Below are 57,500 nucleotides of genomic sequence, written 5' to 3'. Positions count from 1 at the left end.
GGCAGCTGGGTTGTTGTTTGGCATGGCAGCTGGGTTGTTGTTTGGGATGGCCCGCAGCTGGGTTGTTGTTTGGCATGGCTGCTGGGTTGTTGTTTGGCATGGCAGCTGGGTTGTTGTTTGGCATGGCAGCTGGGTTGTTGTTTGGCATGGCTGCTGGGTTGTTGTTTGGCATGGCAGCTGGGTTGTTGTTTGGCATGGCAGCTGGGTTGTTGTTTGGTCCGCAGCTGGGTTGTTGTTTGGCATGGCAGCTGGGTTGTTGTTTGGCATGGCAGCTGGGTTGTTGTTTGGCATGGCAGCTGGGTTGTTGTTTGGGATGGCAGCTGGGTTGTTGTTTGGGATGGCCCGCAGCTGGGTTGTTGTTTGGCATGGCAGCTGGGTTGTTGTTTGGGATGGCAGCTGGGTTGTTGTTTGGGATGGCAGCTGGGTTGTTGTTTGGTCCGCAGCTGGTTGTTGTTTGGCATGTCAGCTGGGTTGTTGTTTGGTCCGCAGCTGGGTTGTTGTTTGGGATGGCCCGCAGCTGGGTTGTTGTTTGGCATGGCAGCTGGTTGTTGTTTGGCATGGCAGCTGGGTTGTTGTTTGGTCCGCAGCTGGGTTGTTGTTTGGCATGGCAGCTGGTTGTTGTTTGGCATGGCAGCTGGTTGTTGTTTGGCATGGCAGCTGGGTTGTTGTTTGGTCCGCAGCTGGGTTGTTGTTTGGCATGGCAGCTGGGTTGTTGTTTGGGATGGCAGCTGGGTTGTTGTTTGGGATGGCAGCTGGGTTGTTGTTTGGTCCGCAGCTGGTTGTTGTTTGGCATGTCAGCTGGGTTGTTGTTTGGTCCGCAGCTGGGTTGTTGTTTGGCATGGCAGCTGGGTTGTTGTTTGGGATGGCAGCTGGGTTGTTGTTTGGGATGGCAGCTGGGTTGTTGTTTGGTCCGCAGCTGGGTTGTTGTTTGGCATGGCAGCTGGGTTGTTGTTTGGGATGGCAGCTGGGTTGTTGTTTGGCATGGCAGCTGGGTTGTTGTTTGGGATGGCAGCTGGTTGTTGTTTGGGATGGCAGCTGGTTGTTGTTTGGGATGGCCCACAGCTGGGTTATTGTTTGGGATGGTCCGCAGTTGGTTGTTGTTTGGGATGGTCCACAGCTGGGTTATTGTTTGGGATGGCAGCTGGTTGTTGTTTGGGATGGCCCACAGCTGGGTTATTGTTTGGGATGGTCCGCAGCTGGTTGTTGTTTGGGATGGTCCACAGCTGGGTTATTGTTTGGGATGGTCCGCAGCTGGTTGTTGTTTGGGATGGCAGCTGGGTTGTTGTTTGGGATGGCAGCTGGTTGTTGTTTGGGATGGCCCACAGCTGGGTTGTTGTTTGGGATGGCCCACAGCTGGTTGTTGTTTGGGATGGCAGCTGGTTGTTGTTTGGGATGGCCCACAGCTGGTTGTTGTTTGGGATGGCAGCTGGTTGTTGTTTGGGATGGCCCACAGCTGGTTGTTGTTTGGGATGGCAGCTGGGTTGTTGTTTGGGATGGCCCACAGCTGGGTTGTTGTTTGGGATGGCCCACAGCTGGGTTATTGTTTGGGATGGTCCACAGCTGGGTTATTGTTTGGGATGGCCCACAGCTGGGTTGTTGTTTGGGATGGCCCACAGCTGGGCCAACAGTAACAACAGTAACATTAGGGTTAATGAACAAACAGAACAACAGTAACATTAGGGTTAATGAACAAACAGAACAACAGTAACATTAGGGTTAATGAACAAACAGAACAACAGTCACATTAGGGTTAATGAACAAACAGAACAACAGTAACATTAGGGTTAATGAACAAACAGAACAACAGTAACATTAGGGTTAATGAACAAACAGAACAACAGTAACATTAGGGTTAATGAACAAACAGAACAACAGTAACATTAGGGTTAATGAACAAACAGAACAACAGTAACATTAGGGTTAATGAACAAACAGAACAACAGTAACAATAGGGTTAATGAACAAACAGAACAACAGTCACATTAGGGTTAATGAACAAACAGAACAACAGTAACATTAGGGTTAATGAACAAACAGAACAACAGTAACATTAGGGTTAATGAACAAACAGAACAACAGTAACATTAGGGTTAATGAACAAACAGAACAGTAACATTAGGGTTAATGAACAAACAGAACAACAGTAACATTAGGGTTAATGAACAAACAGAACAACAGTAACATTAGGGTTAATGAACAAACAGAACAACAGTAACATTAGGGTTAATGAACAAACAGAACAACAGTAACATTAGGGTTAATGAACAAACAGAACAACAGTAACATTAGGGTTAATGAACAAACAGAACAGTAACATTAGGGTTAATGAACAAACAGAACAACAGTAACATTAGGGTTAATGAACAAACAGAACAACAGTAACATTAGGGTTAATGAACAAACAGAACAACAGTAACATTAGGGTTAATGAACAAACAGAACAACAGTAACATTAGGGTTAATGAACAAACAGAACAACAGTAACATTAGGGTTAATGAACAAACAGAACAACAGTAACATTAGGGTGAACAAACAGAACAACAGTAACATTAGGGTTAATGAACAAACAGAACAACAGTAACATTAGGGTTAATGAACAAACAGAACAACAGTAACATTAGGGTTAATGAACAAACAGAACAAGTAACATTAGGGTTAATGAACAAACAGAACAACAGTAACATTAGGGTTAATGAACAAACAGAACAACAGTAACATTAGGGTTAATGAACAAACAGAACAACAGTAACATTAGGGTTAATGAACAAACAGAACAACAGTAACATTAGGGTTAATGAACAAACAGAACAACAGTAACATTAGGGTTAATGAACAAACAGAACAACAGTAACATTAGGGTTAATGAACAAACAGAACAACAGTACCATTAGGGTTAATGAACAAACAGAACAGTAACATTAGGGTTAATGAACAAACAGAACAGTAACATTAGGGTTAATGAACAAACAGAACAACAGTAACAATAGGGTTAATGAACAAACAGAACAACAGTAACATTAGGGTTAATGAACAAACAGAACAACAGTAACATTAGGGTTAATGAACAAACAGAACAACAGTACCATTAGGGTTAATGAACAAACAGAACAACAGTAACATTAGGGTTAATGAACAAACAGAACAACAGTAACATTAGGGTTAATGATCAAACAGAACAACAGTAACATTAGGGTTAATGAACAAACAGAACAACAGTAACATTAGGGTTAATGAACAAACAGAACAACAGTAACATTAGGGTTAATGAACAAACAGAACAACAGTAACATTAGGGTTAATGAACAAACAGAACAACAGTAACATTAGGGTTAATGAACAAACAGAACAGTAACATTAGGGTTAATGAACAAACAGAACAACAGTAACATTAGGGTTAATGAACAAACAGAACAACAGTAACATTAGGGTTAATGAACAAACAGAACAACAGTAACATTAGGGTTAATGAACAAACAGAACAACAGTAACATTAGGGTTAATGAACAAACAGAACAACAGTAACATTAGGGTTAATGAACAAACAGAACAACAGTCACATTAGGGTTAATGAACAAACAGAACAACAGTAACATTAGGGTTAATGAACAAACAGAACAACAGTAACATTAGGGTTAATGAACAAACAGAACAACAGTAACATTAGGGTTAATGAACAAACAGAACAACAGTAACATTAGGGTTAATGAACAAACAGAACAACAGTAACATTAGGGTTAATGAACAAACAGAACAACAGTAACATTAGGGTTAATGAACAAACAGAACAACAGTAACATTAGGGTTAATGAACAAACAGAACAACAGTAACATTAGGGTTAATGAACAAACAGAACAACAGTCAACATTAGGGTTAATGAACAAACAGAACAACAGTAACATTAGGGTTAATGAACAAACAGAACAACAGTACCATTAGGGTTAATGATCAAACAGAACAACAGTCACACATGACATAATATGGGTCTCCTACATCACCGAGCCAGTCAGTCTTACAGTGGGTTGATAGGCTTTAATACACTATTCAGGTGTCTTAAAGAGACAAAACAACACAGCACTTCCTTTAAATCCTGAACGTTTTTCCTTATGTTTTTGACAGGAATCATATTTATTCAACATTTATATTGAACGTTTGGATGTGACATTGACCTATCCCACTAGACTCACACTGGTTGAATCAACATTGTTTCAACATCATTGAACCAACGTGGAATAGATGTTGAATTGACGTCTGTCCCCAGGGGAATATAGGATTAAATTAATAAATGACTTTAAAAAAATGCATTTATTTACCAATATACAATATGTACAAGTCCAACATATAGTTTCATTAAATACATAGAGATGGCCATCAGTCACCCAATATCAATGATATTATGTATACAATATTAAAATATAGGCAGTGAACTGTTTTTTATAAAAACCTTGCATTGTTTAATCTCTGTGTAACAAAATAGAAAAGCATCTGTTGATATGTAGTATATAAATGGACTCTATCAGGCCTGATGTGACATGTAGTATATACATGGACTACAGCAGGCCTGATGTGACATGTAGTATATAAATGGACTACAGCAGGCCTGATGTGACATGTAGTATATACATGGACTACAGCAGGCCTGATGTGACATGTAGTATATAAATGGACTACAGCAGGCCTGATGTGACATGTAGTATATAAATGGACTACAGCAGGCCTGATGTGACATGTAGTATATACATGGACTACAGCAGGCCTGATGTCCATGTCTCCATTTCTGATTGTTTTTTTAAAATAAAGGACATTTTTCTTCAGGCCAGTGATACAACAAGGTTCCATAATGTTATTGAATATAATATTTTGCATAGAAAATACCAACTGGATTCGATATCTTTCAGTACAGAAAAAAGTAATACTTTAAAAAAGCAAGTTTGGTTATGTAACAAATATTACATTTGCTGTTCTTTCGGAGTAGTAGCTTCTTCCTTCAATAGCATTGGGCCAGACTGACTGGCGTCTGTTTGGAAAGGCTAGATCGGAGTAGTAGCTTCTTCCTTCAATAGCATTGGGCCAGACTGACTGGCGTCTGTTTGGAAAGGCTAGATCGGAGTAGTAGCTTCTTCCTTCAATAGCATTGGGCCAGACTGACTGGCGTCTGTTTAGAAAGGCAAGAGTTTCAACTTTGTCTGAAGAGTTTCAACTTTGTCTGAACAACTGTCTGAGTTTGTAAGGCCGTCAATGTGTTTATCTGTCCAACAGTCTGAAAAAATATATATATATATATATATGTTTTACTATGAGGAGAGTTTAAAGAAGAGGCACTAGCAGAATCAGGACAGATGCAGTCACCGTTGTCACAACACCACAGGTTCCCACAGCAGAGCCACCTGAACCGGCGCTCCTCCCCACGAACTCTGGTTCTGACACCGGGAAGTCCCCATCATCTTCCTCGTAGTCCTCTGACCCGCTACCGTCCTCCACCGTCACAGGAGCTTCCAAGCACAGGTTCTTCATGCTAATCTTGACATACTCGCAGATGGTCCTCTCGGTCCCGTCGCACACGCACGAATCCAACAACTCCGCTTTGGGTATTTTGCGCATGTCTGCAATCACATTCCGACAAGCATTCGTGCAAGTTGCCCCGCTGAAAAGCTTCCCGCAGTAGATTAAATAGTCTCGCATGGCAGAGCTGCATGGCTGGTCTCTTTCACACTGCATCCGGGCCTCGGTGCAGCCCATGTTGCTAGTCCTGGGAAGGCACGGCTCGATGGCCCGCTTGGTGTTCCGGCAGATGGGGTCCGAAGCACAGCTGCAGTCCTCAAGCGCAGGCCCATTCTTCGTCAGGTTGAGCTGCACCAGAGAGGAGATGCAGTGACTGGGACACCTCTTCCTGTCCCCTCTCAGAACAGCAGCGCACGCCTGCATGTACTGTCCATATGCGTAATGGCACTCAGGCTCTGTCTGACAGTTCATGATGGCCTGCCAGCAGATTAACCTGCGGCTGTGGGAGGAGGATGCCACCGATAAGCAGCCCAATAACAGAAACAGACAACCGACAGGCCACACCAACATGCGGGAGCTGTGAGCCAAAGCCTCAAAACTGGCCATTTTAGTGATGGCTGTGACTGAAAGGATAAAATTACACCAGCTTTATCCCTACGTATTTCATACTTCCAAAGACTGCACTAGACATAAAATATCAACATTCCAAGATAGGTACTGTGTAAAGAGCAGAGCAGACTGCTGTACAGGTCCCGTTCTGAAGTAGCTTCACTGCTCTGTTTGAAAACTCCGACAAAAATGGTTGGAAGAAAGTTATCCATAAGTGCCCAAATAAAATGAAAAGAAACAGTTTTTGAACAAAAAGCCCACAACTGTTGGTTACCCATTGGTTTATTCCATTCCAGTATGTGTAGTGGAACCCCTCGGCTGCCTCCGCTCCTGTGCTTTCCTGATCTTGTCTTCCACTATTCTAGCAGCCGCTTCCCGTCCACTCTCTCCTCTCTGTGGACAGAGCTGAGCGCTCAATGAGTCCGTCCATAGGCTATAAGGAGCTATTACTCCGCAGAGACTGCACGTCCACGAGACAGCGCTTATCACCGGTAATTACGTATGCATAGGAACACAAACAAGTATCAGAGGAAAACAGAAACTCTGCTTCTCCCAAAGTGATCTCTCTCTCTCTCTCTCTCTCTCCGTTTGTCTTTCTCTACCCCCCTCCCCTGTTGGCCCTCGCTGCCGAACTTCAGCAGCTTTCGTTTCTATTGGCCAGCCGCCTGTTCTAAATGTCGTCGGGCAATGGGCGGGACTCTGGGGCTATGGGCGGGACTCTGGGGCTATGGGCGGGACTCTGGGGGTGGAGTTTTCCTCCTCATTCCCTCTCTCCAAACGATCAACTGCAGAGAGGACAGAGGATCAACGCGTTGAACCAATGAACTCGCTTCGTGCATAATTAACAAGTTATTCTACAGTCACGGATAGGCCGATGCTATAGTATAAGCATAGATAGGAAATAAACATAATAATTGGTTCAAAGTTTTCTTTGTCAAAAAGGAGGTTGCAGCTGCAGATATGGGGTTCTCTGCATAACGTAAAACACACACACAGAAAACAAACCAATAACAATATATACTGGTAATGTTAGTTAGATAACAAGGGCAGCTGCGGCAACAGAGCAACACAGCAAAAGCTAAGAAAACAATGCAAAAAGTAAAACCTATTTGAACCAAGTTTCAACTACAGTGAGCTATGGGGGACTGAGTCAGTATCAATCTTGGGAACTTCATAGTCAAGTAAACTAAACGGGCCTATTGCAACGGATATTGGCCAATGTACTAACACAATATAATCTCTGCTTAAAAGATCAATATGCTTAAAATCACTCCCACAGCTGATCAGCAACCATCACTAACCACTGGGATTTATATAATTTACTAGACTAAAGGGGATTTAGATCCAATACTAGACTAATGGGGATTTAGATCCAATACTAGACTAATGGGGATTTAGATCCAATACTAGACTAATGGCGATTTAGATCCTTAATTAGACTAAAGGGGATTTCGATCCTTAATTAGACTAAAGGGGATTTAGATCCTATACTAGACTAATGGGGATTTAGATCCTATACTAGACTAATGGGGATTTAGATCCTTAATTAGACTAAAGGGGATTTAGATCCTTAATTAGACTAAAGGGGATTTAGATCCTATACTCGACTAAAGGGGATTTAGATCCTATACTAGACTAATGGGGATTTAGATCCTATACTAGACTAAAGGGGATTTAGATCCTATACTCGACTAAAGGGGATTTAGATCCAATACTAGACTAAAGGGGATTTAGATCCTATACTAGACTAATGGGGATTTAGATCCTATACTAGACTAAAGGGGATTTAGATCCAATACTAGACTAATGGGGATTTAGATCCTATACTAGACTAAAGGGGATTTAGATCCAATACTAGACTAATGGGGATTTAGATCCTATATTAGACTAATGGGGATTTAGATCCTATACTAGACTAATGGGGATTTAGATCCAATACTAGACTAATGGGGATTTAGATCCTATATTAGACTAATGGGGATGTATATCCTATATTAGACTAATGGGGATTTAGATCCTATACTAGACTAATGGGGATTTAGATCCTATACTAGACTAAAGGGGATTTAGATCCAATACTAGACTAATGGGGATTTAGATCCTATATTAGACTAATGGGGATTTAGATCCAATACTAGACTAATGGGGATTTAGATCCTTAATTAGACTAATGGGGATTTAGATCCTATATTAGACCAATGGGGATTTAGATCCAATACTAGACTAATGGGGATTTAGATCCAATACTAAACTAATGGCGATTTAGATCCAATACTAGACTAATGGGGATTTAGATCCAATACTAGACTAATGGGGATTTAGATCCTATACTAGACTAAAGGGGATTTAGATCATATACTAGACTAATGGGGATTTAGATCCTATACTCGACTAAAGGGGATTTAGATCCTATACTAGACTAATGGGGATTTAGATCCAATACTAGACTAATGGGGATTTAGATCCTATATTAGACTAATGGGGATGTAGATCCAATACTAGACTAATGGGGATTTAGATCCTTAATTAGACTAATGGGGATTTAGATCCTATACTAGACTAATGGGGATTTAGATCCAATACTAGACTAATGGGGATTTAGATCCTATATTAGACTAATGGGTATGTAGATCCAATACTAGACTAATGGGGATTTAGATCCTTAATTAGACTAATGGGGATTTAGATCCTATACTAGACTAAAGGGGATTTAGATCCTATACTAGACTAATGGGGATTTAGATCCTATACTCGACTAAAGGGGATTTAGATCCTATACTAGACTAATGGGGATTTAGATCCTATACTAGACTAATGGGGATTTAGATCCTTAATTAGACTAAGGCTGATTTGGATATTTTACTAGACTATTAAGTTAAAGTAGCTATCTTATCTATCTATCTTAGCTTGAATGCCTGCTTGCAAAGTTGGTAGCCTTTTTAAAGCAAGCAACAAACTGAATGTACTGAATAAGACTCACATTCCATTCCATCTGTTGCTCAGATTTGAGCAGAGAAGCAGAGAAGCGTATTTAGTTTCTTTAAAAAAGAACCGCCAGTGAGGAAGCTACAGACAACTCAACTCCTTTATATGCGGAAAATATACAGTACCTGTCAAAAGTTTAGACACACCTACTCATTCATGTTTTTTCCTTTCTTTTATTATTTTTTACATTGTAGAATAATAGTGAAAACATAACAACTATGAGATAACACATATGGATTCATGTAGTAACCAAAAAGTGTTGAACAGATCAACATATATTTTAGATTCTTCAAAGTAGCCATCCTTTCTTTGCCTTGATGACAGCTTTGCACACACTTGATTCCACATCTGTGCCCTCATTTTAGAGCTTCAGCCCTCCTACCCTACCTCATCACGCTGATGTCTGGAAGGGCTCTCACCTGGGCTACCTCTGTATGGGAACAGCAGCTGGCCATATGAGCATAGCCTGGAGAGGTTTGTGGGAGAGGTGAGGAAGGTCATTGATGCACTGTTCTCTGAAGGAGAAGCTGCCCGGAAGCTAATCCAGCTCTGGCAGTATGCCAAAACTGTGGCCGACTGGTGGTGGATTTCCGTACATTGGCAGCGGAGAGTGTGTGGAATCCGGAAGCAACATGTTCCTGCACGGCGTCTCAGAGCAGGTAAACTTCTTAAGGTATAGGGGGCAGCATTTTCACTTTTGGATAAATAGTGTGCCCAATTTCAACTTACTGCTACTCATGCCAGGAATATAAGATATGCATGTTATTAGTAGATGTGGATAGAGAAACACTCTGAAGTTTCTAAAACTGTTTGAATCATGTCTGTGAGTATAACAGAACTTATGTAGCAGGCAAAACCCCGAGGACAGCGGAGTCAATCACCACCTTCCGGAGACACCTGAAACCCCACCTCTTTAAGGAATACCTAGGATAGGATAAAGTAATCCTTATCACCCCCCCCCCCCCTTAAAAGATTTAGATGCACTATTGTAAAGTGGCTGTTCCACTGGATGTCACAAGGTGAATGCACCAATTTGTAAGTCGCTCTGGATAAGAGCGTCTGCTAAATGACTTAAATGTAATGTAATGTAAATGACTAACCATTCAGAATATGATTATTTTTTAGGTCTGTCTGTTCAGTGAGTTCTCATTGGGAAACAATATTTCTTAGGAACTTGTTTTCAGCTCCTACCGCTTCCAGTGGATGTCACCAGTCTTTGGAATTTGGTTGAGGTTATTTCTTTTGTGCAATGAAGAAGTACGGCCATCTAGGAACTGGGTAACACTGTTGAGAGTTGCGCAAGACTTGAAAAGTAGCGTTAGTTTCCTCTCGTCCTCTATTGAAAACAGACCCGTCTTCAATTTGATTGATTATTAACGTTTAAAAATACCTAAAGTTGTATTACAAAAGTAGTTTGAAATGTTAGATTAATTCCGTCCATATATATCCAACAAAAGCACCAATTGTTTGTGGGACATATTGCCAACAAAAGAAGCTCGTCAAAGGTAAGGCATGTTTTATTTCTACGTTTTGTGTAGCGCCTGCAGGGTTGAAATATGCTACTCTCATTGTTTACTGCTGTGCTATCATCCGATAATAGCTTCTTATGCTTTCGTCGAAAAGCCTTTTTAAAATCTGACGTTGGCTGGATTCACAACGAGTGTATCTTTAATTTAGTATCTTACATGTGTGATTTAATGAAAGTTTGATTTGTACATAATTTTATTTTAATTTGCCGCGCTGCAGTTTCCCTGGCTTATGGCCAATGGCCAGTCAGAGCTAGCCAACCAGGACCTTGCGCTTCCTGGTCTCCGCCAACCCCACCGCCTGGAGCCAGCAGCGGGTGTGGGTGGAACACGCCCACAACACGCTTCCCTGCTCTGCCACGGGACAATCAACATTTAAGTGTTCCCAGCTTTTCCCTGAGCAGGAAGAGGAGGTTAGCATACCTTCTGCACAGATGTTTGTCCGCCGCTGTCGTCGTACCTGGAAGAGAGCCTGGTCTGCTCTTCCCAAGACCACCTCCAGGTATCGACGACAAGCGGATCGCCATCGGACCCTGGCTTCCCAGTATCATCTCGGGCAGAAGGTATGGCTACCCACCCGGGATCTGGTAGTATAGTCTTAATCGTAGATCATCCAGTTTGTTTTCCAATGATTGTACGTTGGCCAATAATACAGAGGGTAGCGGTGGTTTACTCACCGACAAATTCTCACAAGGCACCGAGACTTCCGCCCACTGTATTTCCGTCTTTTCATCACTTGAATTATGGAGATTTGGGCCTGGTCTCTGGGAAACAGTATATCCTTCGCGTCGGACTCATTAAAGAAAAAAAATCTTCATCCAGTTCGATGTGAGTAATCGCTGTTCTGACATCCAGAAGCTTTTTCAGTCATGAGAGGCAGTAGCAGCAACATTATGTAGAAAATTAGTTCTCAAAAAATTGAAAAAAGTAACAAAATAGCACAGTTGGTTAGGAGACCCTAACATGGCAGCCACCTCTTCTGGGTTCAACGTCATCAATAGATTTTTTTGTAGTTGAAATGAAGTGGAAACCAAGTTGATTCAACCAGTTTGCGTGGTGTAGAAATCCTATTCTACCTGCATGAGTTGATGATGAATGAGACAAGAGAGAGAGAGACGTTGTTTCCCCTTTGAAACTAATCTGTTTTGCATCCTGGATCACACAGTCAGTAGGTTTCCATTGACCCAGGTCTATTTGACCAACTGTGTGACATGTTCTAAAGATTTACAACATTTTGATCTGTTGATCTGGGGAGGGGGGGGTTTATTTTCGCCAACTTTCTTTATTGAGGGAAATTATGGAAACTGTGTTTTTCAAATGAATGATGATTGACAAATTATTTTAAAGGTACATGGGGCAGTGATGTCACCACATATAGCTATAAGGCTCCACTTCACATGACATTTTGTCAACTATAAAATAAAATAAAATCTTTCTTTGCAGGACAAGGATTGTCCACAATGCATGAATTGCTTTTCTTTTCTTGATTGGCTGGATGCAAGTTTCACCATCCAATTATTTCAGACCTACAGGAGGGTTTACCATGCCAGACCGTGGTGATACATTGGCAAGGTTCACCATGCCAGACCGTGGTGATACATTGGCAAGGTTCACCATGCCAGACCGTGGTGATACATTGGCAAGGTTCACCATGCCAGACCGTGGTGGTACATTGGCAAGGTTCACAATGCCAGACCGTGATGATACTTCCGCCGCTGTCATCCGTTGGTCACATTGTATCCGGATAGTTTTTTATATTTTTATAGCAAAGTTGGAAACTGGACTTTGTTTCTGAACTGACTTGAATCGTCCGTTCACATTCTCTGCGTTTAAAAACATATCTGCAAGAGAAATCAAGACGTTTCACAATGTTGCAAAACACAGGACCATACAAACGCTCCACACCGCGTGGCCGCGGCCACCCTAATCTGGTGGTCCCAGCACGCACGACCCACGTGGAGTTCCAGGTCTCCGGTAGCCTCTGGAACTGCCGATCTGCGGTCAACAAGGCAGAGTTCATCTCAGCCTATGCCTCCCTCCAGTCCCTCGACTTCTTGGCACTGACGGAAACATGGATCACCACAGACAACACTGCTACTCCTACTGCTCTCTCTTCGTCCGCCCACGTGTTCTCGCACACCCCGAGAGCTTCTGGTCAGCGGGGTGGTGGCACCGGGATCCTCATCTCTCCCAAGTGGTCATTCTCTCTTTCTCCCCTTACCCATCTGTCTATCGCCTCCTTTGAATTCCATGCTGTCACAGTTACCAGCCCTTTCAAGCTTAACATCCTTATCATTTATCGCCCTCCAGGTTCCCTCGGAGAGTTCATCAATGAGCTTGATGCCTTGATAAGCTCCTTTCCTGAGGACGGCTCACCTCTCACAGTTCTGGGCGACTTTAACCTCCCCACGTCTACCTTTGACTCATTCCTCTCTGCCTCCTTCTTTCCACTCCTCTCCTCTTTTGACCTCACCCTCTCACCTTCCCCCCTACTCACAAGGCAGGCAATACGCTCGACCTCATCTTTACTAGATGCTGTTCTTCCACTAACCTCATTGCAACTCCCCTCCAAGTCTCCGACCACTACCTTGTATCCTTTTCCCTCTCGCTCTCATCCAACACCTCCCACACTGCCCCTACTCGGATGGTATCGCGCCGTCCCAACCTTTGCTCTCTCTCCCCCGCTACTCTCTCCTCTTCCATCCTATCATCTCTTCCCTCTGCTCAAACCTTCTCCAACCTATCTCCTGATTCTGCCTCCTCAACCCTCCTCTCCTCCCTCTCTGCATCCTTTGACTCTCTATGTCCCCTATCCTCCAGGCCGGCTCGGTCCTCCCCTCCCGCTCCGTGGCTCGATGACTCATTGCGAGCTCACAGAACAGGGCTCCGGGCAGCCGAGCGGAAATGGAGGAAAACTCGCCTCCCTGCGGACCTGGCATCCTTTCACTCCCTCCTCTCTACATTTTCCTCCTCTGTCTCTGCTGCTAAAGCCACTTTCTACCACTCTAAATTCCAAGCATCTGCCTCTAACCCTAGGAAGCTCTTTGCCACCTTCTCCTCCCTCCTGAATCCTCCTCCCCCTCCCCCCCTCCTCCCTCTCTACAGATGACTTCGTCAACCATTTTGAGAAGAAGGTCGACGACATCCGATCCTCGTTTGCTAAGTCAAACGACACCGCTGGTTCTGCTCACACTGCCCTACCCTGTGCTCTGACCTCTTTCTCCCCTCTCTCCAGATGAAATCTCGCGTCTTGTGATGGCCGGCCGCCCAACAACCTGCCCGCTTGACCCTATCCCCTCCTCTCTTCTCCAGACCATTTCCGGAGACCTTCTCCCTTACCTCACCTCGCTCATCAACTCATCCCTGACCGCTGGCTACGTCCCTTCCGTCTTCAAGAGAGCGAGAGTTGCACCCCTTCTGAAAAAACCTACACTCGATCCCTCCGATGTCAACAATTACAGACCAGTATCCCTTCTTTCTTTTCTCTCCAAAACTCTTGAACGTGCCGTCCTTGGCCAGCTCTCCCGCTAATCTCTCTCTGAATGACCTTCTTGATCCAAATCAGTCAGGTTTCAAGACTAGTCATTCAACTGAGACTGCTCTCCTCTGTATCACGGAGGCGCTCCGCACTGCTAAAGCTAACTCTCTCTCCTCTGCTCTCATCCTTCTAGATCTATCGGCTGCCTTCGATACTGTGAACCATCAGATCCTCCTCTCCACCCTCTCCGAGTTGGGCATCTCCGGCGCGGCCCACGCATGGATTGCATCCTACCTGACAGGTCGCTCCTACCAGGTGGCGTGGCGAGAATCTGTCTCCTCACCACGCGCTCTCAACACTGGTGTCTCCCAGGGCTTTGTTCTAGGCCCTCTCCTATTCTCGCTATACACCAAGTCACTTGGCTCTGTCATAACCTCACATGGTCTCTCCTATCATAGCTATGCAGACGACACACAATGAATCTTCTCCTTTCCCCCTTCTGATGACCAGGTGGGGAATCGCATCTCTGCATGTCTGGCAGACATATCAGTGTGGATGACGGATCACCACCTCAAGCTGAACCTCGGCAAGACGGAGCTGCTCTTCCTCCCGGGGAAGGACTGCCCATTCCATGATCTCGCCATCACGGTTGACAACTCCATTGTGTCCTCCTCCCAGAGCGCTAAGAACCTTGGCGTGATCCTGGACAACACCCTGTCGTTCTCAACCAACATCAAGGCGGTGGCCCGTTCCTGTAGGTTCATGCTCTACAACATCCGCAGAGTACGACCCTGCCTCACACAGGAAGCGGCGCAGGTCCTAATCCAGGCACTTGTCATCTCCCGTCTGGATTACTGCAACTCGCTGTTGGCTGGGCTCCCTGCCTGTGCCATTAAACCCCTTCAACTCATCCAGAACGCCGCAGCCCGTCTGATGTTCAACCTTCCCAAGTTCTCTCACGTCACCCCGCTCCTCCGTTCTCTCCACTGGCTTCCAGTTGAAGCTCGCATCCGCTACAAGACCATGGTGCTTGCCTACGGAGCTGTGAGGGGAACGGCACCTCAGTATCTCCTCCAGGCTCTGATCAGGCTCTGATCCAGGCCCTACTCCCAAACAAGGGCAGCTCCCGCTCAGCCCATCCACCTCTGGCCCCCTGGAACAAACTCCCTCACGACGCCAGGACAGCGGAGTCAATCACCACCTTCCGGAGACACCTGAAACCCCACCTCTTTAAGGAATACCTAGGATAGGATAAGTAATCCCTCTCACCCCCCCTTTAAGATTTAGATGCACTATTGTAAAGTGACTGTTCCACTGGATGTCATAAGGTGAATGCACCAATTTGTAAGTCGCTCTGGATAAGAGCGTCTGCTAAATGACTTAAAAATGTAAATGTGATACATTGGCAAGGTTCACCATGCCAGGCCGTGGTGATACATTGGCAAGGTTCACCATGCCAGACCGTGGTGATACGTTGGCACATGAGAATTGTTTGAATATGTCAAATATTTGAAACATTCTTGCTTTCTATCCTTCTGTCTTTTGCAACCGGCATGGTCTTAGGTTCTAGCTGGCTAGGGCTACAGGTTGGGGGATGGTCTTAGGTTCTAGCTGGCTAGAGGCTACAGGTTGGGGGATGGTCTTAGGTTCTAGCTGGCTAGAGGCTACAGGTTTGGGGATGGTCTTAGGTTCTAGCTGGCTATGGGCTACAGGTTGGGGGATGGTCTTAGGATCTAGCTGGCTAGAGGCTACAGGTTTGGGGATGGTCTTAGGTTCTAGCTGAGACATGAAACAGATGGGGATGGTCTTAGGTTCTAGCTGGTGCTACAGGTTGTAGCTGGCTAGAGCCTACAGGTTGGGGGATGGTCTTAGGTTCTAGCTGGCCCAGGTTGGGGGAAGGTTTAGCTGGCTTTTCAGGTTGGGGGATATTTGACTAAATGTCTTAGGTTCAGCTGGCTTTGGGTAGAAAGCTGGCACACAGGTTGGGGGATGGTCTTGTATAGGCCTACAGATTTGGGGATGGTCTTAGGTTCTAGCTGAGACATGAACCAGATAGGTGTGTGTATAGGTGTTGGCTTATTCATATTTGACTAAATGGATAGTAGAAACACTTAATTTTTGTTCAACAACAGGTTTTTCTGATATAATTTTTTTGCGGGGGAGTGTGACATCATTATGTTTAGCTGTTTTTTTTAATCAACAACAGTTAAATGGAAACGTACCGTCGCTACGGTCACATCTGTTTTCTATGAAAACTTTCTAAATGTCGACAAAACAAATCACGGGACAAGTTAATGGAAACAAAGTTCAAATGTATTTACTTTACATAGAGGCTCGTTTGGGAGACTAATATGAATCATCATAACCAACCCAGATCAAAGGTGCAGGGGTGTAAAACAACAGCAGCACTACAAATCACTACAGGCATGAAGACTCAAGGAGAGGACAGAGAGGAGAGAGAGGACAGAGAGGAGAGAGAGGACAGAGAGGACAGAGAGGAGAGAGAGGACAGAGAGGAGAGAGAGGACAGAGAGGAGAGAGAGGAGAGAGAGGAGAGAGAGGACAGAGAGGACAGAGAGGAGAGAGAAGACAGAGAGGAGAAAGAGGAGAGAGAGGAGAGAGAGGACAGAGAGGACAGATAGGAGAGAGAGGACAGAGAGGAGAGAGAAGACAGAGAGGAGAAAGAGGAGAGAGAGGAGAGAGAGGACAGAGAGGACAGAGAGGACAGAGAGAGAGAGGACAGAGAGGACAGAGAGGACAGATAGGAGAGAGAGGACAGAGAGGAGAGAGAAGACAGAGAGGAGAAAGAGGAGAGAGAGGAGAGAGAGGACAGAGAGGACAGAGAGGAGAGAGAAGACAGAGAGGAGAAAGAGAGGTATTTTCTTACTGCCTCTGATCTTGCAGGTTTTACTTGCGATTACTTATATGTGGTTATTTTTTACCTAAATGACTAATGTACACATTTAATAAAAGAGAGGGGAAGAAGACAGAAAATTGAGCTGAGACAGGAGAAGACAGGTAAGAGGGGAAGCAAACAATGCAGGAGAGGAGACGGTCTAAGACAGGTAGAAAGGGAAGGGGTACAGGAGAAAGGAGAGGGAGAAGACAGGGGGTGGGGAAGGGGCTGTGCCGGGTAGAGATTATAAGAGAACATGACCAAGATGTTCAAATGTTCATAAATGACCAGCATGGGGAAGGGAACAGTTGAAACTGGAGAGAGGAGACTGGGGAGAATGACAGGTAGAGGGGAAGGGGTACAGGAGAGGATAGGGAGAAGACAGGTAGAGGGGAAGGGGTAGAGGAGAGGAGAGGGAGAAGACAGGTAGATGGGGAAGGGGTAAATGAGGAGATGGGAGAGGAGAAGACAGGTAGAGGGGAAGGGGTACAGGAGAGGAGAAAGGGAGATGACAGGTAGAGGGGAAGGGGTAGAGAGGAGAGGAGAGGAGAGGGAGAAGACAGGTAGAGGGGAAGGGGTAGAGGAGAGGAGAGGAGAGGGAGAAGACAGGTAGAGGGGAAGGGGTACAGGAGAGGAGAGGGAGAGGAGAGGAGAGGGGAAGGGGAGAGGAGAGGAGAGGAGAAGAGAGGAGAGGAAGAGGGGTAGAGGAGAGGAGGGAGAAGACAGGTAGAGGGGAGGGGAGAGGAGAGGAGAGGGAGAGGACAGGAGAGGGGAAGGGGAGAGGAGAGGAGAGGGAGAAGACAGGTAGAGGGGAAGGGGTAGAGGAGAGGAGAGGAGAGGGAGAAGACAAGTAGAGGGGAAGGGGTACAGGAGAGGAGAGGGAGAATATAGGTAGAGGGGAAGGGGTACAGGAGAGAGAGAGAGGAGAAGACAGGAGAGGGGAAGGGGTACAGGAGAGGAGAGGAGAGGGAGAGGAGAGGAGAGGAGAGGAGAGGAGAGGAGAGGAGAGGAGAGGAGAGGAGAGGAGAGGAGAGGAGAGGAGAGGAGAGGAGAAGAGAGGAGGAGAGGGGAGAGGTAGAGGGGAAGGGGTAGAGGGGGAAGGGGTAGAGGAGAGGAGAGGAGAGAGGAGAGGAGAGGAGAGGAGAGGAGAGGTAGAGGGGAAGGGGACAGGAGAGGAGAGGGAGAAGACAGGAGAGGGGAAGGGGTACAGGAGAGGAGAGGAGAAGACAGGTAGAGGGGAAGGGGTAGAGGAGAGAGGAGAGGAGAGGAGAGGGGGAGGAGAGAGGAGGGAGAGGAGAGGAGAGGAGAGGAGAGGAGAGGAGAGGAGAGGAGAGAGAGAGGGAGAGGAGAGGAGAGGAGAGGAGAGAGAGGAGAGGAGAGGGAGAAGACAGGTAGAGGGGAAGGGGTAGAGGAGAGGAGAGGAGAGGAGAGGAGAGGAGAGGAGAGGAGAGGAGAGGAGAGGAGAGGAGAGGAGAGGAGAGGAGAGGAGAGGAGAGGAGAGGAGAGGAGAGGAGAGGAGAGGAGACAGGAGAGGGGAAGTGGTAGAGGAGAGGAGAGGGAGAAGACAGGTAGAGGGAAGTGGTAGAGGAGAGGAGAGGGAGAAGACAGGTAGAGGGGAAGGGGTAGAGGAGAGGGAGGAGAAGGAGAAGACAGGTAGAGGGGAAAGGAGAGGAGAGAGGGAGAGGAGAGAAGGAGAGGAGAGGAGAGGAGAGGGAGAGGAGAGGAGAGAGGGAGAGGAGAGGAGAGGGGAGAGGAGAGAGAGGAGAGGGAGAAGACAGGAGAGGGGGAAGGGGTAGAGGAGAGGGAGAAGACATGTAGAGGGGAAGGGGAGGAGGGAGAGGAGAGGGAGAGGAGAAGAGAGGAGAGGGGAAGGGGAGAGGAGAGGGAGAAGACATGGAGAGGGGAAGGAGAGGAGAGGAGAGGAGAGGAGAGGAGAGGAGAGGAGAGGAGAGGAGATGAGAGGAGAGGAGAGGAGAGGAGAGGGAGAAGACAGGTAGAGGGGAAGGGGTACAGGAGAGGAGAGTGAGAAGACAGGTAGAGGGGAAGGGGTAGAGGAGAGGAGAGGGAGAAGACAGGTAGAGGGGAAGGGGTACAGGAGAGGAGAGGGAGAAGACAGGTAGAGGGGAGCACAGTACAAAGGGTGTGTTGTGTTTGAGACAGCAGAACAGCTGATTTCTGGAATGTACCTTGAGCAGTGAGACTCAGTTCCCTTAGTCTCACAACACAACAATGCTCTCAATGTCAGTTGTGAATGGGCAGAGCTGGAGCAAGCTGGGGGATGGTCTTAGGTACTAGCTATCCAGAGGCTAGCTCCTGGCTGGGGGATGGTCTTAGGGTCTAGCTGCATAGAGGCTGGCCGCAGGCTGGAGGATGGTCTTAGGTTCTAGCTGCCTAGAGGCTGGCCGCAGGCTGGGGGATGGTCTTAGGTGCTGGTTGACTAGTGTAAATTCAACTGTAAATTTTGGTGTTCCTCAAGGTTCCGTTTTAGGACCACTAATGTTTTCACTATATATTTTACCTCTTGGGGATGTCATTCGAAAAGATAATGTTAACTTTCACTGCTCTGCGGATGACACACAGCTGTACATTTCAATGAAATATGGTGAAGCCCCAAAATTGTCCTCGCTAGAAGCCTGTGTTTCAGACATAAGGAAGTGGATGGCTGCAAACTTTCTACTTTTAAACTCGGACAAAACAGAGATGCTTGTTCTAGGTCCCAAGAAACAAAGAGATCTTCTGTTGAATCTGACAATTAATCTTAATGGTTGTACAGTCGTCTCAAATAAAACTGTGAAGGACCTTGACGTTACTCTGGACCCTGATCTCTCTTTTGAAGAACATATCAATACTGTTTCAAGGACAGCTTTTTCCATCTACGTAACATTGCAAAACTCTGAAACTTTCTGTCAAAAATGATTTCGAAAAATTAATCCATGCTTTTGTTACTTCTAGGTAAGACTACTGCAATGCTCTACTTTCCGGCTACCCGGATAAAGCAGTAAATAAACTTCAGTTAGTGCTAAATACGGCTGCTAGAATCCTGACTAGAACCAAAAAATTGATCATATTACTCCAGTGCTAGCCTCCCTACATTGGCTTCCTGTCAAGGCAAGGGCTGGTTTCAAGGTTTTACTGCTAACCTACAAAGCATTACATGGGCTTGCTCCTACCTATCTCTCTGATTTGGTCCTGCCGTACATACCTACCTACGCTACGGTCACAAGACGCAGGCTTCCTAATTGTCCCTAGAATTTCTAAGCAAACAGCTGGAGGCAGGGCTTTCTCCTATAGAGCTCAATTTTTATGGAATAGTCTGCCTACCCATGTGAGAGACGCAAACTCGGTCTCAACCTTTGAGTCTTTACTGAAGACTCATCTCTTAAGTAGGTCATATGATTGAGTGTAGTCTGGCCCAGGAGTGGGAAGGTGAACGGAAAGGCTCTGGAACAACGAACCGCCCTTGCTGTCTCTGCCTGGCTGGTTCCCCTCTTTCCACTGGGATTCTCAGCCTCTAACTCTATTACAGGGGCTGAGTCACTGGCTTACTAGGGCTCTTTCATACCGTCCCTAGGAGGGGTGCATCACTTGAGTGGGTTGAGTCACTGATGCGATCTTCCTGTCTGGGTTGGCGCCCCCCTCCTTGGGTTGTGCCGTGGCGGACATCTTTGTGGGCTATACTCGGCCTTGTCTCAGGATGGTAAGTTGGTGGTTGAAGATATCCCTCTTGTGGTGTGGGGGCTGTGCTTTGGCAAAGTGGGTGGGGTTATATCCTTCCTGTTTGGCCCTGTCCTGGGGTGTCATCGGATGGGGCCACAGTGTCTCCTGACCCCTCCTGTCTCAGCCTTCAGTATTTATGCTGCAGTATTTTATGTCGGGGGGCTAGGGTCAGTTTGTTATATCTGGAGTACTTCTCCTGTCCTATCCGATGTCCTGTGTGAATTTAAGTATGCTCTCTCTAATTCTCTCTTTCTCTCTTTCTTTCTTTCTCTCTCTCGGAGGACCTGAGCCCTCGGACCATGCCTCAGGACTACCTGATGACTCCTTGCTGTCCCCAGTCCACCTGGCAGTGCTGCTGCTCCAGTTTCAACTGTTCTGCCTATGATTATCATTATTTGACCATGCTGGTAATTTATGAACATTTGAACATCTTGGCCATGTTCCGTTATAATCTCCACCCGGCACAGCCAGAAGAGGACTGGCCACCCCACATAGCCAGGTTCCTCTCTAGGTTTCTTCCTAGGTTTTGGCCTTTCTAGGGAGTTTTTCCTAGCCACCGTGCTTCTACACCTGCATTGCTTGCTGTTTGGGGTTTTAGGCTGGGTTTCTGTACAGCACTTTGAGATATAAGCTGATGTACGAAGGGTTATATAAATACATTTGATTTGATTTGATTTGCTGGCTGCAGGCTGGGGGATTGGTCTTAGGTTCTAGCTGTCCAGAGGCTGGATACAGACTGGGGGATGGTCTTAGGTTCTAGCTGGCCAGAGGCTGGATGCAGACTGGGGGATGGTCTTAGGTTCTAGCTGTCCAGAGGCTGGCTACAGGCTGGGGGATGGTCTTAGGTTCTAGCTGTCCAGAGGCTGGATGCAGACTGGGGGATGGCCTTAGGTTCTAGCTGTCCAGAGGCTGGCTACAGGCTGGGGGATGGTCTTTGGTTCTAGCTGCCTAGGGGCTGGCTGGGGGATGGTCTTAGGTTCTAGCTGCCTAGGGGCTGGCTGGGGGATGGTCTTAGGTTCTAGCTGCCTAGGGGCTGGCTGGGGGATGGTCTTAGGTTCTAGCTGCCTAGGGGCTGGCTGGGGGATGGTCTTAGGTTCTAGCTGCCTAGGGGCTGGCTGGGGGATGGTCTTAGGTTCTAGCTGCCTAGGGGCTGGCTGGGGGATGGTCTTAGGTTCTAGCTGCCTAGGGGCTGGCTGGGGGATGGTCTTAGGTTCTAGATGCCTAGGGGCTGGCTGGGGGATGGTCTTAGGTTCTAGCTGCCTAGGGGCTGGCTGGGGGATGGTCTTAGGTTCTAGCTGCCTAGGGGCTGGCTGGGGGATGGTCTTAGGTTCTAGCTGCCTAGGGGCTGGCTGGGGGATGGTCTTGGGTTCTAGCTGCCTAGGGGCTGGCTGGGGGATGGTCTTAGGTTCTAGATGCCTAGGGGCTGGCTGGGGGATGGTCTTAGGTTCTAGCTGCCTAGGGGCTACAGGTTGGGGGATGGTCTTAGGTTCTAGCTGGCTAGGGGCTACAGGTTGGGGAGTGTTGGCTGACAGAGGGCTGGGGGGCTGATGGATGAAATATGGGAACTCAATCCCCCTATAGCCATTAGAGCCTCTCTACCCCCATGGAAACAGTACATGGGTATCAACTAGACTCCTTTAACTGGATACCTCTTGTGTTGTGTCTTTGTGTTTCCAGATACATTAGTGAAGTTGTTGTTGTGAAATACCACTGATAATAGGACTACTTTTAGTTAACTTTACAGATGATGACACAAACCTGGATAAATGTTGCTGATTGAGCTTTGTTCAAAGAACTCTCTTCAGTTGAGTGGTCTGGTTAATCTGGTCAGAACAATCTGAGGTATAGGAATAGATTCTCTCTATCTTTCTCTCAACATAACAAGCTTCCTAACATCCTGAAACACTTACACAATGCTTACACAACACTTACAGAAAGAACAGAAACTAATTCAGATAGCTTAAACTATTTTCCCTGGCAGTTGGTATCAGCTAGTACCAGATGTGTGTGTGTGTGTGTGTGTGTGTGTTGTGACTTTGATGCTGCAGTTACAGTAAGTGTGCAATTAGGATACAGTAACAAGCATGGGAGAGGTACACACAGTCCGTGTGTGTGTGTGTGTGTGTGTGTGTGTGTGTGTGTGTGTGTGTGTGTGTGTGTGTGTGTGTGTGTGTGTGTGTGTGTGTGTGTGTGTGTGTGTGTGTGTGTGTGTGTGTGTGTGTGTGTGTGTGTGTGTGTGTGTGTGTGTGTGTGTGTGTGTGTGTGTGTGTGTGTGTCTGCAGCGTAGTCTGTAAAAAGGAAATATCAAACAATAGGAAATGAGTGGACACCCTGATAAAACAATCGGATAGAATGAGTGATATTTCTAATAGAATCCTATAGGATGATTGTATCATCTCAGAAACCTATTGGAATCCTATTGGACAACGTTTTTTCCTATTAAAAATCTGAAGAAATCCTATTGGATCATATAGTATTCTCGCAATCCTATAGGATGTTGTGTCACCTATATCATAATCCCATTAAAACTTTAATTAATTTTCTTAATTAACCCATTAAAAATTATAGTTTGATATCATTTGTTCCAGTACTATACAACATTAAATGATAATGGTACACACCGTCCAACCGACAGTAAGCATGACCACCAGTACAGTACATCTTTTAAAACAAAACACAGTTGAGTTGTTTGATTAGATTCTTATTCATGCAACTTATTGCCTTTGAATTAGGTATTACAATATGAAATACAATACTATATACAATGTTAGAATAACACATGATTTAGGGGGATTTTCCCATTAGAATGCACAGCATCTTTACACTGCTTATATGCGACAGTAAAAAGTAGAAGGGAAATATATGTTTTAGGTACAGTAACACAAACATATGAGAATGTTAATTTAATGTGTAAAGGCAGCTATGCATACAAATAAGAGAGTGATAATCTTAATCTTAATTGCTTGACCTTTTCTTACAGTCATATTGATATATATTACTGCACGGGTGGACATAGATACACTGCACCTGCGATAACATCTGCAGATGTGTGTACGTGACCAATAAACATTGATTTGAGGATGTTCCTTAACTCTCTTTAATACGTTGGGAGAGGGAAAACAAAAAACCTCTCCTCCTAACTCCTCCCAGCCCAGGGTTGTACCTTCGCCTCTCCCTCCCCCCCAGAGCTGCCGCTCACCCTCCCTCCCTCCCCCCAGAGCTGCCGCTCACCCTCCCTCCCTCCCCATCTTCCCTCCCTCCATCTCTAGAAGCTGCTCCCTACCCATCTTCCCTATCTCCATCTCCAGAAGCTTCTCCCTACCCATCTTCCCTCACTCCATAACTAGAAGCTACTCCCTCCCACCCTCCCTCCCTCCATCTCTAGGAGCTGTTCCCCCCACCCTCCCTCCCAATCAGAGTGGCCCTCGCACCATCTCCAGAAGCTGCTCCCTACCCATCTTCCTTATCTCCATCTCTAGAAGCTGCTCCCTACCCATCTTCCCTCCCTCCATCTCCAGAAGCTGCTCCCTACCCATCTTCCTTATCTCCATCTCTAGAAGCTGCTCCCTACCCATCTTCCCTCCCTCCATCTCCAGAAGCTGCTCCCTACCCATCTTCCCTCCCTCCATCTCTAGAAGCTGCTCCCTACCCATCTTCCCTCCCTCCATCTCTAGAAGCTGCTCCCTACCCATCTTCCCTCCCTCCATCTCTAGAAGCTGCTCCCTACCCATCTTCCCTCCCTCCATCTCTAGAAGCTGCTCCCTACCCATCTTCCCTCCATCTCTAGAAGCTAATATAGTTTTCCTCATTTTTTTCTGTATATATTTCGTACATATTTTAATCTCACTTTCCAACTATAGGCTGAATATACTCTCCTGCAACCCGCATCACCCAATGTGGTACGGATCTGCTTTTTCTATACTTTAGAACCGGAACCCCCATCAGAAGCTAGCCAGCTAACTAGCTACTAGCTAGTACTCAGTTAGCCACTGCTAGCGGTCTTCAAAGCTAACTAGGACACCAGCGCGACATCAACCCAGAGCATATCAGACTGCTTTTTCTCTACCACATCTCCGGATTCCTACCGCAAGCTCTGAACCTTTACACCGGATCATCGCAACTAGCTAGCTGCAATCCGTGTGGCTACTCCTGGCTAACGTCTCTGTCCCAAAGCAAGCACCAGTTAGCCTTGAGCTAGCCTCGAGCTAAGCCCATCTCCCGACTAGCCGAAAAGGTCCAACATTACCTCTTTTGCCAATTGGCCTGGAGCCTTTACTGCCGACACGGAGCCCCGCCGATCCATCACGACTGGTCCGCCGACATAATCGTCCGAGGTGGTTTCAACAGGCTTTTCCGTTGCGACATCGCCAAAGATCCATCTGCTGGCCAAGGCCCGCGAGCTTTCTGAAACGCTGTGTCTCCAGCTCACCTAGCGTACTAGAGCACCTGTAGCATACTCCTGGGCTACAATTACCCGGGCTCACGACCGGTCTGTCGATGTCACCGCATGAAGAGGAATAAACAGACTCACCCCATCGCGACGTCCCCCAAAGGTTAACTCTCTAGCCCTCGCTATCTCCCTGCTTGCTAATTCGGCCTGCTAACGGCTAGCTTGTCTAGCCCGGGCCTACGAACTGTTAGCTTGATAGCACAGGCCTGCTAACCGTCTGAATCACCGCGTCCCAAACACTCTCTGAACCCATTTACTTTCTATCTCTTTTTGATTTTTATTTTGTTTATACCTTCCGTAAACCTGCCTCACCCACTGTGATACGGAATCACTATTACTTTTAATTGTATTTTTATGACTCACTCAAGAACATACAGACGCTAACCAGCTAACTAGCTACAAGCTATTTAGTCATTGTTAGTTTCTTTTTAGACCTGGATAACACTCGCCAGTCCAGCTTCCCTGCCCATCCACCGCTTCCCCCTGGACACTGATCTCTTGGCTACATAGCTGACGCACACTGGACTGTCCATTAATCACGGTACTCCATTCTGCTTGTTTGTTTTATCTGTCGGCCCAGTTGCCTAGTCAACGCCATTTTACCTGCTGTTTGTTGTGCTAGCTGATTAGCCTCGCCTACTGTTTTTAGCTAGCTTTCCCAATTCAACACCTGTGATTACTGTATGCCTCGCTGTATGTCTCTCTCAAATGTCAATATGCCTTGTATACTGTTGTTCAGGTTAGTTATCATTGTTGTAGTTCACAATGGAGCCCCTAGATCCACTCTGCAAACCCCTGTTACCTCCTTTGTCCCACCTCCCACACATGCGGTGACCTCACCCATTACAACCAGCATGTCCAGAGATACAACCTCTCTCATCATCACCCAGTGCCTGGGCTTACCTCCGCTGTACCCGCACCCCACCATACCCCTGTCTGCGCATTATGCCCTGAATATATTCTACCATGCCCAGAAACCTGCTCCTCTTATCCTCTGCCCCCAACGCTCTAGGCGACCAGTTTTGATAGCCTTTAGCCGCACCCTCATACTACTCCTTCTCTGTTCCGCGGGTGATGTGGAGGTAAACCCAGGCCCTGCATGTCCCCAGGTACCCTCATTTGTTGACTTCTGTGATCGAAAAAGCCTTGGTTTTATGCATGTCAACATCAGAAGCCTCCTCCCTAAGTTTGTTTTACTCACTGCTTTAGCACACTCTGCTAACCCTGATGTCCTTGCCGTGTCTGAATCCTGGCTCAGGAAGGCCACCAAAAATTCAGAGATTTCCATACCCAACTATAACATCTTCCGTCAAGATAGAACTGCCAAAGGGGGAGGAGTCGCAGTCTACTGCAGAGATAGCCTGCAAAGTAATGTCATACTTTCCAGGTCCATACCCAAACAGTTTGAACTACTAATTTTGAAAATTACTCTCTCCAGAAATAAGTCTCTCACTGTTGCCGCCTGCTAACGACCACCCTCAGCTCCCAGCTGTGCCCTGGACACCATTTGTGAATTGATCGCCCCCCATCTAGCTTCAGAGTTTGTTCTGTTAGGTGACCTAAACTGGGATATGCTTAACACCCCGGCAGTCCTACAATCTAAGCTAGATGCCCTCAATCTCACTCAAATCATCAAGGAACCCACCAGGTACAACCCTAACTCTGTAAACAAGGGCACCCTCATAGACGTCAACCTGACCAACTGGCCCTCCAAATACACCTCCGCTGTCTTCAACCAGGATCTCAGCGACCACTGCCTCATTGCCTGTATCCGCCACGGAGCCGCAGTCAAACGACCACCCCTCATCACTGTCAAACGCTCCCTAAAACACTTCTGTGAGCAGGCCTTTCTAATCGACCTGGCCCGGGTATCCTGGAAGGACATTGACCTCATCCCGTCAGTTGAGGATGCCTGGTCATTCTTTAAAAGTAACTTCCTCACCATTTTAGATAAGCATGCTCCGTCCAAAAAATGCAGAACCAAGAACAGATACAGCCCTTGGTTCACTCCAGACCTGACTGCCCTCGACCAGCACAAAAACATCCTGTGGCGGACTGCAATAGCATCAAATAGCCCCCGTGATATGCAACTGTTCAGGGAAGTCAGGAACCAATACACGCAGTCAGTCAGGAAAGCTAAGGCCAGCTTCTTCAGGCAGAAGTTTGCATCCTGTAGCTCCAACTCCAAAAAGTTCTGGGACACTGTGAAGTCCATGGAGAACAAGAGCACCTCCTCCCAGCTGCCCACTGCACTGAGGCTAGGTAACACGGTCTCCACCGATAAATCCATGATTATCGAAAACTTCAATAAGCACTTTCAACGGCTGGCCATGCCTTCCGCCTGGCTACTCCAACCTCGGCCAACAGCTCTGCCCCCCGCAGCTCCTCGCCCAAGCCTCCCCAGGTTCTCCTTTACCCAAATCCAGATAGCAGATGTTCTGAAAGAGCTGCAAAACCTGGACCCATACAAATCAGCTGGGCTTGACAATCTGGACCCACTATTTCTGAAACTATCTGCCGCCATTGTCGCAACCCCTATTACCAGCCTGTTCAACCTCTCTTTCATATCGTCTGAGATCCCCAAGGATTGGAAAGCTGCCGCAGTCATCCCCCTCTTCAAATGGGGAGACACCCTGGACCCAAACTGTTATAGACCTATATCCATCCTGCCCTGCCTATCTAAGGTCTTCGTAAGCCAAGTCAACAAAAAGTCAACAAATCTCCATCTCTAGAAGCTGCTCCCTACCCATCTTCCCTGTCTCCATCTCTAGAAGCTTCTCCCTACCCACACTGGTTCGAGTTGTTCCATACTGGGTCCAGGGGTTCCAAACTAGGTAGAGGGGTTCCATACTGGGTCAGGGGTTCCATACTGGGTCGAGGGGTTCCATAACTGGGTATAGGGGTTCCATACTGGGTAGAGGGGTTCCATACTGGGTAGATGGGTTCCATACTGGGTAGAGGGGTTCCATAACTGGGTCGAGGGGTTCCATTCTGGGTAGAGGGGTTCCATAACTGGGTCGAGGGATTCAATACTGGGTTGAGGGGTTCAATACTGGGTCGAGGGGTTCCATAACTGGGTATAGGGGTTCCATACTAGGTAGAGGGGTTCCGTACTGGGTCGAGGGTTTCCATAACTGGGTAGAGGGGTTCCATACTGGGTCGAGGGGTTCCATACTGGGTCGAGGGGTTCCATAACTGGGTATAGGGGTTCCATAACTGGGTAGAGGGGTTCCGTACTGGGTCGATGGGTTCCATACTGGGTAGAGGGGTTCCATTCTGGGTAGTGGGGTTACATACTGGGTCGAGGGCTTCTATACTGGGTAGAAGGGTTCCATTCTGGGTAGAGGGTTTCCAAACTGGGTAGGGGGTTTCCCGACTGGGTCGATTGGTTCCATACTGGTTAAAGGGGTTCCATTCTGGGTAGATGGGTTCCATACTGGGTTGAGGGGTCCATACTGGGTCCAGCGGTTCCATAATGGGTAGAGGGTTTCCATACTGGGTCCAGGGGTTCCATACCTGATCGAGGGGTTCTATACTGGTTCGAGGGGTTTCCATACTGGGTCGAGGGGTTCCATACTGGGTCGAGGGGTTCCATACTGGGTCGAGGGGTTCCATACTGGGTAGAGGGGTCCATACTGGGTCCAGCGGTTCCATAATGGGTAGAGGGTTTCCATACTGGGTCCAGGGGTTCCATACCTGATCGAGGGGTTCTATACTGGTTCGAGGGGTTTCCATACTGGGTCGAGGGGTTCCATACTGGGTCGAGGGGTTCCATACTGGGTCGAGGGGTTCCATACTGGGTAGAGGGTTTCCATACTGGGTCGAGGGGTTCCATTCTGGGTAGAGGGGTTCCATACTGGGTAGAGGGTTTCCATACTGGGTCGAGGGGTTCCATTCTGGGTAGAGGGGTTCCATAACTGGGTCGAGGGGTTCAATACTGGGTTGAGGGGTTCAATACTGGGTCGAGGGGTTCCATAACTGGGTATAGGGGTTCCATACTAGGTAGAGGGGTTCCGTACTGGGTCGAGGGTTCCATACTGGGTCGAGGGGTTCCATACTGGGTCGAGGGTTCCATACTGGGTCGAGGGGTTCCATACTGGGTCGTGGGGTTCCATAACTGGGTATAGGGTTTCCATAACTGGGTAGAGGGGTTCCGTACTGGGTCGAGGGGTTCCATACTGGGTATAGGGTTTCCATAACTGGGTATAGGGGTTCCATAACTGGGTAGAGGGGTTCCGTACTGGGTCGATGGGTTCCATACTGGGTAGAAGGGTTCCATACTGGGTAGAGGGTTTCCATTCTGGGTAGAGGGGTTCTATACTGGGTCGAGGGGTTCCATACTGGGTAGAGGGGTTCCATAACTGGGTATAGGGTTTCCATAACTGGGTAGAGGGGTTCTGTACTGGGTCGAGGGTTCCATACTGGGTATAGGGGTTCCGTAACTGGGTATAGGGTTCCATAACTGGGTAGAGGGGTTCCGTACTGGGTCGATGGGTTCCATACTGGGTAGAGGGGTTCCATTCTGGGTAGTGGGGTTACATACTGGGTCGAGGGCTTCTATACTGGGTAGAAGGGTTCCATTCTGGGTAGAGGGTTTCCAAACTGGGTAGGGGTTTCCCGACTGGGTCGATTGGTTCCATACTGATTAAAGGGGTTCCATTCTGGGTAGATGGGTTCCATACTGGGTTGAGGGTCCATACTGGGTCCAGCGGTTCCATAATGGGTAGAGGGTTTCCATACTGGGTCCAGGGGTTCCATACCTGATCGAGGGTTCTATACTGGTTCGAGGGGTTTCCATACTGGGTCGAGGGTTCCATACTGGGTCGAGGGTTCCATACTGGGTCGAGGGGTTCCATACTGGGTAGAGGGTTTCCATACTGGGTCGAGGGTTCCATTCTGGGTAGAGGGGTTCCATACTGGGTAGAGGGTTTCCATACTGGGTAGAGGGTTTCCATACTGGGTAGAGGGTTTCCATTCTGGGTAGAGGGTTTCCATACTGGGTAGAGGGTTTCCATACTGGGTAGAGGGTTTCCATACTGGGTAGAGGGTTCCATACTGGGTAGAGGGTTTCCATACTGGGTAGAGGGTTTCCATACTGGGTAGAGGGTTTCCATACTGGGTAGAGGGGTTCCATACTGGGTAGAGGGTTCCATACTGGGTAGAGGGTTTCCATACTGGGTAGAGGGTTTCCATACTGGGTAGAGGGTTTCCATACTGGGTAGAGGGTTCCATACTGGGTAGAGGGTTTCCATACTGGGTAGAGGGTTTCCATACTGGGTAGAGGGTAGAGGGTTTCCATACTGGGTAGAGGGTTTCCATACTGGGTAGAGGGTTTCCATACTGGGTAGAGGGGTTCCATACTGGGTAGAGGGGTTCCATACTGGGTCGAGGGTAGAGGGTTTCCATACTGGGTAGAGGGGTTCCATACTGGGTCGAGGGTAGAGGGATTCCATACTGGGTAGAGGGGTTCCATACTGGGTAGAGGGTTTCCATACTGGGTAGAGGGTTCCATACTGGGCCGAGGGTAGAGGGATTCCATACTGGGTAGAGGGGTTCCATACTGGGTAGAGGCTTTCCATACTGGGTAGAGGGGTTCCATACTGGGTAGAGGGTTTCCATACTGGGTAGAGGGTTTCCATACGGGGTAGAGGGTTTCCATACTGGGTAGAGGGGTTCCATACTGGGTAGAGGGTTTCCATACTGGGTAGAGGGTTTCCATACTGGGTAGAGGGTTTCCATACTGGGTCGAGGGGTTCCATACTGGGTCGAGGGGTTCCATAACTGGGTATAGGGTTTCCATAACTGGGTAGAGGGGTTCCGTACTGGGTTAGGGTTTCCATAACTGGGTATAGGGGTTCCATAACTGGGTAGAGGGGTTCCGTACTGGGTCGATGGGTTCCATACTGGGTAGAAGGATTCCATACTGGGTAGAGGGTTTCCATTCTGGGTAGAGGAGTTCTATACTGGGTCGAGGGGTTCCATACTGGGTAGAGGGGTTCCATAACTGGGTATAGGGTTTCCATAACTGGGTAGAGGGGTTCTGTACTGGGTCGAGGGTTCCATACTGGGTATAGGGGTTCCGTAACTGGGTATAGGGGTTCCATAACTGGGTAGAGGGGTTCCGTACTGGGTCGATGGGTTCCATACTGGGTAGAGGGTTCCATTCTGGGTAGTGGGGTTACATACTGAGGGCTTCTATACTGGGTAGAAGGGTTCCATTCTGGGTAGAGGGTTTCCAAACTGGGTAGGGGTTTCCGACTGGGTCGATTGGTTCCATACTGGTTAAAGGGGTTCCATTCTGGGTAGATGGGTTCCATACTGGGTTGAGGGTCCATACTGGGTCCAGCGGTTCCATAATGGGTAGAGGGTTTCCATACTGGGTCCAGGGGTTCCATACCTGATCGAGGGTTCCATACTGGAGGGGTTTCCATACTGGGTCGAGGGGTTCCATACTGGGTCGAGGGGTTCCATACTGGGTCGAGGGGTTCCATACTGGGTAGAGGGTTTCCATACTGGGTCGAGGGGTTCCATTCTGGGTAGAGGGGTTCCATACTGGGTAGAGGGTTTCCATACTGGGTAGAGGGTTTCCATTCTGGGTAGAGGGTTTCCATACTGGGTAGAGGGTTTCCATACTGGGTAGAGGGTTTCCATACTGGGTAGAGGGGTTCCATACTGGGTAGAGGGTTTCCATTCTGGGTAGAGGGTTTCCATACTGGGTAGAGGGTTTCCATACTGGGTAGAGGGGTTCCATACTGGGTAGAGGGTTTCCATACTGGGTAGAGGGTTTCCATACTGGGTAGAGGGTTTCCATACTGGGTAGAGGGTTTCCATACTGGGTAGAGGGTTTCCATACTGGGTAGAGGGTTCCATACTGGGTAGAGGGTTTCCATACTAGAGGGGTTCCATACTGGGTAGAGGGTTTCCATACTGGGTAGAGGGGTTCCATACTGGGTAGAGGGTAGAGGGTTTCCATACTGGGTAGAGGGTTTCCATACTGGGTAGAGGGTTTCCATACTGGGTAGAGGGTTTCCATACTGGGTAGAGGGGTTCCATACTGGGTCGAGGGTAGAGGGTTTCCATACTGGGTAGAGGGGTTCCATACTGGGTCGAGGGTAGAGGGATTCCATACTGGGTAGAGGGGTTCCATACTGGGTAGAGGGTTTCCATACTGGGTAGAGGGTTTCCATACTGGGTAGAGGGGTTCCATACTGGGCCGAGGGTAGAGGGATTCCATACTGGGTAGAGGGGTTCCATACTGGGTAGAGGGTTTCCATACTGGGTAGAGGAGTTCCATACTGGGTCGAGGGTAGAGGGATTCCATACTGGGTAGAGGGGTTCCATACTAGAGGGTTTCCATACTGGGTAGAGGGGTTCCATACTGGGTAGAGGGTAGGGTTTCCATACTGGGTAGATGGGTTCCATACTGGGTCGAGGGGTTCCATACTGGGTAGAGGGTTTCCATACTGGGTCGAGGGGTTCCATAACTGGGTAGAAGGGTTCCATTCTGGGTAGAGGGTTTCCAAACTGGGTAGGGGGTTTCCCGACTGGGTCGATTGGTTCCATACTGGTTAAAGGGGTTCCATTCTGGGTAGATGGGTTCCATACTGGGTTGAGGGGTCCATACTGGGTCCAGCGGTTCCATAATGGGTAGAGGGTTTCCATACTGGGTCCAGGGGTTCCATACCTGATCGAGGGGTTCTATACTGGTTCGAGGGGTTTCCATACTGGGTCGAGGGGTTCCATACTGGGTCGAGGGGTTCCATACTGGGTCGAGGGGTTCCATACTGGGTAGAGGGGTCCATACTGGGTCCAGCGGTTCCATAATGGGTAGAGGGTTTCCATACTGGGTCCAGGGGTTCCATACCTGATCGAGGGGTTCTATACTGGTTCGAGGGGTTTCCATACTGGGTCGAGGGGTTCCATACTGGGTCGAGGGGTTCCATACTGGGTCGAGGGGTTCCATACTGGGTAGAGGGTTTCCATACTGGGTCGAGGGGTTCCATTCTGGGTAGAGGGGTTCCATACTGGGTAGAGGGTTTCCATACTGGGTCGAGGGGTTCCATTCTGGGTAGAGGGGTCCCATAACTGGGTCGAGGGGTTCAATACTGGGTTGAGGGGTTCAATACTGGGTCGAGGGGTTCCATAACTGGGTATAGGGGTTCCATACTAGGTAGAGGGGTTCCGTACTGGGTCGAGGGGTTCCATACTGGGTCGAGGGGTTCCATACTGGGTCGAGGGGTTCCATACTGGGTCGAGGGGTTCCATACTGGGTCGTGGGGTTCCATAACTGGGTATAGGGTTTCCATAACTGGGTAGAGGGGTTCCGTACTGGGTCGAGGGGTTCCATACTGGGTATAGGGTTTCCATAACTGGGTATAGGGGTTCCATAACTGGGTAGAGGGGTTCCGTACTGGGTCGATGGGTTCCATACTGGGTAGAAGGGTTCCATACTGGGTAGAGGGTTTCCATTCTGGGTAGAGGGGTTCTATACTGGGTCGAGGGGTTCCATACTGGGTAGAGGGGTTCCATAACTGGGTATAGGGTTTCCATAACTGGGTAGAGGGGTTCTGTACTGGGTCGAGGGGTTCCATACTGGGTATAGGGGTTCCGTAACTGGGTATAGGGGTTCCATAACTGGGTAGAGGGGTTCCGTACTGGGTCGATGGGTTCCATACTGGGTAGAGGGGTTCCATTCTGGGTAGTGGGGTTACATACTGGGTCGAGGGCTTCTATACTGGGTAGAAGGGTTCCATTCTGGGTAGAGGGTTTCCAAACTGGGTAGGGGGTTTCCCGACTGGGTCGATTGGTTCCATACTGATTAAAGGGGTTCCATTCTGGGTAGATGGGTTCCATACTGGGTTGAGGGGTCCATACTGGGTCCAGCGGTTCCATAATGGGTAGAGGGTTTCCATACTGGGTCCAGGGGTTCCATACCTGATCGAGGGGTTCTATACTGGTTCGAGGGGTTTCCATACTGGGTCGAGGGGTTCCATACTGGGTCGAGGGGTTCCATACTGGGTCGAGGGGTTCCATACTGGGTAGAGGGTTTCCATACTGGGTCGAGGGGTTCCATTCTGGGTAGAGGGGTTCCATACTGGGTAGAGGGTTTCCATACTGGGTAGAGGGTTTCCATACTGGGTAGAGGGTTTCCATTCTGGGTAGAGGGTTTCCATACTGGGTAGAGGGTTTCCATACTGGGTAGAGGGTTTCCATACTGGGTAGAGGGGTTCCATACTGGGTAGAGGGTTTCCATACTGGGTAGAGGGTTTCCATACTGGGTAGAGGGTTTCCATACTGGGTAGAGGGGTTCCATACTGGGTAGAGGGGTTCCATACTGGGTAGAGGGTTTCCATACTGGGTAGAGGGTTTCCATACTGGGTAGAGGGTTTCCATACTGGGTAGAGGGGTTCCATACTGGGTAGAGGGTTTCCATACTGGGTAGAGGGTTTCCATACTGGGTAGAGGGTAGAGGGTTTCCATACTGGGTAGAGGGTTTCCATACTGGGTAGAGGGTTTCCATACTGGGTAGAGGGGTTCCATACTGGGTAGAGGGGTTCCATACTGGGTCGAGGGTAGAGGGTTTCCATACTGGGTAGAGGGGTTCCATACTGGGTCGAGGGTAGAGGGATTCCATACTGGGTAGAGGGGTTCCATACTGGGTAGAGGGTTTCCATACTGGGTAGAGGGGTTCCATACTGGGCCGAGGGTAGAGGGATTCCATACTGGGTAGAGGGGTTCCATACTGGGTAGAGGCTTTCCATACTGGGTAGAGGGGTTCCATACTGGGTAGAGGGTTTCCATACTGGGTAGAGGGTTTCCATACTGGGTAGAGGGTTTCCATACTGGGTAGAGGGGTTCCATACTGGGTAGAGGGTTTCCATACTGGGTAGAGGGTTTCCATACTGGGTAGAGGGTTTCCATACTGGGTCGAGGGGTTCCATACTGGGTCGAGGGGTTCCATAACTGGGTATAGGGTTTCCATAACTGGGTAGAGGGGTTCCGTACTGGGTCGAGGGGTTCCATACTGGGTATAGGGTTTCCATAACTGGGTATAGGGGTTCCATAACTGGGTAGAGGGGTTCCGTACTGGGTCGATGGGTTCCATACTGGGTAGAAGGATTCCATACTGGGTAGAGGGTTTCCATTCTGGGTAGAGGGGTTCTATACTGGGTCGAGGGGTTCCATACTGGGTAGAGGGGTTCCATAACTGGGTATAGGGTTTCCATAACTGGGTAGAGGGGTTCTGTACTGGGTCGAGGGGTTCCATACTGGGTATAGGGGTTCCGTAACTGGGTATAGGGGTTCCATAACTGGGTAGAGGGGTTCCGTACTGGGTCGATGGGTTCCATACTGGGTAGAGGGGTTCCATTCTGGGTAGTGGGGTTACATACTGGGTCGAGGGCTTCTATACTGGGTAGAAGGGTTCCATTCTGGGTAGAGGGTTTCCAAACTGGGTAGGGGTTTCCCGACTGGGTCGATTGGTTCCATACTGGTTAAAGGGGTTCCATTCTGGGTAGATGGGTTCCATACTGGGTTGAGGGGTCCATACTGGGTCCAGCGGTTCCATAATGGGTAGAGGGTTTCCATACTGGGTCCAGGGGTTCCATACCTGATCGAGGGGTTCCATACTGGTTCGAGGGGTTTCCATACTGGGTCGAGGGGTTCCATACTGGGTCGAGGGGTTCCATACTGGGTCGAGGGGTTCCATACTGGGTAGAGGGTTTCCATACTGGGTCGAGGGGTTCCATTCTGGGTAGAGGGGTTCCATACTGGGTAGAGGGTTTCCATACTGGGTAGAGGGTTTCCATTCTGGGTAGAGGGTTTCCATACTGGGTAGAGGGTTTCCATACTGGGTAGAGGGTTTCCATACTGGGTTTCCATACTGGGTTTCCATTAGACTGGGTAGGGTTCCATACTGGGTAGAGGGTTTCCATTCTGGGTAGAGGGTTTCCATACTGGGTAGAGGGTTTCCATACTGGGTAGAGGGGTTCCATACTGGGTAGAGGGTTTCCATACTGGGTAGAGGGTTTCCATACTGGGTAGAGGGTTTCCATACTGGGTAGAGGGTTTCCATACTGGGTAGAGGGGTTCCATACTGGGTAGAGGGTTTCCATACTGGGTAGAGGGGTTCCATACTGGGTAGAGGGTAGAGGGTTTCCATACTGGGTAGAGGGTTTCCATACTGGGTAGAGGGTTTCCATACTGGGTAGAGGGTTTCCATACTGGGTAGAGGGGTTCCATACTGGGTCGAGGGTAGAGGGTTTCCATACTGGGTAGAGGGGTTCCATACTGGGTCGAGGGTAGAGGGATTCCATACTGGGTAGAGGGGTTCCATACTGGGTAGAGGGTTTCCATACTGGGTAGAGGGGTTCCATACTGGGCCGAGGGTAGAGGGATTCCATACTGGGTAGAGGGGTTCCATACTGGGTAGAGGGTTTCCATACTGGGTAGAGGAGTTCCATACTGGGTCGAGGGTAGAGGGATTCCATACTGGGTAGAGGGGTTCCATACTGGGTAGAGGGTTTCCATACTGGGTAGAGGGGTTCCATACTGGGTAGAGGGTAGAGGGTTTCCATACTGGGTAGATGGGTTCCATACTGGGTCGAGGGGTTCCATACTGGGTAGAGGGTTTCCATACTGGGTCGAGGGGTTCCATAACTGGGTATAGGGGTTCCATACTGGGTAGAGGGGTTCCATACTGGATATAGGGGTTCCCCACTATAGGGTGGCAGTTCAATGTTGGTTGCTTTTGAGGTTGCTTTTGATGTTATTATAGTTCACATGTCCACTGTCCACCTTCATAAGTAATTGTCTAAGAGGTTAGTAGGTTGGGTGATTCACATGTTAAGCAGCTAAGTTAACTATAGTGTACAGCACATTCCTTCAGTATGTAATATAAACATCTCTACAATTCCCATGGACAAAATCTATATAGGTCTTTATGAGAGAAAAAAACACGAGATTCCAATACAAGGATCCAATTAGAATCCAATAGGAAAATCTTATCAGATTTCGGAACCAGTTCTATTGGTCTCCATTGGGATTCTGTCCTATAGAATTGTATATACAGCAATAGAAACATCCTATCAGTGGGCTGGAGTTTGATGTAGTGGTCTAAGCGCCTGACTCCAGGCCACATATGCCCCTTGAAGACTGTTTTGAACAGGTTTCTGTACCTCTATCTGTACGTACATTTGGCCTGTCAAGAAAATAACTCTTCTTAAACATTTTACAACAGTGAAAAAATATAATTTTGGATTCCAATAAAAAATCCTGTTAGAATTCATGTGAAAATCCTGTCAGATTTTGGAAATAGTCTTATTGGACTCCTGTAGGGCTTTTTTTACTAGCGCAGACAGGAACATTAATTTAAATCACTTCCTGTGTGGAAGCAAGGGACAAAGGAAAAGGGAGCGAGATAAACGAAGAGAGATAAACTAATTGAAAAGGAGGCAACAAAGATTAACGATTAATTTCCTTCCGCTATCCTTCTCTGCTCATGTCTATAGTTGTGATGTTTCTCTCGGAGCTCTGAGATGTGGAGATAAAAACTGAGGCCAGGATTAAATCCGTGGAGTGCTGTCAACAATGCGCCTTTCAAAGGCAATGTTCCCACATTCAAGGTTAACTGTTCAGATGTCAGCTCAATGTTCCCACATTCAAGGTTAACTGTTCAGATGTCAGCTCAATGTTCCCACATTCAAGGTTAACTGTTCAGATGTCAGCTCAATGTTCCCACATTCAAGGTTAACTGTTCAGATGTCAGCTCAATGTTCCCACATTCAAGGTTAACTGTTCAGATGTCAGCTCAATGTTCCCACATTCAAGGTTAACTGTTCAGATGTCAGCTCAATGTTCCCACATTCAAGGTTAACTGTTCAGATGTCAGCTCAATGTTCCCACATTCAAGGTTAACTGTTCAGATGTCAGCTCAATGTTCCCACATTCAAGGTTAACTGTTCAGATGTCAGCTCAATGTTCCCACATTCAAGGTTAACTGTTCAGATGTCAGCTCAATGTTCCCACATTCAAGGTTAACTGTTCAGATGTCAGCTCAATGTTCCCACATTCAAGGTTAACTGTTCAGATGTCAGCTCAATGTTCCCACATTCAAGGTTAACTGTTCAGATGTCAGCTCAATGTTCCCACATTCAAGGTTAACTGTTCAGATGTCAGCTCAATGTTCCCACATTCAAGGTTAACTCTTCAGATGTCAGCTCAATGTTCCCACATTCAAGGTTAACTCTTCAGTTGTCAGCTCAATGTTCCCACATTCAAGGTTAACTCTTCAGATGTCAGCTCAATGTTCCCACATTCAAGGTTAACTCTTCTTCAGTTCCCACATTCAAGGTTAACTGTTCAGTTGTCAGCTCAATGTTCCCACATTCAAGGTTAACTGTTCAGTTGTCAGCTCAATGTTCCCACATTCAAGGTTAACTGTTCAGTTGTCAGCTCAATGTTCCCACATTCAAGGTTAACTCTTCAGATGTCAGCTCAATGTTCCCACATTCAAGGTTAACTCTTCAGATGTCAGCTCAATGTTCCCACATTCAAGCTTAACTCTTCAGTTGTTGGCTCAATTGGAAATAACCTTTATATGTCAAGCGTGCTACAACAGATTTGGGATTCAATCTCGGTCAAAGAGCAGGCGGGCCTACCGGCTTAAATAGCCCAACTAAAAAAACTAAACAAGAAACAGGTGAAACCAATAAGACAAAACCAACAGGAAAGGAAAAGGGATCGGTGGCAGATAGTAGACCGGTGACGACCGGGTCTACCTGTGACCACGACCGCGGAGCGCGCGCCCGAACAGGAAGGGAAGCCACTTTCGGTAGGAGTCGTGACAGTGATCCTAAGAAGAAGGGCTGGGCTGGGGCTTGGTGACCTCTGGCTAAATGATCCTGTGAGGTGGGTCGGGTGACCTCAGGTTTGAGGTTTTAAGCTGGGTTTCTGTATAGCACTTTGTGACATTGGCTGATGTAAAAAGGGCTTTATAAATACATATGATTGATTGATAACATAGGGCTGAGGAGGGCTGAGGAGGCGCTTGGTGACCCCAGGCTAAAGGATCGATCCAGAGAGACACCCTTGACACTTCCTCACCTTTTCTCTGTCCATTTCCTCATTTAGGACAGTTTACTCTGAGCTGACACAGAGATTTAGCTTGGGGTAACTTATGCAGTTATGTCCATAAAAGATTGCCAAAAATCTAGTTTGAATTTTGTTTGCATATCTCAAGTAAGAGCACAGATTAGCAGAATATAATAAAATAGTATTTATATATTTGACAGGGACAATGTACATCAAGGAACAATTCTGTAAATGTGCCAGATTTCGGCAGGCTAGTTTTTATCTGTAGTCCCGTGGAAGATTTAGCATCACAGACATTCACATTAAAGAAGTCCAGTCCCTAGCATAGAATAGAAAATAATAGAATAACTTGACCCCTAGAGTCGATGTCTGCACCTCCGCAGAAATCTGATTAGCATAATAAAGAAATCCCCATAAAAATCTGTCAGTTTAAGCATTTTTTGCGTTGGATGCTTCTCAATCCACCGATGTCGCACTTCCGCATCTGAGGTGAAAGGTGACAGAACTAGAGCAGTGTTTATCAGACCAGGAGACATCCCATCTGAGGTGAAAGGTGACAGAACTAGAGCAGTGTTTATCAGACCAGGAGACATCCCATCTGAGGTAACAACTAGAGCAGTGTTTATCAGACCAGGAGACATCACATCTGAGGTGAAAGGTGACCGAACTAGAGCAGTCTTTATCAGACCAGGAGACATCCCATCTGAGGTGAAAGGTGACAGAACTAGAGCAGTGTTCATCAGACCAGGAGACATCCCATCTGAGGTAACAACTAGAGCAGTGTTTATCAGACCAGGAGACATCCCATCTGAGGTAACAACTAGAGCAGTGTTTATCAGACCAGGAGACATCCCATCTGAGGTAACAACTAGAGCAGTGTTTATCAGACCAGGAGACATCCCATCTGAGGTAACAACTAGAGCAGTGTTTATCAGACCAGGATACATCCCATCTGAGGTGAAAGGTGACCGAACTAGAGCAGTGTTTATCAGACCACAGAACGTCCTGGAAATCGGTCTTTTCACAAAATCGTCTGTAGCGTCCAAATTGTTAGACCAACAAACTATTATGACAAGAGACAGCCGATCTGCCAACCTCGGTCTGTAGTGTCCCAACAGCCTTGGCTAAACACTAATATGACTTTAACGAACATGTACATGTTATTTGTTTTGCTCTAGGACCCACAGGCCTCACAAGACTTGTCTGAAGGTCCACCCACAGCCCCTAATGCAGCCCGGCCCCTAATGCAGCCCCTAATGGAGCCCCTAATGGAGCCCCTAATGCAGCCCCTAATGGAGCCCCTAATAGAGCCCCTAATGCAGCCCGGCCCCTAATGCAGCCCCTAATGCAGCCCCTAATGCAGCCCGGCCCCTAATGCAGCCCCTAATGCAGACCGGCCCCTAATGGAGCCCCTAATGCAGCCCCTAATGGAGCCCCTAATGGAGCCCCTAATGCAGCCCGGCCCCTAATGCAGCCCCTAATGGAGCCCCTAATGCAGCCCCTAATGCAGCCCCTAATGCAGCCCCTAATGTAGCCCCTAATGTAGCCCCTAATGTAGCCCCTAATGTAGCCCCTAATGCAGCCCCTAATGCAGCCCCTAATGTAGCCCCTAATGCAGCCCCTAATGCAGCCCCTAATGCAGCCCCTAATGCAGCCCCTAATGTAGCCCCTAATGCAGCCCCTAATGCAGCCCCTAATGTAGCCCCTAATGCAGCCCGGCCCCTAATGCAGCCCCTAATGCAGCCCCTAATGCAGCCCCTAATGCAGCCCCTAATGTAGCCCCTAATGTAGCCCCTAATGGAGCCCCTAATGCAGCCCCTAATGCAGCCCCTAATGCAGCCCCTAATGTAGCCCCTAATGGAGCCCCTAATGGAGCCCCTAATGGAACCCCTAATGCAGCCCCTAATGCAGCCCCTAATGCAGCCTCTAATGCAGCCCGGCCCCTAATGCAGCCCCTAATGCAGCCCCTAATGTAGCCCCTAATGCAGCCCCTAATGCAGCCCCTAATGTAGCCCCTAATGCAGCCCGGCCCCTAATGCAGCCCCGAATGCAGCCCCTAATGTAGCCCCTAATGCAGCCTGGCCCCTAATGCAGCCCCTATTGCAGCCCCTAATGCAGCCCCTAATGCAGCCCCTAATGGAGCCCCTAATGCAGCCCCTAATGCAGCCCCTAATGCAGCCCCTAATGCAGCCCCTAATGTAGCCCCTAATGCAGCCTGGCCCCTAATGCAGCCCCTAATGCAACCCCTAATGTAGCCCCTAATGCAGCCTGGCCCCTAATGCAGCCCCTAATGCAGCCCCTAATGCAGCACCTAATACAGTCCCTAATGCAGCCCCTATTGCAGCCCCTAATGCAGCCCCTAATGTAGCCCCTAATGGAGCCCCTAATGCAGCCCCTAATGCAGCCCCTAATGCAGCCCCTAATGCAGCCCCTAATGCAGCCCCTAATGCAGCCCCTAATGCAGCCCCTAATGCAGCCTGGCCCCTAATGCAGCCCCTAATGCAGCCCGTAGCCCCTAATGGAGCCCCTAATGCAGCCCCTAATGCAGCCCCTAATGCAGCCCGGCCCCTAATGCAGCCCGGCCCCTAATGCAGCCCCTAATGCAGCCCCTAATGCAGCCCCTAATGCAGCCCGGCCCCTAATGCAGCCCGGCCCCTAATGCAGCCCGGCCCCTAATGGAGCCCGGCATCTAATGTAGCCCGGCCCCTAATGCAGCCCCTAATGCAGCCCGGCCCCTAATGCAGCCTGGCCCCTAATGCAGCCTGCCCCTAATGCAGCCCCCCTAATGCATCCTAATGCAGCCCCTAATGCAGCCCCTAATGCAGCCTGGCCCCTAATGCAGCCTGTCCCCTAATGTAGCCCCTAATGCATCCCAGCCCCTAATGCAGCCCCTAATGCAGCCCCTAATGCAGCCCCTAATGCAGCCCCTAATGGAGCCCCTAATAGAGCCCCTAATGCAGCCCGGCCCCTAATGCAGCCCGGCCCCTAATGTAGCCCCTATTGCATCCCGGCCCCTAATGCAGCCCCTAATGTAGCCCCTATTGCAGCCCCTAATGCAGCCCCTAATGTAGCCCCTAATGCAGCCCCTAATGCAGCCCCTAATGCAGCCCGGACCCTATTGCAGCCCCTAATGCAGCCCCTAATGCAGCCCCTAATGCAGCCCCTAATGCAGCCCCTAATGCAGCCCCTAATGCAGCCCCTAATGCAGCCTAGCCCCTAATGCAGCCCCTAATGCAGCCCCTAATGCAGCCCCTAATGCAGCCCCTAATGCAGCCCCTAATGCAGCCCCTAATGCAGCCCCTAATGCAGCCCCTATTGCATCCCGGCCCCTAATGCATCCCGGCCCCTAATGTAGCCCCTAATGTAGCATCCCGCCCCTAATGCAGTCCCTAATGTAGCCCCTATTGCAGCCCCTAATGGAGCCCTATTGCATCCCGGCCCCTAATGCAGCCCCTAATGCAGCCCCTAATGCAGCCCCTAATGCAGCCCCTAATGCAGCCCCTAATGTAGCCCCTAATGCAGCCCGGCCCCTAATGCAGCCCGGCCCCTAATGTAGCCCCTATTGCATCCCGGCCCCTAATGCAGCCCCTAATGTAGCCCCTATTGCAGCCCCTAATGCAGCCCCTAATGCAGCCCCTAATGCAGCCCCTAATGCAGCCCCTAATGCAGCCCCTAATGCAGCCCCTAATGCAGCCCCTAATGCAGCACCTAATGTAGCCCCTATTGCAGCCCGGCCCCTAATGCAGCCCCTAATGTAGCCCCTAATGCAGCCCGTCCCCTAATGTAGCCACTAATGCAGCCCCTAATGCAGCCCCTACTGCAGCCCCTAATGTAGCCCCTAATGCAGCCCGTCCCCTAATGTAGCCACTAATGTAGCCCCTAATGTAGCCCGTCCCCTAATGTAGCCACTAATGTAGCCCCTAATGCAGCCCGTCCCCTAATGTAGCCACTAATGTAGCCCCTAATGCAGCCCGTCCCCTAATGTAGCCACTAATGTAGCCCCTAATGCAGCCCGTCCCCTAATGTAGCCACTAATGTAGCCCCTAATGCAGCCCGTCCCCTAATGTAGCCACTAATGCAGCCCCTAATGCAGCCCCCACTGCAGCCCCTAATGCAGCCCCTAATGCAGCCCGTCCCCTAATGTAGCCCCTAATGCAGCCCGTCCCCTAATGTAGCCACTAATGTAGCCCCTAATGCAGCCCGTCCCCTAATGTAGCCACTAATGTAGCCACTAATGTAGCCCCTAATGTAGCCCCTAATGTAGCCCCTAATGCAGCCCGTCCCCTAATGTAGCCACTAATGTAGCCATTTGACATAACTAGATATAGAATCCTTCAAGATGTATTTTCTTGTGATTAGTCTACCCTACTCTTTCTAAACACTGCTCAGCCATGTGAGACTAAGGTAATATAATACCTAGTTAGACATGTTAAATAATATACTGTAGTACTGATTGTATGCTGCTGTTCATTTGAGGTTAACCCTGGGTGACAACACCAACACACGGCCACTTGATGGTAGACAGACTTGTTAAGAAGTGTTCGTTCTTAAATAAACATACTTTAACAAACATTCTTAAACAAACATACTTAAATAAACATACTTTAACAAACTACTGTGCACTCTGCTCGAAGAGAGCTGTTCTGTGTATATTTAGCCGCGTGCTCTAAGGACTGTTTCTATTGGAAACATAAGGGACTTATTTAGAATTTAGCTCTGGCTTCAGGCCAGGGCATAGTTCAGTTCCCTCTACAGATAGCTGGGACAGTTAGAGACCGTTTTATTTTGGGAGAAAATAAAAAATAAAATATATATATTTTCATTATTGTTTCAGGATGATAATGCTTTCATCATCGGTCAAATATAGGCACCGTGCTGAAAAGTTATGCACATACAATTACTATGAATAAAATAAAATAACTGAAATCCAATCAAAATCATTCTAGTCAAGGAGGATTTATTCTCATAATCACCAACTTGGGAGAGAATGAGAAGATATGTGTTGTTTTGTGGGAAAGCAACCATGATCCAAGATTTTTTTTCATGAAGGGCATATTTTTGGGTTAATCATTTAAATGCCAACCAAAAGCACCCTACCGTGAAAACATCAGGAATGCCTTCCAAGTGGGACCCTATTCCTCACACTACTTTTTGACCAGGACCTAATGGGCCAATGTAGGGAATAGGTTGCCACTTGGCCTCAGTCGTAATGCAGGTCAACTCTGCAGATTAGCTTGGTCCAAATGTCTAAATCATTCCATTCCCTACTTATAAAAATGGAGGGGGGCAGTTTGGAGAGCACAAGGCCAAGCAGACTGGAAGACCCAGAGATAAAGACAGCTGACCAAGGAAAACCAAACAACACAAACTACACTCTAAAACTACACCAGTTATACAGACAACAATCTAAAATGATAAACTACACTCAAACTATAAACTACACTCTAAAACTATAAACTACACTCAAACTATAAACTACACTCTAAAACTATAAACTACACTCAAACTATAAACTACACTCTAAAACTATAAACTACACTCTAAAACTATAAACCACACTATAAAACTATAAACTACACTCAAACTATAAACCACACTCTAAAACTATAAACTACACTCAAACTATAAACTACACTCTAAAACTATAAACTACACTCAAACTATAAACTACACTCAAACTATAAACCACACTCTAAAACTATAAACTGCACTCAAACTATAAACCACACTCTAAAACTATAAACTACACTCAAACTATAAACTACACTCAAACTATAAACCACACTCTAAAACTATAAAATACACTCAAATTATAAACTACACTCAAACTATAAACCACACTCTAAAACTATAAACTACACTCAAACTATAAACTACACTCAAACTATAAACTACAGTCTAAATCTATAAATTAACACAAACTGTACTCTAAAACTATAAACTACACTCAAACTATAAACCACACTCTAAAACTATAAACTACACTCTAAAGCTATAAACTACACTCTAAAAGTATATCAAATACACAAACTACAATCGAAAACTACAACAATTACACAAACTATGCTCTAGAAATATAAAATACACAAATTACCCTCTAAACTACACCAATTGCAAACTACGCTCAAAATATAAACTACACAAACTACACTAAAACAAACTACACCAACTACCTAAACTACACTCTAAAACAATAAACTAGACAAACTACCTAAAGTACACTCTAAAACAATAAACTAGACAAACTACCTAAAGTACACTCTAAAACAATAAATTACACCAACTACACAAACTACACTCCAAAACATTAAACTACACCAACTACCTAAAGTACACTCTAACACAATAAACTACACCAACTGCACTCCGCAACTATAAACTACACAGACAGGGAAAAACTACACTAAAACTACATTATCTACTACAATCAATTCAAACTACAAAAAATGTCTACAAGCTAAACTACACATAAACTACACTTTAGTTGCATTACCTTAAACTCTAGCTTTATAAATAATTACTACAATCTTTATATGTGACCCGATTCAGGAAACGAGGCGTATGTCGCAAGTCACAATTTCACAGGAGAGCGTTTTGTGAAAACATTTTTGTTGTTGTCTTCTTGAACATGTGAACTTTCATGTGCCTTATTATCAAACGTGTATGTCATCTGTAAATACAAATGCAATGGTTAAATTACGAGCCTAGGTGGTTAAGCCACAGAAAAAGTCAGCAACCTTCCGCTAGCCATGATTGGCTGAGATAATGAGTGGGCTGAACATGCCGAGAGATGAGTTTGGATTGGTCTGCAGTGTTGCATCTTGAATCTATAAAATTAGCTGCTCGTAATGCATAATAATCCTTTCTTCCGCAGTTTTTTCAAAAGATATTATGTTAACCACGGAGAACTGCAAATCTCACTAACATTGCTGCCCTGAATTTATCAGGCACTATCGACAAAAGGTTTAGTGGGAAAAAGTTGTGATGGACTACTTTCTGGATGACGATCGTGCCATACAATGCTGACTCTCTCTCATTTCATAACACATTTTGAAATCAGTGGAACACAACAGGCCAAACAAGCTGTGCAAACTAAATGGAAACCACACAGGATGTCTGATAAAAGGGGTAAGAATCTATAGAAGCTATAATTTCATAGAAGTTTCTAATTGTGTCAGAAAGTTGCTTTCATTGCAAGCTAAAGCATACTGTTAGCTAGCTAGCTGACGTTAGATGCTGGCTAGCTAACTAACAATGAACCTAACGTTATTTGGTTAACTTTAGCTTGCTATGACAATCAGTTTGTATTGCTAGTAACATTACTCTATGGATTGGAATTATAGTTCATTTCTTTAGCTTGCAGCTAACGTTAACGTGACATGTCTAACTTGTTGTTAGCTAGCTAACGTTAGCTGAGGTGAGGTAGTTGGCTGGCTTGCTAGCTAACATTAATTTACAGTGGGACAAAAAAGTATTTAGTCAACCACCAATTGTGCAAGTTCTCCCACTTAAAAAGATGAGAGAGGCCTGTAATATTAATCATAGGTACACTTCAACTATGTCAGACAAAAAAACAAAAAAAAATCCAGAAAATCACATTGTAGGATCTTTTATGAATTTATTTGCAAATTATGGTGGAAAATAAGTATTTGGTCACCTACAAACAAGCAAGATTTCTGGCTCTCACAGACCTGTAACTTCTTCTTTAAGAGGCTCCTCTGTCCTCCACTCGTTACCTGTATTAATGGCACCTGTTTGAACTTGTTATCAGTATAAAAGACACCTGTCCACAACCTCAAACAGTCACACTCCAAACTCCACTATGGCCAAGACCAAAGAGCTGTCAAAGGACACCAGAAACAAAATTGTAGACCTGCACCAGGCTGGGAAGACTGAATCTGCAATAGGTAAGCAGCTTGGTTTGAAGAAATCAACTCTGGGAGCAATTATTAGGAAATGGAGACATACAAGACCACTGATAATCTCCCTCGATCTGGGGCTCCACGCAATTCTCACCCCGTGGGGTCAAAATGATAACAAGAATGGTGAGCAAAAATCCCAGAACCACACGGGGGGACCTAGTGAATGACCTGCAGAGAGCTGGGACCAAAGTAACAAAGCCTACCATCAGTAACACTCTACGCCGCCAGGGACTCAAATCCTGCAGTGCCAGATGTGTCCCCCTGCTTAAGCCAGTACATGTCCAGGCCTGTCTGAAGTTTGCTAGAGAGCATTTGGATGATCCAGAAGAAGATGAAACCAAAATATAACTTTTTGGTAAAAACTCCACTCATCGTGTTTGGAGGACAAAGAATGCTGAGTTGCATCCAAAGAACACCATACCTACTGTGAAGCATGGTGGTGGAAACATTATGCTTTGAGGCTGTTTGTCTGCAAAGGGACCAGGACAATTGATCCGTGTAAAGGAAAGAATGAATGGGGCCATGTATCGTGAAATTTTGAGTGAAAACCTCCTTCCATCAGCAAGGGCATTGAAGATGAAACGTGGCTGGGTCTTTCAGCATGACAAACACACCGCCCGGGCAATGAAGGAGTGGCTTCGTAAGAAGCATTTCAAGGTCCTGGAGTGGCCTAGCCAGTCTCCAGATCTCAACCCCATAGAAAATCTTTGGAGGGAGTTGAAAGTCCGTGTTGCCCAGCAACAGCCCCAAAACATCACTGCTCTAGAGGAGATCTGCATGGAGTTATGGGCCAAAATACCAGCAACAGTGTGTGAAAACCTTGTGAAGAGTTACAGAAAACGTTTGAGCTCTGTCATTGCCAACAAAGGGTATATAACAAAGTATTGAGAAACTTTTGTTATGGACCAAATACTTATTTTCCACCATAATTTGCTAATAAATTCATTAAAAATCCTACAATGTGATTTTCTGGATTTTTTTTCTCATTTTGTCTGTCATAGTTAAAGTGTACCTATGATGAAAATTACAGGCCTCTCTCATATTTTTAAGTGGGAGAACTTGCACAATTTGTGGCTGACTAAATACGTTTTTTCCCCACTGTATGTGTATGAAGTGTGTGTAACGTTAATGCTGTTATCTCAGAATGCCATTTCGCATCTATTGCATAATAATGCCTCTCCCTTAATAACTTCTAATTTAACGTTTAATCTTTTCCCCAGTTGTTAAATTTGGAAAAATAAGTGTACATTCTTGATTTTGTGGTAAAATGGAAGGAGAATGAAAGTTTAAAGCAAAGTGCCCTATAAGTAGCAGGCGTGTAATCAGAGGTCTGAGCCTTGAAAAAACATCTGGCTCTGAGCCTGTTGTACACCATGAGATGCCACAGTAGATCTGGCCCATTGATGTCTGTCTATCTGTCTGTCTGCCTGTCTGTCCATCTGTCTGTCTGCCTGTCTGTCCATCTGTCTGTCTGCCTGTCTACCCCAACATATCTCAAGATAAGCCACTCTCACTTCAGAAATAAGCGAACACAGAGTGTCTGTGGATATATTTGCGCCTCTCCCTCTCGACTGAAACAAAAACCAGACAGCAACTTCTGCAGTGTTGTCATCATAGGAGCTACCGCTGGTCCCATCTATCAGAGGGAGTACAGGTGGAATCACAAACTAAATGGTGGTTGATTCTTTCATCACAGGTTTAAGCAAGAAAAAACATTTCCCAGAATATTATTAACATCTGTATTCCTTCAACTGTGGCTGTATCTTTACCTTGTCACCCTGTAACTTTAGCCTACCAGCAGCTGCCTCTGCCTGCCATGCAGCCCGCATGGAACTCCCTGTCTCCCTGTCTGGTGTGTTTGCTCTCCCTCATCCATCACACCTCCCTCCCTCCACCAGACCACCTGAGCCCCGGAAGACAGCTGTATGGAGCATGACAGAGTGGCTCTGCCAGGGTGGAGTGGACTTGATGGTATTACGGTACTACAGAAACAGGGAAAGATCCCTGAGACAGCCGTATGGAGCCTGACAGAGTGACTCTGCCAGGGTGGTACTACAGAAACAGGGACAGATCCCTGAGACAGCCGTATGGAGCCTGACAGAGTGACTCTGCCAGGGTGGTACTACAGAAACAGGGAAAGATCCCTGAGACAGCCGTATGGAGCCTGACAGAGTGACTCTGCCAGGGTGGTACTACAGAAACAGGGACAGATCCCTGAGACAGCCGTATGGAGCCAGACAGAGTGACTCTGCCAGGGTGGTACTACAGAAACAGGGACAGATCCCTGAGACAGCCGTATGGAGCCTGACAGAGTGACTCTGCCAGGGTGGTACTACAGAAACAGGGAAAGATCCCTGAGACAGCCGTATGGAGCCTGACAGAGTGACTCTGCCAGGGTGGAGTTTGTACACAGACACTGGTATTGATTGGAGTAAATGGAGTGACTCACTAGCTGAGGGCCGGAGGGAGGGCCGGAAGGGGGGAGGAACCTGACTCCCCCTTGTCTATAATAGATAATATTAGGCCCACTGCCTCAGGATATACCTGGCCTGAAGAGAGGAGAGTGGTAGGGAGGCATAGAGAGAATTGGTAATGTTCCCACAGAGAAATTCACCAGCGCTCTGTGACAACCAACAACTGCATACAGTACTAGTCAAAACTTTGGACACCTACTCATTCAAGGGTTTTTCTTTATTTTTAGTATTTTCTACATAATAATAGTGAAGAGATAAAAACTATGAAATAACACATCATGTACTAACCAAAAATGGGTTAAAAGTAGTCACCCTTTGCCTTGATGACAGCTTTGCACATTCTTGGCATTCTCTCAACCAGCTTCATGAGGTAGTCACCTGGAATGCATTTCAATTATTAACAGGTGTGCCTTGTTAAAAGGTAATTTGTGGAATTTCTTTCCTTCATAATGGATTTGAACCAATCAATCGTGTTGTGACAAGGAGTGTGCAAAGGGTGTGCAAAGCTAGCTAGCTAACTGGTAAGCTAGCGCAATTACTCTACTGGTGACGACGGCTGGTGAGGAGGTAGGTAGGTCTGTGTGTGTGTGTGTTCAGATCAGATGATGATGATGATAGGGGCTGAGAGGCAGATGCTGGTCCAACCCTCATCGCAACTTTAAGGCTGCTGAATAGCACACTCCTTCCGTATTTAGTGCACTATAATAGTGGGGAAGTAGTGAAGAATGTTATCAGGAACCTAGTCATTTAATGTAGGGTCTGTATGACTCGTTTTAAAGTGACTCAACACTATTTTTATGAAATAACACTTGTATATTGTCATTTCCAGGTGTTCTCTAAATTACATACTAGCATACCGTAATCAACTGCATTATTACACATACCATGGAGCTAGCATCATAGGCCTAACACAGTGGACACCATGGAGCTAGTACCATAGACCTAACACAGTGGACACTGTGGAGCTAGCACCATAGACCTAACACAGTGGACACCATGGAGCTAGCATCATAGACCTAACACAGTGGACACCATGGAGCTAGTATCATAGACCTAACACAGTGGACACCATGGAGCTAGTATCATAGGCCTAACACAGTGGACACTGTGGAGCTAGCACCATAGACCTAACACAGTGGACACTGTGGAGCTAGCACCATAGACCTAACACATAGGGCACTATGGGGCTAGCATCATAGACCTAACATAGTGGACACCATGAAGCTAGCACCATAGACCTAACACAGTGGACACTGTGGAGCTAACCCCAATAGACCTAACACAGTGGACACCATGGAGCTAGCAACATAGACCTAACACAGTGGACACCATGGAGCTAGCATCATAGACCTAACACAGTGGGCACCATGGAGCTAGCATCATAAACCTAACACAGTGGACACCATGGGGTTATGGAGCTAGCATCATAGACCTAACACATAGGGCACCATGGAGCTAGCATCATAAACCTAACACAGTGAACACCATGGAGCTAGCATCATAGACCTAACACAGTGGACACTATGGAACTAGTACCATAGACAGAACACAGTGGACACCATGGAGCTAGCATCATAGACCTAACACAGTGGACACCATGGAGCTAGCATCATAGACCTAACACAGTGGACACCATGGAGCTAGTACCATAGACCTAACACAGTGGACACCATGGAGTTATGGAGCTAGCATCATAGACCTAACACATAGGGCACCATGGAGCTAGCATCATAAACCTAACACAGTGAACACCATGGAGCTAGCATCACTAACTCAATGGACACTGTGGAGCTAGCACCATAGACCTAACATAGTGGACACCATGGAGCTAGCTTCATAGACCTAACACAGTGGACACAATGGAGCTAGCATCATAGACCTAACACAGTGGACACCATGGAGCTAGCATCATAGACCTAACACAGTGGACACTATGGAACTAGTACCATAGACAGAACACAGTGGACACCATGGAGCTAGCATCATAGACCTAACACAGTGGACACCATGGAGCTAGCATCATAGACCTAACACAGTGGACACCATGGAACTAGCAGGGGGTGGAAAGGAGTTGTACGAGACGTTGCCAGGGAGAGGAACCGAACCCACACACACACACACACACACACACACACACACACACACACACACACACACACACACACACACACACACACACACACACACACACACACACACACACACACACACACACACACACACAGAGCTGCTTGGGTTCCTTCTTAGTTCTTTTGTTCAGGCCTTTTCCACAGACACCCGAGATGGGACGTGACTCCAGACCCCTGGCATCCGTACAAAGGGAACCCTATACCAGAGAGGGGGATGGGGAGCATTCCTTCACTCCACCGTAAACCCTGGGGGGGATGGTTTACATCTACTAAAAACTAAATGCTACATTATATGTTCTGAAGTACGAAAAATAAAGAGAATTCACCAGCACCAAGGTTTTCCTGCACACAGCTTTGACCTACTACAGTATGTTGGTCTACTGTACTTCAAACAATGTGTATGCAGGTCGCTTAGGACTCAACCCTTCTCAAACAACCTTCATTCATACTCTTATAGCAGGTGCTCCCACAATAATGTGATTTGTACCGCATACAAGTTAAACCCTAAGGTCGATGTACCATGGCAGGTTCTCTCTAAGTGTTGCTTTTGGAAATGCATGTGAGTTCTTCAGTCATTATAGAAACGATGCATCGTTAAAACACTTGTAAGCTTAAGTTCCATTGCTGTCGGGAAACCGGACCCTGGCTATTACTGCCTAGACATGGCTATTTGCATTTATGCAAAACACATCTTTTCGGCGTCTTTTTACGGTTCTATCCCGAAGGGCAGTCTTTTTACGGTTCTATCCCGAACGGCAGTCTTTTTACGGTTCTATCCCGAAGGGCAGTCTTTTTACGGTTCTATCCCGAAGGGCAGTCTTTTTTTGGTCTTGAATCCCAAAAAACAATCAAATGTATTTATGAAGCCCTTTTTACATCAGCCATGGTCACAAAGTGCTGTACAGAAACCCAGCCTAAAACCCCAAACAGCAAGCAATGCAGATGTAGAAGCACGATGGCTAGGAAAAACTCCCTAGAAACCCAGGAACCTAGGAAGAAACCTAGAGAGGAACTAGGGGTGGCCAGTCCTCTTCTGGCTGTGCCGGGTGGAGATTATAACAGGACATGGCCAAGATGTTCAAAAGTTCATAGATGACCAGCATGGTCAAATAATAATAATAATCACAGTGGTTGTAGAGGGTGCAACAGGTCAGCACCTCAGCAGTAAATGTCAGTTGGCTTTCCATAGCCAAGCAATCAGATTTAGAGCCAGCAGGTGCAGTACGGAGAGAGAGTTGAAAACAGCAGGTTCTGGGACAGGTAGCACGTCCGGTGAACAGGTCAGGGTTCCATAGCCGCAGGCAGAACAGTTGAAACTGGAGCATCAGCACGGCCAGGTGGACTGGGGACAGCAAGGAGTCATCAGGTCAGGTAGCCCTGAGGCATGGTCCTAGGGTTCAAGTCCTCCGGGAGGGGAGGGAGAGAAAGAGAATTAGAGGGAGCATACTTAAATTCACACAGGACATCGGTTAAGACAGGAGAAATACTCCAGGTATAACAGACTGACCCTAGCCCCCCAACACATAAACTACTGCAGCATAAATACTGGAGGCAGAGACAGGAGGGGTCAGGAGACACTGTGGTCCTGTCAGACAATACCCCAGACAGGGCCAAACAGGCAGGATAAAACCCCACCCACTTTGCCAAAGCACAGCTCCCACACCACTAGAGGGATATCTTCAAACCACCAACTTACTATCCTGAGACAAGGCCGAGTATAGCCCATGAAGATATACGTTAACGATCCTAACCTGCTACGTTAATGATCCTAACCTGCTACGTTAATGATCCTAACCTGCTACGTTAACGATCCTAACATGCTACGTTAATAATCCTAACATGCTACGTTAATGATCCTAACATGCTAATACTCCTAACCTGCTAATAATCCTAACATGCTACGTTAATGATATTAACATGCTACGTTAATGATACTAACATGCTACGTTAACGATCCTAACCTGCTACGTTAACGATCCTAACCTGCTACGTTAATGATCCTAACCTGCTACGTTAACAATCCTAACCTGCTACGTTAACAATCCTAACCTGCTACGTTAACGATCCTAACCTGCTACGTTAACGATCCTAACCTGCTACGTTAACGATCCTAACCTGCTACGTTAATGATCCTAACCTGCTACGTTAATGATACTAACATGCTACGTTAACGATCCTAACCTGCTAAGTTAATGATCCTAACCTGCTAAGTTAATGATACTAACATGCTACGTTAACGATCCTAACATGCTACGTTAATGATCCTAACCTGCTACGTTAACGATCCTAACCTGCTACGTTAACGATCCTAACCTGCTACGTTAATGATCCTAACCTGCTACGTTAATGATCCTAACCTCAAATCAAATCAACGTTTGTCACTTGCGCCAAATACAACCTTACAGTGAAATGCTTACTTACAAGTCCTTAACCAACAGTGCAGTTTTGAAGTAAAAATAGGTATTAGGTATAGATAAGTAAAGAAAGAAAAAACAGTAAAAAATAACAGTAGGTAGTATGTGAGGTAATATGTACATGTAGGATTAGTTTAGATTATAAACAGAGCGAAGTGGAATAGAGGGGTTTGCCGGGGGGGGGGTGGACAAACACACCTCCTCCCTATAGGCTGTCTCATCGTTGTCAGTGATCAGTAATCAAGCCTACCACTGTTTTGTTGTCAGCAAACTTAATGATGGTGTTGGAGTCATGCCTGGCCGTGCAGTCGTGGGTGAACAGGGAGTACAGGAAGGGACTAAGCACACACCCCTGAGGGGCTCCAGTGTTGAGGATCAATCACCACCTGGGGTGGCCGGTCAGGAAGTCCAGGATCCAGCTGCAGAGGGAGGTGTTTAGTCCCAGGGTCCTTAGGTATGTGAGGAGCTTTGAGGGCACTATGGTGTTGAACGCTGGGCTGTAGTCAATGAATAGCATTCTCACATAGGTGTTCCTTTTGTCCAGGTGGGAAAGGGCAGTGTGGAGTGTAATAGAGATTGCATCATCTGTGGATCTGTTTGGGCGGTATGCAAATTGGAGTGGGTCTTGGGTTTCTGGGATAATGGTGTTGATGTGAGCCATTATCAGCCTTTCAAAGCACTTCATGGCTACAGACGTGAGTGTTACAGGTCTGTTGTCATTTAGGCAAGTTACCTTTGTGTTCTTGGGCCCAGGGTCTATTGTGGTCTGCTTGAACATGTTGGTATTACAGAGTCAGACAGGGAGAGGTTGATAATGTCAGTGAAGACACCTGCCAGATGGTCAGCACATGCCCAGACCAACCTTCCTGGTAATCCGTCTGGCCCAGAGGCCTTGTCAACATGAACCTGTTTACTCACGTCGGCTACGGAGAGCGTGATCACACAGTTGTCCGGAACAAATCAAATAACATGTTATTGGTCACATTCACATGGTTAGCAGATGTTATTGGTCACATTCACATGGTTAGCAGATGTTATTGGTCACATTCACATGGTTAGCAGATGTTATTGGTCACATTCACATGGTTAGCACATGTTATTGGTCACATTCACATGGTTAGCAGATGTTAATGCGAGTGTAGCGAAATGCTTGTGCTTCTAGTTTCGACAATGCAGTAATATCTAACAAGTAATCTAACCTAACAATTTATGTATGTAAACAAGATGCAGTAGATGGTATAGACTACAGTATATACATATGAGATGAGTAATGTAGGGTATGTAAACAAGATGCAGTAGATGGTATAGACTACAGTATATACACATATGAGATGAGTAATGTAGGGTATGTAAACAAGATGCATTGGATGGTATAGACTACAGTATATACACATATGAGATGAGTAATGTAGGGTATGTAAACAAGATGCAGTAGATGGTATAGAGTACAGTATATACATATGAGATGAGTAATGTAGGGTATGTAAACAAGATGCAGTAGATGGTATAGACTACAGTATATACACATATGAGATGAGTAATGTAGGGTATGGAAACAAGATGCAGTAGATGTTATAGAGTACAGTATATACATATGAGATGAGTAATGTAGGGTATGTAAACAAGATGCAGTAGATGGTATAGAGTACAGTATATACATATGAGATGAGTAATGTAGGGTATGGAAACAAGATGCAGTAGATGGTATAGAGTACAGTATATACATATGAGATGAGTAATGTAGGGTATGTAAACAAGATGCAGTAGATGGTATAGAGTACAGTATATACATATGAGATGAGTAATGTAGGGTATGGAAACAAGATGCAGTAGATGGTATAGAGTACAGTATACACATATGAGATGAGTAATGTAGGGTATGTAAACAAGATGCAGTAGATGTTATAGACTACAGTATATACACATATGAGATGAGTAATGTAGGGTATGTAAATATTGTATAAAGTGGAAGTGATAAATATATTACATAATTTATTCCGTTTTTAAAGTGGCTAGAGATTTGAGTCAGTATGTTGGCAGCAGCCACTCTACATTATTGATGGCTGTTTAACAGTCTGATGGTCTTGAGACAGAAGCTGTTTTTCAGTCTCTCGGTCCCAGCTTTGATGCACCTGTACTGACCTTGCCTTCTGGATGATAGCGGGGTGAACAGGCAGTGGCTCGGGTGGTTGTTGTCCTTGATAATCTTTTTGGCCTTCCTGTGACATCGGGTGGTGTAGGTGTCCTGGAGGGCAGGTAGTTTTCCCCAGGTGATGCGTTGTGCAGACCTCACTACCCTCTGGAGAGCCTTACGGTTGTGGGTGGAGCAGTTGCCGTACCAGACGGTGATACAGCCCGACAGGATGCTCTCGATTGTGCGTCTGTAAAGGTTTGTGAATGTTTTTGGTGACAAGCCAAATTTCTTCAGCCTCCTGAGGCTGAAGAGGTGCTGTTGCGCCTTCTTCACCATGCTGTTTGTGCCGGTGGACCATTTCAGTTTGTCCGGTATGTGTACACCGAGGAACTTAAAACTTTTTATTTTCCTGACACCACACTCCAAGGGCCCTCACCTGCTCCCTGCTGTCTCGTCATTGTTGGTAATCACGTGGCACAGTGGTCTAAGTGGCACAATGGTCACTCCTATGTTCCAGTGGCACATTGTGTTAGCTAATCCAAGTGTATCATTTTAAAAGGCTAACTGATCATTAGAAAACCCTTTTGCAATTTTGTTTGCACAGCTGAAAAATGTTGTACTGATTAAAGTAGCAATTAAACTGGCCTTCTTTAGACTAGTTGAAAAGTTCTGGGACTCTGTAAAGTCCATGGAGAATAAGAGCACCTCCTCCCAGCTGCCCACTGCACTGAGGCTAGGAAACACTGTCACCACCAATAATCCACCATAATTGAGAATTTCAATAAGCATTTTTCTACGGCTGGCCATGCTTTCCTCCTGGCTAACCTTACCTTACCGGATTATTGACTGTACGTTTGTTATGTGTAACTCTGTGTTGCTGTTTGTGGCGCACCACTTTGTTTTATCTTGGCCAGGTTGCAGTTGTAAATGAGAACTTTCTCAACTAGCCTACCTGGTTAAATAAAGGTGAAAAAATATGGAGCGTCAACTTCAACCACTACCACAGTTTGGCGTGATGGTAACTTCAACCACTACCACAGTTTGGCGTGATGGTAACTTCAACCACTACCACAGTTTGGCGTGATGGTAACTTCAACCACTACCACAGTTTGGTGTGATGGTAACGATCTTACATGTTGATTAAATGTCAGGGGTTTGAATCGCAACCTGCAAC

At 46.9% G+C, this 57,500-nt stretch overlaps 2 protein-coding genes across 2 annotated transcripts; both read right to left on the bottom strand.

Annotated features, from left to right (window-relative positions):
* Positions 1–4,024: 4,024 nt before the first annotated feature.
* gas1a (growth arrest-specific 1a) lies at positions 4,025–6,701 on the bottom strand. Its single transcript, XM_046338852.1, has one exon. It carries the CDS (start codon positions 6,105–6,107, stop codon positions 5,307–5,309), a length of 801 nt encoding a protein of 266 aa, XP_046194808.1. The 5' UTR covers positions 6,108–6,701; the 3' UTR covers positions 4,025–5,306.
* Positions 6,702–33,328: 26,627 nt separating this feature from the next.
* Positions 33,329–34,255, bottom strand: LOC124025290 (extensin-like). The gene has a single exon (XM_046338853.1). It carries the CDS (start codon positions 34,253–34,255, stop codon positions 33,329–33,331), a length of 927 nt encoding a protein of 308 aa, XP_046194809.1.
* Positions 34,256–57,500: the final 23,245 nt, after the last annotated feature.

The sequence above is a fragment of the Oncorhynchus gorbuscha genome, unplaced genomic scaffold, assembly GCF_021184085.1.
Source record: "Oncorhynchus gorbuscha isolate QuinsamMale2020 ecotype Even-year unplaced genomic scaffold, OgorEven_v1.0 Un_scaffold_2221, whole genome shotgun sequence".
NCBI lineage: Eukaryota > Metazoa > Chordata > Actinopteri > Salmoniformes > Salmonidae > Oncorhynchus > Oncorhynchus gorbuscha.
The sequence above is the reverse complement of the archived record's forward strand: the minus strand, read 5'-3'. Positions and strand labels throughout refer to the sequence as shown.

Excerpts from the sequence above, each read along its gene's own strand:
- gas1a (XM_046338852.1), bottom strand. The coding sequence starts at position 6,107 with ATGGCCAGTTTTGAGGCTTTGGCTCACAGCTCCCGCATGTTGGTGTGG.
- LOC124025290 (XM_046338853.1), bottom strand. The coding sequence starts at position 34,255 with ATGGAACCCCTCTACCCAGAATGGAACCCCTCGACCCAGTATGGAAAC.